At 41.8% G+C, this 64,435-nt stretch overlaps 1 protein-coding gene and 1 pseudogene across 1 annotated transcript; both read left to right on the forward strand.

Annotated features, from left to right (window-relative positions):
- The first annotated feature begins 6,192 nt into the window (after positions 1 to 6,192).
- Positions 6,193 to 6,272, forward strand: LOC112133637 (U6atac minor spliceosomal RNA; annotated as a pseudogene).
- Positions 6,273 to 10,428: 4,156 nt separating this feature from the next.
- Positions 10,429 to 25,888, forward strand: CRHBP (corticotropin releasing hormone binding protein). Its single transcript, XM_024247189.3, has 7 exons — positions 10,429 to 10,600; positions 10,986 to 11,079; positions 11,411 to 11,568; positions 13,056 to 13,266; positions 16,125 to 16,273; positions 19,745 to 19,862; positions 25,137 to 25,888. The coding sequence occupies exons 1-7, from the start codon at positions 10,520 to 10,522 to the stop codon at positions 25,292 to 25,294; spliced, it is 969 nt and encodes a 322-aa protein (XP_024102957.1). The 5' UTR covers positions 10,429 to 10,519; the 3' UTR covers positions 25,295 to 25,888.
- The last annotated feature ends 38,547 nt before the right edge of the window (positions 25,889 to 64,435 follow it).

A 64,435-nucleotide genomic window follows, 5' to 3' on the forward strand; every position in this document is an offset into this window, starting at 1 on the left:
TTCATACATAATTCCAACACCAGCTGGTGAGACACCAGGGCTGAGACACTGGGGTGTTTAGTGTCAGCTCTTCAGCCACTTCCTATGCCCCCACAAGTTGAGCTTGGCACCAGTCAGCTTGTTTTTACAGATGTTGATTCAGTTTAGAAATAGCCATCTGGGCCCAAGACTATGCCTCACAGATGGTGATTCAGCTCAAGGGTTTCACAGACAAAGGTTGTCATACAGCTGGAGCACTTGGGGACTCCCTAGTTCAGAGCCCTAGAGAACGTAGAAAATTAGAAATGGAAAGGGCCTGTATTAGTTATCTATTCCGGAATAATGCATCACTCCAAAACTTAGTGGCTTAAAACAACAGTCATTTATTATCTCTCGTGGTTCCTATGGGTTAGATATTGCGAAGTATTCAGTGGGGTGGTTCTTTTTTTTATTATTATACTTTAAGTTTTAGGGTACATGTGCACGACGTGCAGGTTTGTTACATATGTATACATGTGCCACAGTGGGGTGGTTGTGTCTTGGGTTCTCTCATGATGGTGCAGTCAGATGGTGGCTGGAACCGGGTCACCTCTAGGGCTTCTTTACTCACACATCTGGTACCCAGACTGTGATGATCAAACATTTGAGGACTGAAACAGCTAGGGCTCCAGGGCATCTCCCTGTATGTGGTCTCTCCATGTGACCTCTCCAGCAGTGGCTTCCTGGTAGCTGGACTTCTTTCATGGGGGCTCAGGGTACCAAAGGCACATATCGCACGAGAGAGAAAACTCCAGGCTGAAGGCATTTTGCTTTTTCTTTTTAACTTAGCCTAAGAGGTCACATGGAAAGAGAATTAGCCTCTACCTTTTTGTGAGTAGAGTGTCAAAGAATTTGCAGACAAGTTTTAAAACCATGGCAGGACCTTAGAGACCTGATAGCTCCAGGGCTGGATGTCTTCCTTTGCCCCTCCTGTTCCTGTCTGTGCCCTCCTACCCGTTCTGTGCCCAGGAGGCTGAGTGACAGCTCCTCTCTGCTCTTGGTCCTGGGACACTGCATGCTTCCTTGCATTTTTCCTGCCACTGCCCACACCTTTGCAAACAGTCCTTTTATTCAACTCCTCAAATTACCCAATTTGAGACAGCATCTGTCTCCTGCAGTGATTCTGATGGTTACTCCCACGTCCTTCACCTTAGAGATGAGGAGAATGACCCCATGCTCCCAGCCAGGGGTCCAGGACTTGGGACACCCAATCCAGGGTCCTTTTGTTTCCATTCTATTAGCCAACACATGCAGAAACCAGAATGGGGCCTGAGGCAAAAGGAAAAGTCACGGACACAGTGTATTTATTTAAAACTTTGACATTTTTTTCAGCACGGATTTTTGCACTAATTTTTGTTTTATAACAGATGGCATTATAATATTATTTATCATGACTGAGTTTTTTTTGGCACCCCCTTAACTTTTGTGTCCCTGGGAGTCCCCTACTTGTCTCACCCTATCCCGGCCCCATCCCTCCAGCTTGCTCCCCACCTTGCGCTGCTACCACACTGCAGAGCTGGCTTGGGCTTTTAGAAGCGACCCAGGAATCCTTTCAGCACCTCCTCCTTTTCCTGAGGTTTTACCATTGAACTCTCATTGCCTGGTGGGTGCCACATCTTCGGATGCTGTCAGCAGCATTTTAGTGGTGATGAATCCCTAATTTGTAACTAGGTGGAAATAAAAGCTCCTTTATTCAATATTCTGTTGGGCACCTCCCAGGAGTGCCAGGTGTATGTGTGCCTGGTGCTCTGGAGGAAGATGGGTGAGATGCATGGTGGAACTTGGAGGCATTTGCATTTAAGGTGGAAAACAGACATATTAAAAGTTAGAATAAAATCTGACAAAGGCTCTTCAAGCTATATAAAAAATACTGAGTACACAACTAAATCTGTTGTTCAGAGTTTGTTCAAAGAAGGAAGGAGGGTGGGTAGGAAGGGGTAGGCTGGCAGAGAGGAAGAGCAGGCTGGCTGCTGGCAGGTCCCACCTAGGTGAGGTTAGGAGGCACCACAGATAACTAAACACCGGCTAGCTTGCAGTTTTCTCTTCTGCTGTCCTTATTTAGATCCTCTTCTGTCACTGCACGTAGCTGGCAGACTTTTCTCTTTTAGATCTATTCTAAGGCACTAAGGAATGAGGCTCTTTACACTTCATTTCTCTGCTGTCAGGGAAGAGGCTGATGTTACGTGCCCATGCGTCACCACTACTTAACGACAGACACACCAACGGTTCTGGACCTGGCAGTACTTTTCCCTTTGATGCAGGCAGTGAGGGATGTTAAATGGCATTTCATTATGATCTACTGGCTAGATGTTAGTCATGGCATATTTTAGAGTAAGGCTGAAGGGAGTTGTAGGGAAAAGAAAGAGAGCTCAGACTGTTATTGTGTCTACGTAGAAAAGGAAGACATAAGAAACTCCATTTTGACCTGTACTCTGAACAATTGCTTTGCCCTGAGATGCTGTTAATCTGTAACTTTGCCCCAACCTTGAGCTCACAGAAACATGTGTTGTGTGGAATCAAGGTTTAAGGGATCTAGGGCTGTGCAGGATGTGCCTTGTTAACAAAATGTTTACAGGCAGTATGCTTGGTAAAAGTCATCGCCATTCTCCATTCTCCATAAACCAGGGGCACAATGCACTGCGGAAAGCCGCAGGGACCTCTGCCCTGGAAAGCCGGGTATTGTCCAAGGTTTCTTCCCATGTGATAGCCTGAGATATGGCCTCATGGGATGGGAAAGACCTGAACGTCCCCCAGCCTGACACCCGTGAAGGGTCTGTGCTGAGGAGGATTAGCAAAAGAGGAAGGCCTCTTGCAGTTGAGATAAGAGGAAGGCCTCTGTCTCCTGCCTGCCCCTGGGAACATACTGTCTCGGTATAAAACCTGATTGTACATTTGTTCTATTCTGAGATAGGAGAAAAACCGCCCTGTGGCGGGAGGCGAGACATGTTGGCAGCAATGCTGCTCTGCTACTCTTTACTCCACTGAGATGTTTGGGTGGAGAGAAGCATAAATCTGGCCTACATGCACATCCAGGCATAGTACCTTCCCTTGAACTTATTTGTGACACAGATTCCTTTGCTCACATGTTTTCTCGCTGACCTTCTCCCCACTGTCATCCTGCTTTCCTACTGCATTCCTCTTGCTGAGACAGTGAAAATAGTAATCAATAAATACTGAGGAAACCCAGAGACTGGTGCCGGTGCAGGTCCTCTGTATGCTAAGCACCGGTCTCCTAGGCCCGCTGTTCTTTCTCTATACTTTGTCTCTGTGTCTTATTTCTTTTCTCAGTCTCTCGTCCCACCCGACGAGAAATACCCACAGGTGTGGAGGGGCAGGCCACCCCTTCAGGAGTTGAGGTATTCCAAAGGCCATTGTGCAAACAAGAACAATCCCCAATCTCCTTCACAGTTATCCATCTGCAGGCATCTTGCTTTAGGCTGCACCATCTCATTTTTTTGCTGCTAGTCTAGTCATTTGGTTAGTTTCCAAGGCTATTGTCTGTGAAGGACTGACTACCCGGCTGGACACAGGGATCTCTTTAGTCTGGACTTTGTTTCTGACTCACTGCGATAATCTGGGTAGATAGATCACTTAATCTCTCACCCTTCCCTCCCATCATTACTCTTTAAAAGCCTTCTCGCCAAATCACCACTTTCTTATTCCCAGTGTTCCTAGGCCTTAATAGATGATGTCATTCAACAATCCTTGATATGGGATCAAAATATTACTTCTTTTGGGCAGTTCCTAATTATTTTATTTTCTGTTTCTGCTTTATAACTTCCAGTTCCCCCTTTCTTCAATCTTCTGAATTTCACTACAGTCTACATTTCAGCTCTTCTCTCTGATGCAGCAAAACTACTATATTATGGTGCATAATCTTTAATGGGACCCATTCCTAGCTAATCTTTTGAAACGCAGTTCTGTAATTATATTTTAACTTAGTTCTCTCTTTTTCTAACTGTGGCTTTTAAAGTCTATTAATGTTCTAATATGAAGTCATTCGTTCTAATTTAATAATATGAAAAACATATCCTAGGCATGCACTCATATAAAACTATTATTATTAGGAGTAAAACCCTAGGGATAAAGACATATAATATGGTTGGTATAATTCAATAACAGCTACCATTTAAATACATTCTCTATGTATTATATATATTATAGTATTTGATCCCTACAATAATCCTTAGTATATATCACCATTTCACATGTGAGAAAATGTACAATCAAAGACATTGAATCGAGGTGGGCCTTTGTTTTGTTTTGTTTAACTCTTTTGCGGAAACCTATTGTTTTGTGGATTTAGCATCCCTTCTTCTGAAAACTGCTTCTCCCTTCTCTATCCCTATGGATGCATTGAGAACAGTCCTGTTACGACAAGATCCTACCCCCTGGCCTCTGGGCCTCGTCCTACAATTTTGTGAAGCACATTAGTTTATGTTATTTTTATTTGTCTAACAGTAACATGTAAAACTTAGAATTGTTGGTGGCCTGTTTACCAGCACAGGGACTGCAGATGTCAGTAAAGTCAGCTAGCAGACAGAGAGACTGGGGAGTGGCATTCACGCTCCTGCCTTTAATCCCCCACGTCCTGGCCCCCCCATGTATTCTGGAAGAAGTCTTCGTGTCCTGATAAAAAATTTCCCTTTTGGCTTATGCTCAGGTTTGTTATCAGTCACTTGCAACCCTGAAAAGTCTGAACTTTTACCAACTGTTGATAATCATTTGGGTTGAAAATAGCTGGCACATTAGAATTTCATTCAAAAGCTGATTTATACTAGTTCCCCAAAGGCTATGTGCTTCGTTTCTTCCTTCCTGATCTCAAACACACATGAAAAATAAATCTTATCTATTAAAAACAGTTGCATTAAAGATAGCTAAATCCTTTTTTTACTGAAATAGAAAAACAATTATAAAATTCATATGAAACCTGAAAGACCTCATGTAGCCAAAACAATCTTGAGAAAGAAACAAAGCAGGAGGCACCACACTTCCTGATTTCAAAATATATCACAAATCTACAGTAGTTAAAACAATATGGTACAGGCATAAAGACAGACATATAGACCAATTGAGCAGAAGAGAGAGCCAGAAATAAATCCACACATACATGGTCAACTCATCTTCAGCAAGGGTGCCAAGAATATACAATGGGGAAAGGATAATCTGTTCAACAAATGGTGTTGGGAAAACTGGATATCCACGTGCAAAATAATAAAATTGAAACTTTACCTTAAATCTTACACAAAAATCAACTCAAAATGGATTAAAGACTTAAGCGTAAGACCTGAAACTATAAAACTCCTAGAAGAAAACAGGAAAAAGCATCATGACATTGGTCTTGGCAATGATTTAATGGATATGACACCATAAGCATAGGCAACAAAAGCAAAAATAGGCTAGTGGGGCTACATCAAACCAAAAAGCTTCTGCAGGCCGGGAGCCGTGGCTCACATCTGTAATCCCAGCACTTTGGGAGGCTGAGGCAGGTGGATCATTTGAGGTCAGAAGTTCAAAACCATCATGGCCAACAAGGTGACACCCCGTCTCTACTAAAAATACAAAAATTAGCTGGGTGTGGTGGTGCACACCTGTAATCCCAGCTACTGGGGAGGCTGAGGCAGGAGAATTGCTTGAATCTGGGAGGCGGAGGTTGCAGTGTCCTGAGATTATGCCACGGCACTCCAGCCTGGGAAACAGAGTGAGACTCTGTCTCTAAATAAATAAATAAATACATACATACGTAAATGGCTTCTGCACAGCAAAGGAAATGATCAACAGGGTGCAAAGGTAACCTACACAATGGGAGAAAAAACTTACAAACCATATATCTGATAAGTGGTTAATATCCAAAATATATAAGAAACTCCTACGACTCAGCAAAAAACCTACTAAGTCATTTTAAAAATGGGTTAAGGACTTGAATAGACATTTCTCCAAAGAAGACATACAAATGGCCAACCAGTATATGAAAAGATGCTCAATATCACCAAGATCAAGAAAATGCAAATCAAATCCACGATGAGATATCACCTCGAAACTGTTCAGATGGCTATCATCAAAAAGATACAAGATGATAAGTGCTGGCAGGGAGAAAAGGAAACCCTGGCCACCGTTAGACGGAATGGCAATTAGCACAGCCATTATGGACTTTCCTCAAAAAATTAAAATAGAGTATTGTATGAAAGGAGAGAAGGTTAACATTCCCCTTGACAAGAGGAACAGAAAATCAAATACCGCGTGTCCTCACTTATAAGTGGGAGCTAAATGATGAGAACAAACACATGGACACATAGAGGGAAATAACACATACTGGGGCCTATTGGAAGGTGGAGGGTGGGAGGAGGGAGAGGTTCGGGAAAAATAACTGATGGGTACTAGGCTTAATACCTGAGTGATGAAATAATCTGTACAACAAACCTCCATGACGCACGTTTACCTATGTGACAAACCTGCACATGTACTCCTGAAGTTAAAATAAAAGTTTTTAGGCCAGGCACAGTGGCTCACGCCTGTAATCTCAGCACTTTGGGAGGCCAAGGCGGGCGGATCATGAGGTCAGGAGATCGAGACCATCCTGACTAACACGGTGAAACCCCGTCTCTACTAAAAATACAAAAAAATTAGCCTGGCGTGGTGGCAGGTGCCTGTAGTCCCAGCTACTCGGGAGGCTGAGGCAGGAGAATGGCGTGGACCCAGGAGGCGGAGCTTGCAGTGAGCCAAGATCATGCCACGGCACTCCAGCCTGGGCAACAGAGCAAGACTCCATCTCAAAAAAAAAAAATGAAAAAATAAAAGGTTTTTATAAAAATAGAATGGTAATATGATTCAGCAAGCCCACTTCTGTGTATTTTTCCAAAAGAATTGAAATCAGTATGTTGAAGACATACCTGTACTCCCATGTTCGTTGCACCAGTATTCACAATAGCTAAGATGTGGCAACAACCTAAATGTTGATGAATGAATAAAGAAAATGTGGCATATACATATAATGGAATATTACTCAGTCTGAGAAAAGACGAAATCCTTGTCATATACTACAGCATGGATGAACCTTGAGGACATTATGCTAAGTGAAAGATGCCAGCCACAAAAGGGCAAATACTGTACGATTACACTTACATGAGGTATCTAAAATAGTGAGACTCGTAGAAGAGGACAGTAGAACGATGATTGCAGGGATTGGGAGGAGGGTAAAATGGGGAATCGCTAATAATGGGTATAAAGTTTCAGCTATGCAAGATGAATAAGTTCCAGAGATCTGTTGTACAACGTTGTGCCTATAGTTGATAATATTGTGTTGTGCACTTAAATATCTTTTAAGAGAGTAGATCTCGTGTTTTAACTCTTCTTACCACAATAAAATAAAAATAATAGCTACATTCATTCAAACAAATCATCTTGAAAGCAACGGAAAACTATTTGGTGGTTGTTGTTGCTGGCTACCTACAATGAGTTTTATTCAGTAGTCAGGGTTATTTCTTAAAGAACACAATGATATGTTCTATTTTCTAACATTTCAACTAATTCATTAGTCAGGAAAGGAAAAAGGAAGTTCATCTAAAGCATGGATTAGTGATGTTCTATGTTGACGTGATAAATAAAAGAAAAAATTTATTATCACAGGTCATATTACAACTTCTAACTTGCATGCAGAGGGATTTTGTGGTCACCCTGAAAACATGGCCTATAATGTGACTGTGACAGCCAAGTGCAGCCTGTGGAGGCTCTGCCATGAAGTGTCAGAAGCTCTCTGTGTGTGTCTCATCAGTCTAGGCACAATTTTAAATTCTGCACCTGCCCCCATGTCCATGGATTGAATATGGATCTGCTATTGTGTGGCCACCTTGGCCTTCAGGCTTAACATAGGTGACAATTTGCTCTGGGGCTTTGTGAAAGAAAAAATGTCTTATTCCTACCTAACAAAAAGACAGTATTAACCCTGCCTAACAATAGTCGAAGACCCAAAAAACACCTATCAGGGACTGTATAACATCAACACTGGAGAAGCTATCTGGAAAAATATGGAGAAAAACTGAAATATTTGAAAGTAATGGAGGTTAACATACAGGTAATTTCCCATCAGCATACTTGGGGACTCTGAGTTTACCCAGAACATATTTAAAAAAAAAATCCAGTTTGCTTGAACAAACAACTTTCAAATATTAAGCTAATTGTTTGAATGACCAAAGCAGTCCATGAAAATAATTTATCCTTAGTCTTCACACATAGGCCTACTTATTGCCCAGAAAATTTTTCTTCTGCCTAATCCAAATTACTATTCCATTTCTCTCACCTATTTTTAATACTTTCTCTCAGAGAGAATGGCTACCTGGCTTCTCCTTGTCTTCCAATTTAATCTTCTTAGTTTTCCTCCATAGGTTGTAGTTTCCATCTTTTAATTACCATTAGTTTTTTTTTTTTTTTTTTTTTAGAAAAGGTAGTTTCCACTGGCTTAGTAGATATTTACCAAACTGGTGAAAACTACACATTAATTTATCCACCTAGGATTTGGTGGGAATGAGGTCCATCTTGTACTATAATTTGTGGATTAAGTAAAATCAGATGCTATGCTATGATGTTTGTAAAATCAGTCACTATGTTAGTGCTCATTCATCCCAGCTCTTGCTGTGTGTGGTTCCTGAGGAGTGGGCATCATGACAGCAGGGTGGGAACATCACTGTTGTCCGTGCACGTGCATGCGTGCATGTGTGTGTGCACACGTGCATATGTGCATATGCTTGTAAAGGGGCTGGCTGGAGAAGAATGTCTCCTTGGTGATGCTAACAAAGCAACATTGAGCTGGAGTGACATCAGGTGCCAGACCCCCTAAGAGGTAAAGGCAGAGGTCTCCAAGGTGGGTGCTGGACTGAATTCTGGGAACAGGCCAAGGGCTGTGGCTACATCAATGGGAAAGAGAAGAGGGCCTGAGGCTCCCTTTAGGCACAAAAAGGATGGGAGATAGAGCTGAAGATAGCCTGGCATGTTTGAGGACAGCAAGTTGGGGTTAAGTTGTTTGTTTTTCTCCTCTTTTATTCCTCCCAGGTTTCTTTATAACCTTTTAAAAATTCAGGCATCTAAACAGCCCTTGGGATGAGAAGGACATGGTGGCCAGTGTCCATGAGCTTTAGGTACTCTTTTTCCTCTCACTGTCTATGGTCTGAGGACTGCTTACAAAGTTGGACTGTGGCAGGAAGGCCTCCTGATTAACCCAACAAAGAGGCCGCCTCTCCAGAGCTCAGAATTGTCCTGACATGAAAATAATCAAGTTCTGACACTGCCAGGATAATTACTGTTTAATTTCGAGTATTTTAAAACTGAAAATATAGCCATTCCTTCCTTTATTACTCTGTATTATCGTCTATTTGTAATAATTGTAATAACAATGCTTGGTGCAGAGACTGGAAAGGGGTAGGAAAGCCAATAGTGGAGCATCCTCATGTTTCCCACAATTTTGGACACAAAGAAGAAATTCTTTTCTCTCCTGATAAGCAGAGATAAGCTTATACTTATTTCTGGATCCCTAAGTCATCTTTTTAGCCCTGCAAATTTGCTGGTGAGCAGTTACAATAAAGCTTCCTGGCAGTTCTTTCTACCAGAGTGTTAAAGTAATCCAGTATTTGGCATGAAACGGAATGACTTAATCTCATCTCTCAGTGGTTCAGACGGATGCGAAGGTCATGGCTACAGCTACCTGGTCTAGGAGTGTATACATCATGTAAACCTTCAGGTCAAGTGATAGAGCTCAGCTAAAATCCAGAAGTCCACTGACACCAGAGTTAGTTTTCCATGAAAGAAATGCCTATAAGAAAATGGACCAGGATAAAGCAAAGAGTAAGGGGCAGGAAGAAAGCTTATAATTGCATTACTGCAATCTTCTGCAAAATCAGATTTCTGCTTCTGTTCCACCTCTCTTTAAAGCTGAAAATGCCTCAAGTTTCTTACTGAGAGGCATGAGTAATTGCATGAATACTAAATTCTTTGACAATTTCTAGCATGGTTTCATCCAAGGTTATGTGATGAGGCTGCATAATATAGGCTCTATGTGTTTGGCTATTTTATGCATGTATGTAACTTTGTCACTTTGGTTTGCAAAATGGAAAATTCCCTGAATGCCCACAGAAAAGTATAATGTAGCATTTGGCAGGTCAACAAAATGCCCTTCCTTATTCTTCGTCTCCGCCTCATTCTCCAACACTTTAGTGCACGAAGTTGTAGTGACTGAAATCATTCTTGGTGAATAATGCTGGGCCACGCTGAAAATTTGTGGCTGAGAGCTGGACCCTCGTCATCGCCACGTACTTTGTCAATGAGACAGGGTAACCCATGGTTACTGAGCTCCCATCAGTTAAGGGGCAGAGAGCCTCCGCTCCCCACTGCTCTATAAGAGACCCAGCAAAGGGACCCTACCAGCTTCTAGCTCTCAGTCTGCGCGAGGGTGTAGGAAGGAAAGCCCAGGACCTCCGGCGCAGAGCACAGCAGCTGCAGAGGCAAGGCCAGCATGTCGCCCAACTTCAAACTTCACTGTCACTTCATTCTCCTCTTCCTGACGGCTCTAAGAGGGGAAAGCCGGTACCTAGAGGTGAGCCACCCTTGGACTGACCCATCTCACCTTCCTTGCATGTTAGCCCTAGGCGGCAGGCACGCTGCCTCTGCTCGCAGCCTTTTGGGGTTCGCTGTTTCTTCCCTCTCTGCTGGATGCTTTCTTGCCCCTGGCTTCCCCTATCCTGTTCTCCCTCCTTGCCTCTGAGCATCCCAGACTGCCTGCCTGCCTTCCTCTGGCCGCTGGGGATACCCCGGCCTGATGGAGAGGGTCTAAGACCTTCCCGTCTTCTCCGGACACGGGAAAACATTACCCCTCTCTCTTTATTCGCTATGCTGAGTGGCAGGGAGGGTGCCCCGCTCCTGGTCCCCTTTTTTATCTCCAGCCCTTGAACTTTTCCGGACTGACTCATGTTCCTTGCCAGCTGCGGGAAGCGGCGGACTACGATCCTTTCCTGCTCTTCAGCGCCAACCTGAAGCGGGAGCTGGCTGGGGAGCAGCCGTACCGCCGCGCTCTGCGTGAGTCGAGGCTGCCCGGCTCGCGGGCGCCCGGGACGCGGGGAAGCTGGGACTCTGCGGAGGGCAGGGGGCTCGCGGACATCTCGGGGAAGGGGCTAGCCGGAACCGCCAGGGGCGCGGTCCCCCTAGCTAAGGATCGGTCGGCGGAGGCGCGCCAGGAGCGGAAGAGGGTGGCGCGCCCGGCGCGCAGGAACCCATCGCAGCCTAGGCTGGAGGTCGCAGCGCTGGGCGCTACAGAGCCCGGGAATGGGGCGCGCGGAGAGGGCCGCCAGAGGACGGCGCCGCGGCGGCTGCAGCCCGGGACTTATTGCCCCGTTCCCTCCTCCCCCAGGGTGCCTGGACATGCTGAGTCTCCAGGGCCAGTTCACCTTCACCGCCGACCGGCCGCAGCTGCACTGCGCCGCCTTCTTCATCAGCGAGCCCGAGGAGTTCATTACCATCCACTACGACCAGGTCTCCATCGACTGTCAGGGCGGCGACTTCCTGAAGGTGAGGCGCCCACGGCCAGCCAGCCCAGCCGGGAGGCGGGGCGGGGGGGGGGGGTCGGGGGGCGGCACGGGAGGGTTGGAAAGGGCTGGGGCGCTGCACCCAGCGTGGGGCTGCCGAGCGTGGGTAGCCAGTGGCACTTCTTAGACACTTCGCTGGTGCCCGAGTCGGAGAGGCGCATTCGAGGACCCCCACACAACGAGAATCTCGCCCTTACCCGAAGACCTCGACCCACACACATCCAGTAGGGCTGGGGCCGGTGCCTCTGGACGCTGCCATGGTTTAAATTCCCTTCTAGGCGCTTTCGAGGCCCTAGGAACTTCTAAAGACTTGAACTCGCAGCGCGGAACGCTGTGACGCAATCCGGGGCCGAGGAAAAATGATTAAAACCCAACAAGCTCTAGTGCTGGGGTCCACCAAGCGGGCCGTCTTGGTTAGAAGGCCCGCCCCACACGTCTCACATCTGAGCCCGCCTCGCTCCTGCTGGTCCACGCTCGGCAGAGCCGTTCCGAGCGCACAGAGGCTGTCTTCAGTGGGCGGGTGACCCGATTTTGGAGCAGTAGGGGACTGGCTGCCGAGGGGGCATCTAGATTGAGATAGGTGGGAGGGGAGGACAAGACCTCTAAGCTCACTGCCTCTCCAATTCCAGTCAGACTCCATAAGTATAACAGGGCAGCGTGGGATGGCTGATGGAGCTCTACTGTCCAATTAAAATAATCATGATTAACATCTCCAAAGTAGGATTATTTTGGAACCTGTCACATGCGTTAGAAATAATTTGTAGCTGGGTTGTTGGTAATTTTGCTAATGTGGACTAGATTGGACTCATTAAACTGGAGACGTATGGTGATTTTGAGGGTCAAGTCAATAGACTCTGATCCTTTGTTCAACTGCAAACTTTAACAAGTGAAGGAAAAATGTCCCAGGTAGCATACTAGCCATCATTGCCTGGCTGTTGAAGGAGTTCTTGACATTTTAAAGTAATATGTGATGATATTTTTTAAAAATGAGAAAAATGGGTGTATATAGCCATTAGCAGGTAAAGTTGCTGCTCCAGTTTTTTCTTTTGCTATCTATTTTCAAGATATTTTGTTCACATTTCAATGACTAGAGGAAAGAGAGAAGCTGCACGAAACCCAAATTATGCTTTTGTGGAATTCTTCTGAAGGTGAGAGGTAGAAAATATGACCAAGGTAAAAATGTACATTGTCCGTGGTTTTATTTACCAAAGTGGTTGAAATGATAAAGTATAAGGGTTTACTTACTTTGGAAGCTTTAAGGCTTATAAAAAATTAATACTATTACTTGCAAACAACCCTCACCGTCCAATATAAACAAATGAAAAGGCGAGCAGCCAGAGAGTGTGGACTGTCAATTCTTATTTATGACTGAAGGCCCATTGCTGGATGACTTCCCCCCGCTTTTCAACTCACTTCAGACCTCAGGAGTTGATGGAAATGATAGCATCAATGTCTGTATTTTTTTCAAAGGTATTTGATGGTTGGATTCTCAAGGGGGAGAAGTTCCCCAGTTCCCAGGATCATCCTCTCCCCACAGCTGAGCGGTACATAGATTTCTGTGAGAGTGGTCTTAGCAGGAGGAGCATCAGATCTTCCCAGAATGTGGCCATGATCTTCTTCCGAGTCCATGAACCAGGAAATGGATTCACATTAACCATAAAGACAGACCCCAACCTCTTTCGTAAGTGTTCTCAGTCAAAAGGCAGAACTTAGGATTCAGACCCGCTTTTTGAAAGTAGTATCATTGCACAGACTTACAGAAATTTGAACTGAGGAATGATTTGAATGGAAATTTTTTTGTAATTAGAAATGACCTAAAGGATAGTTTCTATTCTTTATTATGAAAATCAAATCACAGTTTTTAATTTATTTCCCAGGCTAGGTAGTATACTAATTTATGAAGAATACAATTCTATCTTTTCTCCAAAGTCTTGCTCTGAGCTCCTCAGGTTCTACAATGCATTTAGTGATAAGCTTTAATCTTCCAAGTCATTTCACTAATCCAGGATAAGCTTGAGTGATCGGATATAAAGTTGCAGTCTTAGAGATATTCAGGCACAGGCTTGAAAGTCTCCGTATCTTTCAGCCTGTGCCTGAATGTGGTAGACAGATATCATGCCCTGACCAGAGGGTTGGATTATAGCATTTCAATGTTACCTTCTGATTCTGAGCCCACCACTCTAATTTCGTTCATTTATGATGGACACACATGTAGCTTATGTTACACAACTGAACAGCCCAGGTCTAAAGCATATTATCTTACTAAAAATGTTTACTCCGCGGTGGTGTCATGCCTGTAATCCCAGCACTTTGGGAGGCCAAGGCAGGCGGATCACAGGGTCAGGAGATCCAGACCATCCTGGCTAACACAGTGAAATCCCATCTCTACTAAAAATACAAAAAATTAGCTGGGCGTGGTGGTGGGCGCCTGTAGTCCCAGCTACTCGGGAGAGAATGGCGTGAACCCGGGAGGTGGAGCTTGCAGTGAGCTGAGATAGCGCCACTGCATTCCAGCCAGGGTGACAAAGGGAGACTCTGTCTCAAAAAAAAAAAAAAAATGAGTTTACTTATCTGCTAATTGTTTTTTTCCCCATTAAGAGAAAAATCTGTTTAAAAAATTAGAAAAGGAACACATATCACTCATTTTTGCATACAGTAGAATTAATGGTAACACTTCATGTGGCTGAAAGATGGGGCCTAATCTGCCAAAGAATAATGTACTACTGATCTTTTGATTTCTAGTTCTGAAAAAACAAAAGAATTTTTGAAAAAGCCCCCCAAAAAGGCTGTTCCTGAGGACTGCAACAGAATAATTCTAGAAGACAAAATAAAGAGTTTCCCCTATATTTTGTTTAGTTAGAAATCAGAAACCTCCTGGGCCAGGCATGGTGGCTCATGCCTGTAATCCTAGCACTTTGGGAGGCCGAGGCAGGAGGATCACTTGAGCCCAGGAGTTCAAGATCAGGCTAGGCCACAAAGTGAGACCCTGTCTGTATTAAAACTTTTTAAAAAGTATATTAAAAAAAGAAACTTCCTAGAACCATCAAGGAATTTCAGTTCTTTTTGAAAGTAAGTATAATTAAAAATATGAAAAGGAGGCAAGAGGTGTTTCTGATCTGTTCTGATCAATGTTGATTCATCCAGTAATCAGAAAAAAAAGTACAAATTCTGATGCTTCTAGTTTCATATCTAGACTAATTACTGTATTGTAAATTTATTTATTTATTTATTTATTTATTTATTTATTTGAGACAGAGTGTTGCTCTGTCGCCCAGGCTGGAGTGCAGTGGTACGATCTCGGCTCACTGCAACCTCTGCCTCAGCCTCCCGAGTAGCTGGGATTACAGGCGCCAGTCATCATGCCTGGCTAATTTTTGTGTTTTTAGTAGAGACAAGGTTTTACCATATTGGCCAGGCTGGTCATGAACTCCTGACCTCGTGATCCACCCGCCTTGGCCTCCCAAAGTGCTGGGATTACAGGTGTGAGCCACCACTCCCGGGCAATGTATTGTAAATTTAGATTTGAGATATAAAACAAAAAATTGTAGAAGTTCTTGGGAGTAAATTAAACATTAAAAATGCACCTTTTAGTTATCACTTAACATGCAGCAAATATTTATCAGACTTAAGGCTGCTGTCTTTCATTTTTTTCTCAGCCTATTTTCTCACTATTAGAAAAATACTTAAAATAGGCCTGGCATGGGGGCTCACTCCTGTAATCCCACACTTTGGGAGGCTGAGGCAGGCGGATCACTTGAGGTCAGGAGGTCAAGACCAACCTGGCCAACGTGGTGAAACCCCGTCTCTACTAAAAATACAAAAATTAGCCGGATGTTGTGGCGCATGTCTGTAGTCCCAGCTACTCAGGAGGCTGAGGCAGGAGAATCACTTGAACCCGGGAGGCAGAGGTTGCAGTGAGCTGAGATCATGCCACTGCATTCTAGCCAGGGTGACAGAGCAAGATTCTGCCTCAGAAAAAAAAAAAAAGAAAAATACTTAAAATAAGCCTGGGGCCATGGTGAAGCTGCTGAGCTGCATCCTAGGCCCCCAGTTTTAAAATAAAAATTAAATTAAAAAAAAATAATAAGAATGAAAAAGAAAATACTTATTAATTATTTACTTTATTATTTAAAAATAGAGTTTGAGTTTTGGACTCACCATTAAGCCTCGATTTTTCCAGATTCCTAGCTTTAAGCTGGACTTTAGTTAACTCAAGTGTTCCTAGAACTACTACCAGCTAGTATTTGTTTGGGTGCTGAGTTATGTCTTGTGATTGTTATAAACAAGGTAACCCCCTAAGATTAACATTAGAAGCCCCCTCACAGCCCAGGGCCTCCTGACAATATCCATGTGTCACTGATGGTTTTTGTTCCCCAAATCCTTCCTGTCTCCAAATCGCTTTTGTGGTATATATGCTCTCTTCCTGGGCAGAAGGCCCTAGATGATGAACAGGAGCCCTAGAATAAGATACAATAAATGTCTATAAAAACCCAGCAAACCAAGTAATGGAAACATGAATTTTTTTTCTTTTCTACAAAGCCTGCAATGTCATTTCTCAGACTCCAAATGGAAAGTTTACTCTGGTAGTTCCACACCAGCATCGAAACTGCAGCTTCTCCATAATTTATCCTGCGGTGATCAAAATATCTGATCTCACCCTGGGACACGTAAATGGTCTTCAGTTAAAGGTGAGTTGCTTACTTGTTTCCTAACCATTTGATAAGGCCACAACTTTATCAGAGCAGAAGCAATCATATAGGGCAAACCTGGACACTAGCAAATTGGCGTAGTACGTTGCTCTGATGAACTCTTAAATCTCACACGTGTTTGCCCTAGCTGCTTTGACTAACCCCCTCTTCTATTTCAGTTATGCGGCAAGTTGCATACTCAGATGCCCCTTCTGACTACTTGAATACTTTCCTTGTGATGTAAGAAATGTTTTCAATTGGTAAAGTTGTGGTATATAATTACAATTGAACTCTCTTGTACTTGCCTCTTTTACAAAAATTCTCTCCTAGCAGAACGTAGTGTGAGTCATCTACACAGCTGTTTTTCTGATTATTGGAATTTTCTTTTGACATGAAGGAAGTATCTCATTGACAGAACTGTGTTGTGAAGGAGTGCTAACTGTAGCATAAAATACAAAATTGGATTTTTAGATTGCAAAATACAGTAAAGCTTTGAAAAGTATTTGGCATGACATTTAACTCAATACATTTTGCCTAAAAAATATTAGCCAAGAACCCCTATCAACTTGTTTTCGAATAAACTTCTGTATGGACTTTAAAATTCATGCTGAGTTTGACCGCATTTTCTTGCACTGGTAGCATTTTCCCTCTGAGTCATCCTCATTTCCTTCTACTTTCTCACATGACTAGGTTAAGATAACTCATGTATTTGCTGCTATCAAAGGCAGTCATAATTCCTAATCAGACAGATTTTAGTGAAAACCAAATAAATAGAACTAGGACTGAGAAAAGGAGTATATCCAATTTCCTTTAAGCCCTAAATTCATGGACTAGTGCCTGCTTTTTTTAAGTTGGAACTTAGTGGAAGAATAGTCCTTTGATAAGGACATTTTTGGGTATCTTTGGTACAGTCTTACTGGCTCGATATTATTCGTATGTCATTTTTGATGTAAAATATAGAAGATGAAAGGTGTGAGCACAGACTGGGAGATCTGCACTTTAGTTATTGGGGCTGTGGGGGTAATCTTGGTGTTTCCTCCCGAACAATTTAGAGCCTACAGTGTTCTAGGCATCTGTTCCTTCACAAAATATTTTTTGAATGCTTACCATGTACAAGGCACTATTGTAGATGCTGGGAATTATCAATAAACAAGACAGGTCCTGCTCACAGGGACCGTGCATTCAAGTGGAATGAGACAGGCAAAATTGCCATGTATTTCAAATGGTGATAAGTGCTATACAGAAGATGCAGCAGAGTTGTGTGGTAGACAGTGACTGGGAGCATGGGGGTGGATGGAGAGGCGGGGGCTCCTTGTGATAAAGTGGTCAGGAAAGAAACCTTTTGAGAAGTGAGACCTGGGTGATAGATCAGAAGGAGCCAGCAGCTGTGAGAACAGGGAGCAGAGGGAACAGTGCAGGGGCTCAGAGGCAGGAATGGGCTTGCTGGATTCCAGAAATGGAAGGAAGAGGAGGATTGGCATAAAACAGCTTCAGGGAGATGGGCAGGGCCAGAGTGTGGTGAGCCCTGCAGGCCACATTAGGGAGTTTAAGTGCAGTGGTAAACCACTGAAGGAGTTCAGGGAGGAAAGCAATATGATCTGATGTACGCTGTCTAAAACGTCACTGTGGCTTCCATGCAATGAATGGGCTGTAGGGCCATGCCACCCTTTTTATGGCCCTGGTGAGATGCTTCTTTAGTTATTATTAATGTATCTATCAAGATTATTTTCTTAAACCTCCCAGATTTCTATGTATTGGAAGATGAGTTCCACCAAAATAAACAAAACCAAAAAAGCTTCAATTTTGCACATTGAGTTGGTGTGAGGATCTTACATTTGGTACAAGGGATGTAAGTACTTTTTGTTTGTTTGTTTTTGTTTGTTTTTTTTTTTTTTGAGATGGAGTCTCGCTCTGTCACCCAGGCTGGAGTGCAGAGATGCAGTCTCGGCTCCCTGCAACCTCTGCCTCCCAGGTTCAAGCAATTCTCCTGTCTCAGCCTCCTGAGTAGTTGGGATTACAAGCATGAGCCACCACACCTGGCTAATTTTTTTTTGTATTTTTAGTAGAGACAGGGTTTCACCATATTGGCCAGGGTGGTCTCGAACTCCTGACCTCAAATGACCCACCTGTCTTGGCCTCCCAAAGTGCTGGAATTACAGGCGTGAGCCACCATGCCGGTCAGTACCCTTCTAAATGCCTGAATGTGTGTGCTTATGTGTGTGTGTGGGTGTGTTCTAAGTTCTCTATTTTAGATTTTGGTTCCTATGTGTTAAGGTCTATCTAGTTAAGTACTGAGCACCTTGTCACATTCCACTAGATCTCTTAATGAGCACACTTCAATGAAGAAGAGGATCACAGGCAAAATTGTGGGGACCAGTACAAATGAAAATGTGGGAGCCCTTATTACAATTTTATTAAAATGCAGCAGAGCATTAAACCAAGCATAGAGCCCTTCTAGGCACTGGCTTTCTGTGGCTGCACAGGTGGCGTACTTGTGAGACTGCCGTGATCATGGGAGATGGAGGCTCAAAGTACTTTTGGGACTGAGAGTGGTTGCTTTGTTTGTGTTGGAAAGTGAGGCACGGGGATTGCTGTGGACAAGACAGTGTGGAAGAAATGAAAAGGCTGGGTGAGGTGGCTCACACCTGTAATCCCAGCATTTTGGTAGTCCGAGGCAGGAGGATCCCTTAAGGTTAGGAGTTCAAGACCGGCCTGGGCAATATATCAAGGACCCATCTCTACAAAATTAAAAAAAAAAAAAAATGAAGGGAAGCAGGAAAAGGTGATCATGGTGGACCACACAAATCTTTAGAATGAATTCTTTTGAGTAGCTTGAAATAAATTTGTTTTAGTTGAAAGGAGAAAGATCATGGTAACTGTAGCTAACTTGGGCCCCAAATCAGGGTTTTATTATTTCTTTAGTATACTCATAATTAAACAAAATTCTTATTGGTAGAAATGAGGTGTTCCAATAGCACACAAAGTTCCTTTACAAAGAAGAAGAAAAGAGATGAAGTGAAGGAAAAACGGATGTGAAAGCCCTGTTTATAAAATGTAGGTATTTGACTTCACTTAACTGTGACTGCATGCATGAAGAAATTCGAGTGATTCAGTATGTATGTCCAAATGATTTGAAAAGTAAAGCATTTTTTGGTTGAATTTCCACACATCTTATATGGAGTTTACAGATTTCCACTTTATCATTCCAGTCCTTGAGCTTAAAAAAAAAGAAAAAAACATGTACACACATTTCTAAAAAAAATGATTACTCAACTGATTTAGAAAAGCAATTTTTATGATTTTTTCTCTTTTAAGTGTCTTTTAATTTCCGGAGTCCCAGATGTTAAATTAAATGGTATTGCCAGGATGTTGAGGGCTGATTGAGTGAATTCATGGACCCGCTGTTGGTCAAATGGTTTGACTTCTGTAATTGGTTTAAATGTGTCTTTCTCTGCTGCTTTATTCCCTTAGAAATCCTCAGCAGGTTGCGAGGGAATAGGAGACTTTGTGGAGCTGCTGGGAGGAACTGGATTGGACCCTTCCAAGATGATGACTTTAGCTGATCTCTGCTACCCGTTTCATGGCCCGGGTGAGGTATTTCTTTGATTATTATGTATGTGCCTATCAAGATTGAAAAAAAATAAGTACTCCCCCAATATTTTCTACATTGGAAGGCGAGTTTCACCAAAAAAACCTTCAATTTTTCACACTGAGCCAGTATGAGGATTTGAGGCTATGTATAACATCAGTATCTTTACCAAAATATCTGACATTGGGAGAGAAACCTTTGAAGCAATAAAGGTTGGCCTTAAGTAAAACTATGAAAAAGACAAAGCTTTTAAAATCTGCATTCTTTCCATTTTCTTGGGGGTCTCTGCTTTCATTTTCTAGAGACTAAAGAGTTTACTAACTGAAACACTTATGGTTCAAATAGTAGATGTATCATCAATTAGTAATAGGATAATAATGAAATAACTGTTTTTTATGTATGTGTATGTATGTGTGTGTGTTACTCATAGTAAATAAACAACGAAGTGATAAGCTTTATTAGAAATTCTTAGAACTGCTAAAAGTCTATAACTTCTTATCGGCTAAACTAGCCTCTCAAAGGCCAGTGTAACACAGAGGTAAATTCTGAAATCTAAAAGCGGTCACCAGTAATAGAAGACTGGTTTAGTTGGCACAGCATATGCCAAATAGAACCAGATCTATATCAGAGACAAGTGAGGATTTTCACTTTTTTATGCTCATGTCAGGTGAGGATGGATGGGACTTCATGACCTCGTGACCAGATAACTCAATGAAGTCTGGGGGAGGTGGGGGAGAGGAGTCATAAAACATTCCTGTAGAGGTCACTCCCATAGCTTTACTTCAGACACAGGAGTCCTAGATTAACATTAAAGAGACAAAACAGAAGAAGAACAGTAGTCTCTAATCTCAGTTAATTCTTACTGTAGCCTCCTTCCTCTCCTGTCACTGCAGATCATTAACCAGCTAGGCAATGAAGCTGCAAAGCAGACAGTCCTCTTGATCAGCTGTTACCTGTAATAATTAAAACCAGGCCAGACCACCAGTATTTTCTGTCTCTGAGTTGATGACGGACAAAACATCTCTAAAATAGAATTAACATATAGTCAGCCCTCCTTGACTGTGGATTCCCCATACATGGATTCAACCAATTGTAATAGAAAATATTCAGCGTAGGCCGGGCGCAGTGTCTCACGCCTGTAATCACAGCACTTTGGGAGGCCGAAGTGGGCAGATTACTGAGGTCAGGAGTTCGAGACCAGCGTGGCCAATACGATGAAACCCCGTCTCTACTAAAAATATAAAAAAATTAGCCAGGCATCATGATGCACACCTGTAGTCCCACCTACTTAGGAGGCTGAAGCAGGAGAATTGCTTGAACCCGGGCAGTGGTGGTTACAGTGAGCTGAGATTGTGCCACTGCACTCCAGCCTGGATGACAGAGCGAGACTCGACAGAGTGAGATTCTGTCTCAAAAAAAAAAGAAAATATTCAGTGTAATTCCTGAACTTTGGGAGGCTGAGGCAGGAGGATCGCTTGAGCCCAGCAGTTTGAGACCAGCCTGGGCAACATGGCAAGACCACACCTTCATAAAATAAAAAAAAAAGAAAATAATCAGGTAAAAAAAAAACACACAAAAAAATACAGTATAACAACTATTTACATAGCTTTTACATTGTATTAGGTACCATAGGTAATCTACAGATGATTTAAAGTATATGGGAGGATGTGTGTAGTTTACATGGAAATAGGTAAAGGTAAAAGGTAGCCATTTACATCAGGGGCTTGAACATCTGTGGATTTTGGTATCCGTGGGATGGGGAGCATCTTGGAACCAATCTCCTGAGGATACCAAAGGATGAATTATACAAAAGTCAGCACTAAAGCCTGATATGCACTCCACCCTCCCCCAGATACACCGGTATTCTAAAAGTTTCAGATGAGATTTAAGGTAGGAGTGGGCTCAAAGCAAGCTTTCTAATCAAGGTAAAGGCAAAAGATTTCCAAAATCCCACTTTGCTGAAAACTAGAGGATTCTCTGATGCTAATTGACACGAGCCCTGGTTTAAACTGTCAGTGCATGCGGCTTCTTTAGCCTTTTGGGTGCATGATCTGAGGCACTGAAGTACTTCCATGCTCATGATTGGAGAGCACCTTTGAGGAGATATACCTCAGCTGGGTTAAAAAGTAAGCCAAGGATTAAAGAACAATCAGGCTTTACAATTTAGATAATTGAAGCCAAAGTCATTTTTCTGCTTGAGTGATATAACTTGAATTAGAAAAAAAGTTGATTCTAAAGCCAGAAAACCACTTTTGCCTACATTACCTAGGTAACTGAAACCGCTTTTAAGACAATTTTAAGGCTTGAATTATATCACTCTTTGGTTCATTTTAGACTTTATTCCGTTACTGGAAGGAGGACCTTGAGTGTAAGTTGTCCAGGTTCTTGGCGTTTTGAACAAAGAATTGGACAAAACGCACAAAGTAACAAAGGAATGAAACACAGGAACGAAGTAGCCGAAGCAGGGATGTATTAAAGGGAGAAAGCACTCCGCAGGGTGGGAGTGGACCCTAGCGAGCGGTTCAAGGGCCCGGTTACAAAAGTTTTCTGGGTTTCAAGTACTCTTTTCTTTTGTTTTGAGACGGAGTTTCACTCTTGTTGCCCAGGCTGGAGTGCAATGGTGCGATCTTGGCTCACCGCGACCTCCGCCTCTTGGGTTCAAGCGATTCTCCTGCCTCAGCCTCCCGAGTAGCTGGGATTACAGGCATGTGCCACCATGCCTGGCTAATTTTGTATTTTTAGTAGAGATGGGGGTTTCTCCATGTTGGTCAGGCTGGTCTCGAACTCCTGACCTCAGGTGATCTACCCGCCTCAGCCTCCCAAAGTGCTGGGATTACAGGCGTAAGCCACTGCTCCTTTTGAGGTTCCTATCAATTACTCTTTATCTGGATGAAGGATTTGGTTTGTGGCTAAAGGCTGAGGTGAATTGGCACCCTATGCAGTTGAAGAGATAGCCCATGCTTGGCCCATGGCCAGTCCAAGGCACTCTCCCTTTCCTTGTGAGATGTGGAAGGAGAGGGTTGTAGGGAGACTAGCCTTTGATCCTTTGCTACTCGGGCTTGGGGGAGATGCGGTTTTTCCTTTTGGTTCAGCTTTAGGAAGTTTGCATTAATTGGCCTTAGGTTCCCTGCCCCCAGACCCAGGTGTTTTCCTTTTGATCCAGCTTTGGGAAGTCAGCACGAATTGGCCTCAGTTTCCCTGCCACCAGGCCTTGGTGTTTTTCCTTGATTCAGCATGAACTGACCTTAAGTTCCCTGCCTCCAGACCCTATTCTCCTGCCTTAATTCTTTTCTTTCTTTATCATGTTTCCATGAGCCCCTCCCAAGTTGTTCAGTGTTGAACCATTAGGGACCTTGCCCTTTACATTGGATTTTGTTAGGAACTAGTTCAAAATAATAAATAAATAATAACTAAAGAAAATAGGACATATTATAAAGATTAAAGTCCAGGGTAAGATCAGAAAAAGAATGACCTCCAAATTGTTTAATGAAAAATAAATTTGGCTGGGTGTGGTGGCTCAAGGCTGTAATCCCAACATTTTGGGAGGCTGAAGCAGGCACATCACTTGAGGTCAGGAGTTCGAGACCAGCCTGGCTAACACAGTGAAACCCCATCTCTATTCAAATTCAAAAATTAGCCAGGTGTGGTGGCACACAACTGTAATCCCAGCTACTGGAGAGGCTGAGGCAGGAGAATCGCTTGAACCTGGGAGGCAGAGGTTGCAGTGAGCCAAGATGGCACCACTGTACTCCAGCCTGGATGACAGAGCAAGATCCTGCCACAAAAAAAAAAGAAAGGAAAGGAAAAGAAAAATAAATTTGGACCTCGTGGTAGAAGCTTAACTAAACTCCCTGGTACTTATATTAAAATAATTATAGGGCTTTTATTTATTATGTCATCAAATTGACTTTTATCTCAATAACTCTGTTGAACTGTTTACTTCATTTAAACCCAGGTACGTGTTTGAGTGGTACCCATTACACAAGGACAATGATAGCATTTCTTAAAATTTAAAAACACCTTATAGAGATAAAGTGAGGAAAAGAAAGATTGAGAAAACTAAAACAGCAGAAACGATTATTATAGGGCAGATAAATCTTGCCTCAGGAGCCAGCTTGGATAAATAAATAGGATAAATAAAAGGAAAGTAATTCTTAATAAAAATAATATGAGTTTCAATATATAATCCATACAGAGGAGATATAAAAGTTGGCAGATCTTATATAAATAATGAATAAGATTGGATTTTTTTTTTTTTTTTTTGAGATGGAGTCTCACTTTGTTGCCCAGGCTGGGGTGCAGTGGTGTGATCTCAGCCCACCACAACCACCGCCTCCCAGGTTCAAGCAATTCTCCTGCCTCAGCCTCCCAAGTAGCTGGGACTACAGGCGCGCACCACCATGCCTGGCTAATTTTTGTATTTTTAGTAGAGACGGGGTTTCACTATGTTGGCCAGGCTGGTCTCAAACTCCTGACCTCGTGATCCGCCCACCTTGGCCTCCCAAAGTGCTGGGATTACAGGCATGAGCCACCGTGCCCAGCTGAATAAGATTGGATTTAAGAGAAGCAAGGATATCAGAAGCCATTTCATATAAATAGTACAGAAAAAATCAGAGAAAAGTTGTAAGTGGATAATAGAACAAAAACTAGTATGTTCAGTGTATGTCTATACGATGCAAATGATTTTTTTGTTTATGTATAAAACAGAGTTTTTGTTTAAATTCAGAAAATGATAAACAGGTGATTTTTTTTTTTTTTTTTTTGGTCTACATAAATGTCCCGCAGTACATTCTATCCTCTAGCCCCCACTAAATGCCCCTTGCAACCCTAGATCTGGTGACAACCAAAAACTGCCACTGCAAATTTCCAACCTGTCCTTAGAGGGCAGTACTGTTTCCACTGCAATCCCTGAACCCTAGCAACTGTGCACACTCCAGACTGATTGCCTTTGCCTGCCTTTACCACTTAGGCTTTGCAGGCAAAAAAGGCCGAGGAGACATCTTCTTGCCTCTTTCCAGCTAGTTTTATTTTTCTAATAGTGTTGTCGCACATGAGGAGAAAGACTGAATTCAATTACACTATTCTATAACTAATTATAAGTCATAATAAAAATGAAACAGAAACATTTCAAGTGATAGTAGATGCATGGTTTGAGTATGTGAGAGGAAGACAGGTCTCCTTGCTTTCATTACGTTTAAGTGATCCCGTCATTTAAATGATGACTGTGTGGTTTCTAACCTGCTGGGAAACTTTTATCTTTTCCATCCATTATAGCCCAGATGAAAGTTGGCTGTGACAACACTGTGGTGCGCATGGTGTCCAGTGGAAAACACGTAAATCGTGTGACTTTTGAGTATCGTCAGCTGGAACCGTACGAGCTGGAAAACCCAAATGGAAACAGTATCGGGGAATTCTGTTTGTCTGGTCTTTGAATAACCAACCCAATGATTTACATGCTGATAGCTAAGTGAGTTTTTAATGGCCATTGTGTATGATTTTGATGCACAACTAGTTAAAAGCCTTTCATACCAGTCAGTATTCCCAGCCTTGAGCGCGCACTCACACACACACACACACACACACACACACACACATGCATTAATTTTTGTACTTTGCTTCTTTTATGTTTGTAATCTGTAAATGAACACATGGCAGAAAATAAGCCCCTGATTGGTAGGATCATAGTTCTAAATGGAAATGTTTGTAATTCTTTGATGTGCTACGAACCTGAAACTGGTAAGACAAGCACAAAGCAATGTGCAATAAAAAAATTGTATCTCAAGGGAAAATACTCAAAGAAAGAAAAGTGGCAGCACTTATATTAGTTTTATAACAGGAACAAGTCTTGTGTGTAGCAAAGTAGTTGCATCTGTTTATTTTCTATTTATTATTGTTACAATAGATAATAGTTATAGCAATTATTTATTGATTTGTAACAACTTGTTTTTAACCAAACTTTGTAGCATGGAAAAAATTTTCCATCCACAAATACAAACATGAATAAATATATTCAGAATGTTGGCACCTTGATGTTGGGCTTTATTTGCTTTCCTGAGTAGTCCTCTTTCTTGTTACCATCAGAAAGTAATGTTATCATGTGGTGCAGAGCCAAATGCTGAGCTAAATCATTTTGGACTTCTTAGAGCTAGAAGAACTCTGGGCCATTGAAGCAGAGTTATTTAGAGGAGAGGTGGAATTGCAGTGTTTGCACAAGCAACACTAACTGGTCCTGGCAGGGAAGCGGGTGCAGAGATTCGTTTTCCACTATCCTCAGAATACATGTTTTTGTCACAATATGCATTTCTACAAAGACAGCAAGGACCTTACAACTCTCACAGACACAATTTGCAGAAATCTGAGTACTTCTTTGATACTGAAGGCAGTTTACTGTTGACTGAGCCTTGTTCCGTGTTTGGCTTAAAACAGAATGTAGTATATAAAAGACATCTTGGAGCAAAAAGCAAGGTTCTAAGCTACAAAGAAAATTTTTTTTTTTTTTTTTTTTTGAGACAGAGTCTTGCTCTGTCATCTAGGCTGGAGTACAGTAGTGTAATCTCACCTCACTGCAACCTCTGCCTCCCGGGTTCAAGCGATTCTTCTGCCTCAGCCTCCCAAGTAGCTGTGGTTACATGTATGCCACCATGCCTGGCTAATTTTTGTATTTTTGGTAGAGGCAGGGTTTCACCATGTTGGCCAAGCTGGTCTCAAACTCCTGGCCTCAAGTGATCTACCGGCCTTGGCCTCCCAAAGTGCTGGGATTACAGGCATGAGCCACTGTGCTGGGCTAGAAAATTCTTTTAAGGGAACTCTTTACTTTGGATTAGTAGATGAAAGCTTCAAACTATTCCATAATTAATGGCCTTATTATGGCTCCTGAAACATATTTAATATGAAATTCACTGGCATATACTGGGATCCTATACACTGGGCTTGTTGACAACATCTGAAAACCAACCCAGCTAATTGGAAGTGTTTCAGATACCTAGGATTTGGCACAAGTTTTGGCTCAGTAGGTATTTTGGAATGAGTGACTACTTTAGCAAATTAATGAATAAATGCCTGAATGGATGGATGGTTGGATGGATGGACGGATGACTATAATTCTTGATTAGTTATATAAAATATTGGATTTTTCATTTCACAGAAACTAAATTCTTTGAAGCAGGAGGTTGAACCCTTTTCTTAAAAAAGATAGTCACTCTAGCAACCCAAGAATTAAGGAAGTTACTTTTATCACCATCAGAAGTTTCTGGCTCTTAACCTTCATGACTCCCTCATGCTGAGTAAAATGCACTTTTCTATTGCATCTCACCATGAAAGTTAGGAAACTTGCTTTTATTTCTAAGGGATATTTTGCAAGCTGATTAGCCTCTCTGCAGTAAGACAGGTGCTCCTGTGGTCCTTAAGCCCTGACATTCTGTGGTCATTTGTGACATGCTTTACTTCAAAGCTTGTTAGTGAACAAAAGCTTACATTCTTTGAGAGGATGTCCACCCTGGTGAACTGTCCATGTTTTATTCTTGGACTGTCTGCTACTTAGCCTATGTTCCAAAAGGATGGGGCAGCTTTCTGGAAACAAAATGGTAAATGAAATCTCTGGGGGAGATTTATAGGTTGTGTCTTCACTGGCATATCCATCAAGCGAGTAAAAGTTTATATGAAACAGTATGACTTTCTAAGCAAGGAAGTGTAGTGTAGTGGTTAAGGTCATTGACTCTGCAGCCAACCCTCTTGGAATCCCAGCTGTACCACTTACTTGAGCAAGTCACTTATAAGTCTCCATTCCTTACTTTTTAATCTGTAAAATTTGGGTAATTTACAGTACTTTTACAGAAGGATAAAGGTGCCTTCTTCAAAAGGTTTTCGGTCACATTAAATGGTTAGATATATTTAAAGCTCAAGACCTGTATCTCACATGTGTTGGCTGTTATTTTTATTTTTGTCTCTTCTAAGCAAATATGCCATTCTGGGTCCTCTGTACTCTTATTGGGACATTTGCTTTGTACGATGAAGGATTTGCACTAATTCAATTATACTGTTTCATCCCAGGACATATGTGAGGAAGCTAGGGTTAGTTAGGGTTGTTGTCTGTCACTGAGAAGCATAGTAACCCCAGCCCTAATCCTCACTCTAATCCTAACGTTTGAGGGTAGATCATGTCAGGATTTATCTAATTCACACACATCTCTTCTCACAGCTCACCCCTGTCTGCAGGCACTGCACTGCTCCAGGACCAATCCCGACCTTGGGCAAGAGGAATTTGAATAGCTCTTGTCTGACGTTCTGGTCATGAACAAATTGTCTCATAAATTGTCTGGACTATCTGCCCTTCTGCCCCATTCTCCATCTCTGTAATCTTTCAGATCTTGGTTATTTCATTGTAGTAGTTCTTGTCTGGCCCTGTTTTTATCTCTCACTCCTACCTATAGATCTTTCTGAATACCAATTAGGTGACTAGGGATCTGCTTTCTACAACCAATAACTGATTTCCCAAATTCTTCCTGCCTCCATGTCTAAAATTCTGAGCATTTTTGCTCATAGGTTTTATGTCACTGTCACCATATAATTTTCTAGATGCTTCTCTTTTTTCTTCTTTTGAGACAGGGTCTTGCTCTATTATGCAGGCTGGAGTGCAGTGACAGCTAACTACAGCCTCGACTTCCTGGGGTCAAGTGATCTCTCACCTCAGCCTCCCAAGTATCTGGGGGGTCACAGGTGCATGCCACCTGTGGCTAATTTAAAAAAAAATTTATAGGCTGGGCACAGTGGCTCACACCTGTAATCCCAGCACTTTGGGAGGCCGAGGTGGGCTGATTGCCTGAGGTTCGGAGTTTGAGACCAGCCTGATCAGCATGGTGAAACCCTGTCTCTACTAAAAATACAAAAATTAGCCGGGCGTGGAGGCAGACGCCTGTAATCCCAGCTACTTGGGAAGCTGAGGCAGGAGAATCGCCTGAACCCGGGAGGCGGAGATTGCAGTGAGCCGAGATCATGCCATTGCACTCCAGCCTGGGCAACAGAGAGAGAGACTCCATCTCAAAAAAAAAAAAAAATTTATAGAGACAGGGTCTCACTATGTTGCCCAAGCTGGTCTCAAACTTCTGGGCTCAAGCGATCCACCCACCTCAGCTTCCCAAAATGTTAGGATTATAGGCATGAGCCACTGCACCCAGCCTTGTGGATCCTTTTCTACCTCCTCTAATCCTGCCTCTTCTGCCACTGTCTTTGAGCCTGCCATCTATGGAATATCTTGATCTGCCTATGATACTGGACTTTCTCCTAGTATATAAAGCAGCATGTCTTCTTTACCTCCAGCTACTCTCTGGTACTGTTGCTTCATTTAAGTGGGTAGGGCAGAAATGCTATATGTTCATCAGAACTCACTTTACAACCTCTCTTACAGTTAGGCTTGGTCACGTGACTGAATTATCACAGAAAGAATGTGGGTAGACATGATGTCCACCCCTTCATATGATCCTCCACACCTCTCTCCTCCCATATCTACTATCTGTTAGACACAGAGGCTTGAACAGAGGACTCCAAGGCCATACAGGAAAATGGAGCATAGGATGCAAGAAGCCTGGATCTCTGAATGACCACATAGACGGCTGCCTATTGACTATGCATATCCACATTGGACTTTGTATGAATGAGAAATAAATTTTTATTTTGTTAAGCCACTGAGATAAATATATATAGCACTGAGTATTATCATACTTCATACAATGGGCCTGTCTAAATCCAATTCTTAGCTATTCTGTCTGTTTTTGTTGCAACTATCCAGACAGGCCTGACTTGACTCTTCCAAAGAAAAATACCTCAAATGCACATCTTTGATCTTATGAAAACTAAGTTTTAACCGATATAACCATATGCAACCTTTCCACATTCTTTAAATAATCTTAGAACAGTGATCCTTAGACCTCTTTGAAAATCTGACAGGAGCTAGAAATTGTTTTCCAGTAAAAAATCCCTATACATACAAAAATACCATGCAAATACCTGAGAGTTCACAAACCCCTAAAGAGCATCTAAGGATTTCAGGATAACTCCTGCTATTGGATTCAGCAATGGATGAAAGTCAGTTTTATATCAGTCTTCTCACACTGAATTGCCCTCTCCAATATTAGTTAAAAACATTCATTACTGAATCTGGCTGCAAAATAAGTCCATATAACAACTTAGTCTTTCTGCTTCTATATTTAATTTTGCCTTTTACCAGATGAGTTTTTCTTCATCTGCTATGTAGTTTTTCTTTAGAGAGAAAACATGTTTGACTCAGGACAAATTTTTGTGACACAGATTTTTCCAGATTTCTCCCAATTTCAAACTTTTCTTGCTTGCTATTTTATTTTATTTTATTTGAGACAGAGTCTTGCTCTGTCACCCAGCCTGGAGTGTAGGGTGCGATCTCAGCTCACTGTAATCTCCGCCTCCCAGGTTCAAGCGATTCTCCCGCCTCAGCCTCCCGAGTAGCTGGGATTACAGGTACGTGCCACCACACCTGGCTAATTTTCTAAATAATAATAATTATTATTATTTTTAGACAGGGTCTCACTCTGTCACCCAGACTGGAGTGCAGTGGCATGATCTTGGCTCACTGCAACCTCTGCCTCCCAGGCTCAAGCGATTCTACTGCCTCAGCCTCCCTAGTAGCTGGGATTACAACCTCCCAAGTAGATGGGATTACAGGCATGTGTCACCATGCCTGGCTAATTTTTGTATTTTTAGTAGAGACGGGGTTTCACCAGGTTGGTCAGGCTGGTCTTGAACTTCTGACCTCAAATGATCCACCCACCTCAGCCTCCCAAAGTGCTGCGATTACAGGCGTGAGCCACTGTGCCCGGCCAAATTTTGTATTTTTAGTAGAGAGGGGGTTTCACCCTGTTGGCCAGGCTGGTCTCAAACTCCTGATCTTAGGTGATCCACTGGCCTCAGCCTCCCAAAGTGCTGGGATTACAGGCATGGGCCACCGCGCCAGGCTGCTTGCTATTTTAATTGGGAGGCAACATTGCCAGTTTGTCTGCAAAGTAGAATCTTCATGAATGGAAAAAGGTTTGATGGACAGGATTTACTTGTAGGCAGTTTGTTTATGTGCTCAAAAGCACCCAAAAGGGAGTTGTGGAAAGAAATGCCTATTGTAGGGTAATCATATGAAATTATATCTGAATACACTTTTATCTGTGCAGTGAAGTATTTCAGAAAACAGAAACACCTTTGTATCTTCAAATAAGTAGGTTGAATGGCATCAGTTCTAATGGGTCATTTGTAATGATTATCATCCATTTTTCTCTTTGCATTTTAAAGTTTTTTTCTTCATTTGTTAAGACAAACTACACAAAGAGAAAAGAAACAGAGATACGAGAGAGGAAATATGGGTGAGAGAAAGAGGCTTGATTAGAGGATTTGAAAACATAATGAAATAGAGGTCTCTAAATTGGATTCTGGGCTTTGCTCTTGATAACAACCATGTACTCAATCCCTCTGCAGCTGAAAAACTGAAAACAGGAAGTGTTTTTGCTTTAGGGGAAAGATTTCATGTCAACATTAAGACATAAAGTTGGATGAGCTAGAAATAACCATGCTCTTTGTAACTAGAAGAATTACCAGATATTGGGGGTTCCTAGTATGAAAATGCAATCCCCCTATTGACTCTCCTTTCCAGGTTTTTAAAGTTTAAGAAAACATGTCTTGTGTTATTAACGGTTCAGATGTAATCAAGCCAGCCAAAGACACCAGCACAGCAGGTAGCTACTGTGATTTCAGGGACAGCACTTAACTGATAATATTGCATTTTACTGAAATGCCCACCCTTACAACCCTTTTTCTTCTGTTATCAAAATGTATATTTAATTAAGCAAGTAATTAATTAGTAACATATTACTTTAAAGATTCAAACCATATAGTGGTAACTAGTTAATGAACTAACTTATAAATTAGTCATTAATTTGACCATATATTATTGCTAATCATTATGACATGACAAGAATTGGCAGGAAAGTCTCAAATACAGGGGAGGGTAGTGAGTGCAATTAAGAGTATTAGGTCCTGGCCAGGCATGGTGGCTCATACCTGTAATCCCAACACTTTGGGAGGCTGAGATGGGTGGATTACATAAGGCCAGGAGTTCGAGACCAGCCTGTCCAACATGGTGAAACCCCATCTCTACTAAAAATACAAAAAATTAGCTGGGTGTGGTGGTGCATGCCTGTAAACCCAGCTACTCTGGAGGCTGAGGCAGGAGAATTGCTTGAACCCGGGAGGTGGAGGTTGCAGTCAGCCGAGATCACACCACTGCACTCCAGCTTGGGCAACAGAGCGAGACTCTGTCTCAAAAAAAAAAAAAAAATATATATATATATATACACACACATATATACACGCATATATATATACACACACATATATGCATGTATATATGTGTGTGTGTGTATATATATATGTCTGTGTGTGTATATATATATGTTGGTGGTCCATTGGCAAAGCTAAGAAAATGGTAGATCAACTCTGCCTTCTGCTCAGCAAAAGCCAATCCCTTCACCCATCACATCCAGGCTTATTAGCAGAGGCCTCTATGATCTTATATATAGTAAGATGCTGACCCCTACCCACCCATCCTCACCCGCTCTTTTTACATCAAAGAGATCTCTCTAATAAATTGGGTAATAAGCAGGAAAGGAAAGAGTATGAGATGCTGAAAAGCAAACAGACCCAGGTAAATGCTCCATTAAAGCTACCTGGACAACTAACAAGGTATTGATGAAGCCACTAGCTGGCTGAAAGTTTGTAGAGGTAAGCAAAGTTTGCTATAGACTTGGGAGTGTTATCAAAGACAAACTGTATTTCCTTAGTTTTGTTTAGGACCAGCCCAGAGTGCAATCTTGCCTGTGTGGAATGGATGGGATGAGAGATGGATGGGCCCAGCCTTAGAAGCAAGATCTAGACCTATAAGTATAGTCATCAGAATGGAGAGGGAAGAACCCAGACTTTGGGGACCCAATGTAGAGGTGAGTTCTGATTCAACCACTAATCAGCTGTATGTCCTTGAGCAAGTTCCTGCACTGCTCTGAGCAGCTTTGTTACGTGTCAGGTATAACAGGAGCACCTACCTTTTAATGCGATGGCTTGCATGAAGTACCACACGCCAGTTGAGGCACATGGTAGACACTATAACTATGAGTGTCCCTTTCTCAGAAAACTTATCAGTCAAGTCTTTGGTAATATAATTTTATCTTAAATGCTACTGAAATGTTTTCTATTTCAAGGAAATAGAGCTGGCTCCCTTAATTGATGAGAATTTATTTGGCAAAGAGAAAATAGCTTGTTTTTATAACATTCAATTGCTTTTTTTTTCTCGAAATGGCCTTACCTCTACAGTATCTACTCATCAATTCATTAAAATAGGGTGGTCCATTGGCAAAGCTAGGAAAATGGTAGATCAACTCTGCCATCTGCTCAGCAAAAGCCAATCCTTTCACCCATCACATCCGGGCTTATTAGCAGAGGCCTCTATGATCTTTCCCTATCCTAGCCTTTCCAGTGAAAAACAACCAGTGCTGTCATTGAGTGCCCCTTACGGGACACTGACACGCCAACTGCCAGGTAAAGGTAGGAAGGGGTGAGGCTGGTGTAACATTCTGTAAGGCTGCAGGTTTAAAAACAAAACAAAACAAATTCAAAAACCTCTCTCTAAGATTGACAAACAATAAGAAAATGTTTGGCTTTATTCTTGAATCATAGTAAAAGCTAATATTTATTGAATACGAAGTACAGGCATATCTTGTTTTATTGCACTTCACTTTATTGGACTGTGCGGATATTACGTTTTCTACAAGTAGAAGGTTTGTGGCAACTTTGGGTCGAGCAAATCTATTGGTGCAATTTTTCCAACATGTGTTCACTTCATGTGTCTGTGTCACATTTTGGTAATTCTCATAATATTTCAAGCTTTTTCATTATTATCACAGCTGTTATGGTGATCTGTGGTCAGATGTTACTATTGTAATTGTTGTTACTATTGTAATTGTTTTAGGGTGCCACAAACTGTGCCCATAGAAGACAGCGAACTTATGGATAAATGTGTGTTTTGACTTCTCCGCCTACTGGCTGTTTGTTCCCCTATCTCTCTTTCTCTTGCCTTGGGGCTCCTTATTCTCTAAGACACAAAAATATTAAAATTAGGCCAATTTATAATTCTACAATGACCTCTAAGTGTTCAGTGAAAGGAAGAGTCCCAGGTTTTCTCACTTTAAGTCAAATGCTAGAAATGATTAAGCTTAGTGAAGAAGGCATGTTGAAAGCCAAGAGAGGCTAAAAGCTAAGCTTCTTATTCCAAACAGTTAGCCAAGTTATGAACGCCAAGGAAAAGTTACTGAAGGAAATTAAAAGTGCTACTCCAGTGAATACACAAATGATAAGAAAACAAAACAGCCTTATTGCTGATGTGGAGAAAGTTTGAGTGTTCTGGATACATCAAACAACCACAGCGTTCCCTTAAGCCAAAACCTAATCCAGAGCAAGGCCCTAATATTCTCTCATTCTATGAAGGCTGAGAGAGCTGAGGGAACCTGCTGAAGAAAAGTTGGAAGCTAGCAGAGGTTGCTTCATGAGGTTTAAGGAAAGAAGCCATCTCCATTAAAAAAAAGGTGCAAGGTGAAGCAGCAAGTGCTGATGTAGAAGCTGCAGCAAGATCATTGATGAAGGTGGCTACTCCAAACAACTGATTTTCAATGTAGACAAAAAAGCCTTCTATTGGAAGGAGATGCCATCTAGGACTTTTATCGCTAAAGAGAAGTCAATACCTGGTTTCAAAGCTTCTAAGGACAGAATGACTCGTTAGGGGCTAATGCAGCTGGTAACTTTAAGAAGCCAAGCTCATGTACCATTCTGAAAATCCTAGGTCCCTTAAGAAGTATGCTGAGTCTACTCTGTCTGGGCTCTAAGGGAACAACAAAGCCTGGATGATAGCACATCTGTTTACAGCATGGTTTACTGGATATTTGAAGCTGACTGTTGAGACTTACTGCTGAGAAAAATAATTTCTTTCAAAATATTACTGCTCATTGACAATGCACCTGGTCATCCAAGAGCTCTGAGGGAAATGTACAAAAAGATTAATGTTGTTTTCATGCCTGCTAACATAACATCCATTCTGTAGCCCATGGACAATCTCACAATAAAACTTTAAGGGATGAGGAATTACTTCTTTTGAATGAGCAAAGAAAGTGGTTTCTTGAGATGGAATCTACTCCTAGTGAAGATGCTATGAATATTGTTGAAATAACAACAAATTTAGGATGGTACATAAACTTAGTTGATAAAGCAGCAGCAGAGTTTGAGACGATTAACTAATTTTGAAGGAAGTTGTACTATAGGTAAAATGCTATCAAACAGCATTGCATGCTACAGAGAAATGCTTCGTAAAAAGAAGACTCAATTAATGTGGCAAACTTCATTGATGTCTTATTTTAGGAAATTGCCACAGCTGTTCCAGCTTTCAGTAACCACTGCCCTTATCAGTCAACAGCCCATCAACATCAAAGCAAGGCCCATCAACATCAAAGCAAGACCCATCACCAGCAAAAAGATTATGACTCGCTGAAGGATTGGATGATCTTTAGCATTTTTTAGCAATAAAGTATTTTTCTTGTCTTTCTTTTTCTTTTTCTTTTCTCTTCGTTTCTTTTCTTTTTTTTTTTTGAGATGGGGTCTTGCTCTGTTGCCCAGGCTGGAGTGCAGTGTGCAATCACAGCTCACTGCAACCTTGACCTCCCCAGGCTCAGGTGGTCCTGCCACCTCAAGCAATCTACCTGTCTCAGCCTCCCAAAGTGCTACGTTTATAGGTATGAGCCACTGTGCCCGGCCAACAATAAAGTTTTGTGTTTTTTTTGACTGAGTTTCAGTTTGTCTCCAGGCTGGAGCACAGTGGTGTGATCTCGGCTCACTGCAACCTCCGCCTCCTGGGTTCAAGCGATTCTCCTGCCTCAGCCTCCTGAGTAGCTGGGATTACAGGCACGTGCCACTGCACCCAGCTAATTTTTGTATTTTTAGTAGAGACGGTGTTTTACCATGTTGGCCAGGATGGTCTTGATCTCCTGACCTCATGATCCGCCTGTCTTAGCCTCCCAAAGTGCTGGGATTACAGGCGTGAGTCACTGCACCCAACCAATAAAGTATTTTTAATTAAGGTATGTACATTGTTTTAGACATAATGCTATTGCACACTTAGTATACTACATTATACTGTAAACATAACTTCTATATGTACTAGGAAACAAAAAAATTGATATGACTCACCTTATTGCAATATCCACCTTTTTATGATGGTCTGGAACCAAAACTGTAATATCTTCAAGGTATGCCTGTATATTCTTTGCACTGTTCTACAAACTTCCTATGCGTTAAAGCATTGAAACCTATCTTCACTTTGCAGATAGGAAAACTGAAGCATGGAGAAGTAAATCACACAGTTAGAAAGCAGTGGGGCCAGGATTCAGACTTCAGTGATCTGACATCAAAGCTTGCCGGCTTTATTGCTGCACTACTCTGCTAGAGACTGTGGCTGGAATAGAGTATGAAGCACCGCTCTCAGGGAGGGTTTCCACCAGCATGGCAGTGACACTGAAAGCATTCTGGTCCTTATTTCTTTGTCGAAACGCACCATTCAAAGTTATTTTAGAGTATTTGTCTGAAGATTTTGTAACAAATCAATTCCATTTCCAACTCTCAGAATGGCCTAATGGGATAGCTCATTGAATATTTGGTCAACTTGGCGATGCCATAGAACCAAGACATTTAGTCAAACTCATCTGGATGTTGCTGTGAAGACAATTTTCAGATGAGATTAACATTTAAATCAGTAGACTTTGAATAAATCAAATTACTTCCATAAGGGGGGTGGGCCTCAACCAGTCAGTTGAAGGCCTTATATGGAAAAAGACGGAGTTTCCCCAAGGGAAAGAGAACATCTGATTGGTTCTGTTTCTCTGGAGAACCTTCCTAATGTGCCAAATACTATTAATTTTTGCGGGAAGGGATCCGAAAAATTTTCCCTTGTACTCAGCTATAATGTGTTGTAAGCAAAGCTGTTGCAAAATCTTTGTTTACCAATGAATGGTCTGAGGTAATCATGTCCTTTTTTTCTTTCTCTGCACAGTCCTGCATGACCCCTTGTTCACTATCAAACTGACTTCCACATACAGGAGCCCCAAAAGGCACAGGAATGGATGCCAACAGACTCATTAGCACCTCCTCAATATCACCTCAGTCCACTTAACTGATAAACAGCTGTTGAAGATGGCAAGAGCCAAAATAAAACCGAGTTCTCAACCAAATAAAATATCTCTGAAAAGAGGAAAAAATGGTTGTGAGATGTCATTGTCCCATTTTTAGGAGAAACTATAAAAGGAACAGCCAACAGTTACACAGAAATTTAAGATTGTGCCTACGTTAATTCCAAGCAATAGTCTTTCTATTTATAACCCATGCTAATTAAATGTTATCACTTAACATTCATTATTAACAGAGGTTTTCTGGCTGTTGTCAAATCTCAGGTGAAAGCCTTTTAGCTTCTTTCATTCCTTCTCAATGAAACCAATTTGGCAGTCTCTTTCAAAGCAATGTCTTCAATTGGAAAGTACTCCCTCATACATGAATGAACAATGTGTCTCCCCATGTCATTGATAAGATGAGCTTAGAATGAGCTTGAAATGCTATGGTGGTGGTGCTCTATTCTGGACTGCAGAAAAATCTGGAATGCTACTATGTAACAAGAGCAGAACATTATGGGGGAAGAAAACCCAGAAGACTAATTTTTAAAAAAACTAAATAAATTTAAGAAATGAACAAAAGAGTCTTAAAATATAAAGCTCAATAAATCTCAAGAGTAGATTGGACATAGCTAATGAGAAAATGAGTTCTGGAAGAAAAGTTGGAAGATACGGAGGATAGAATGAGATGCACCAGCATACATCTGAGTGGGCCAGTGGTTTAGGATATTAGGCATTTTGTTTCTCCTCACTATAAAGATAGGCATTCTCGGATATTTTGCAGGTTTTAAAAATAGTTCTCTTGAAAATTACTACCTTAAAAGTGACATTCATAAAGATACTCTGAAGAACTGATCACTTTTATTAATTGGATGAATGCAGATGAACAAAATTATTAATTCAAGGTAACCCCTTAAAGGCATAACCTATCTGCTAATTTCTCTTGCAATCATTTTGTTTTGTTTCTCATTCTTAAATAATCTCATAAAGCACCTCAATTCTTCATTTCACTTCTTCATGTATTGAATGCCTTTCTATATAATAAATAATATGATCTAGCTGGGTACAGTGGCTCACACCTGTAATCCCAGTGCTTTGGGAGGCCAAAGCAGGAGGATCAATTGAACCTAGGAGTTTGAGACCAGCCTGGACTGGGAGATGGGAGACCCCATCTCTACAAGAATTTAAAATTTAGCTAGCATGGTGGTGTGCACCTGTGGTCCCAGTTACTCTGGAGGCTGAGGTAGGAGGATTGCTTGAGCCCAGGAGGTTGAGGTTGTAGTGGGCTGTGATTGTGCCACTGCACTCCAGCCTGGGTGACAGAATGAGACCCTGTCTCAAAAAAATTATATGAGCTAACATGTATTCAGTGTTTATTATTATACTAAGTACTATAAAACAGTTTACATTTATTATCTCATTTAATCTTACAACAATCAAAAGTGGAAGGTAGTGTTATTTTCTTCATTTTACAATGAAGGAATGGAGAACGAAATAGGTTAAGATACTTGCCCAAGGTCATACAGCTACTCATTCATAAAGGAAAACAATTCACATTTGTTTGTCCAGGTTAATTCATTGCAGGAGTGACTCATCTCATTCCTAATTATAAGCCACTCTTTTATATGACCTGTTTTATACTCCTTCCTCTCCTCTTCCATTACAACATCCTATTCCACCCTCCCTTCTCCAAATAAGAAATGTTCATAGTTTGGGAAAAATATTTAGAAAATTCAATGGCTTTGCTTTTATTATTTTCTTTTCTTTTTTTTTTAGACAGAGTCTCGCTCTGTCGCCCAGGCTGGAGTGCAGTGGCGTGATCTTGGCTCACTGCAAGCTCCGCCTCCCGGATTCACGCCATGCTCCTGCCTCAGCCTCCTGAGTAGCTGGGACTACAGGTGCCCGCCACCATGCCCAGCTAATTTTTTGCATTTTTTTTAAGTAGAGATGGGGTTTCACCGTGTTAGCCAGGATGGTCTTGATCTCCTGACCTCATGATCCGCCTGCCTCAGCCTCATAAAGTATTATTTTCTTTTTAATAGTAGTATCTGGATAATTTCCCTCATTTTTCATTTCATTATGATTATAGAGATCTGGCTAATAGTATTTCACATGTCTACTAGGACTTAAGGAAAATCCTTCAGACTTGGTGTTCTAGGATATAAAGACACTTTCTTTTTTTTTTTTTTTTTTTTGATGGAGTTTCACTCTTTTGCCCAGGCTGGAGTGCAGTGGTGCAGTCTTGGCTCACTGCAACCTCTGCCTCCCGGGTTCAAGTGATTCTCATGCCTCGGCCCCCCAGGTAGCTAGGATTACAGGGGTGTGCCACCATGCCCAACTAATTTTGTATTTTTAGTAGAGATGGGGTTTCACCATGTTTGCCAGGCTGGCCTTGAACTCCTGACCTCAGGTGATCCATCCCCCTCGGCCTCCCAAAGTACTGGAATTACAGGCATGAGCCACCTCGCCTGGCCTCAAGACACTTTCATAATGATCCTTAGGTCAAGGTTTAGATGAGAAATTCATTGCTGTGATGTATAGAGGCAACAGCATCCTCCTACATCCTGGCTAGAGCAGAAAAGCTTGCTACTGTTTGGCAAAGTTTCTAGGTGGTATTTTTAGAACAATATCCTCCTCTGTTTGGTGCTGCTGGAATATGGCTCTTGATTCACAGATGGGTGTCTCTGGGGTGACTGACGAGCTAAATTTTCAAGGCTTCCCCTTACTGGATAAACAGTGACTCTTTTCCAATTTTTGTTAAAATCTTAACAGGCCACTAAGGCTGATGAAAAAAGCTTCAGAAGAGAAACTTCTGGTAGGCACCTATAGGTGGTGTGTCATTTAGCAGGAAGTATATATTTGGCAATGCTTTTCTTTTTTTTTTTGGAAACAGAGTCTTGCTCTGTCACCCAGGCTGGGGTGCAGTGGTGTAATCTCAGCTCACTGCAAACTCTGCCTCCTGGGCTCAAGTGATTCTCCCACCTCAGCTTCCCAAGTAGCTGGGACTACAGGCATGTGCCACCACACCCAGCTAATGTTTGTACTTTTAGTAGAGACAGGGTTTCGCTATGTTGCCCAGGCTGGTCTCGAACTCCTGGACCCAAGTGATCCACCCGCCTCAGCTTCCCAAAGTGCTGGGATTACAAGTGTGAGCCACCATGCCCGGCCATATTTGGCAATATTTCTAAAACCTCAGTGTGGCTATAATCACCTGGGGATCCTGTGAAAGGTCAGATTCTGATTCTGGGTAGGGTCTAAGATTCAGTATTTATTTTATTTTATTTTTATTTTCCTGTGCCAATTCACCTGCAAAGCATTAGATATGTATTAATTACACTATTGTTGAAATTCTGAAACTGTCAATCCATGTTAGTGTGCTAGAGTCTTTTTCACATTTCTAAAATTTTTGTGGGTACATAGTAGGTGTCTATATTTGTGGGGAGAATCTGCATTTCTGACAAGCTCCTGGGTGATGCTGACACTACTGGTCTCTCAATCACAAGGATATACAGACCTGTATGGAGGAAGAATATTGCCTTTCAGTGGAGCTAGCCATGGTTGGTTTATTTGTTTTTGCTTTTCTTGAAGGCTTGTGCTAAATAATAAAATCTACCTTTCTTTCCACCTTGTCACTTGTGTTTGGAGCAACACAATGGAAGGAGCAAGCTGTAACTTGTGAACAGGAGACACATTAATGAAAGAAAGCTCCAGAGAGAGAACTCAAGTTGGCCTGTTGCCATGACGCTGGGCTAAAGACACTGAGCTGGAAGAGTGATTCCCCTGGAGTCCTTATCAAGTGACACCATCTTAATTACCCAATGAAAAGACAGCCCGTTTCCAGCAAACAATTACTTCCTGATCGATACCCCTGTCTTGTTAATTATGCTTCCTGACCATTTATAGCCAAACATTTGATGTGCTTTTCCTAAGAAGAAAAATCACCTTCTCAGCTATCTCTACTCAGCAGAAGCCCCCACCCACATCACACACGAAAACGTCTACATTTAGCTATTCTGAATGATTTGAAACTCCTCACTATTTATTATCCTTCGGTGACTTTTACCTTTAGATGAGGAACTGAGAAGAGCACACAAGTTCCTCTCAGCAACATGTTTTATGCTTGAGGCTAAGGCCTCAACTTGGGGAAGGGAAGAAGGTTGTTTCAAGCCTGTGGCTTCCTGTCACTCCCCACTCCTGGAAGGCCCTTCATTTTTGGGTGTGGCCTAGAGGTCTCACGGACAGCAGTCCCTTCTGACACCCAGTGAGATATCATCTGGGAGGGCTGTGCAGCCCTCAGTTCCCCTCACGGCTCTCTCTTTCACCCTCCATGACACCACCTCATCGAGTTGAAGATGTTATTGATGAGTGCAGTAGGTGTATAGTGTCCTCCCAAAATTCATGTCCACCCAGAACCTTGAAATGCGACCTTATCTGGAAATAGAATCTTTGCAAATGTGATTAGTTAAGATGAAATCATACTGAGTTAGGATGAACCTGAAATCCAGTCACTGGTGTCCTTGTAAGAGGAAAGGTCACAAAGAGACAGAGGAGATACACAGAGGAGCCCATGTAATGATGGGTACAGAGACTGGTGTGGTACAACTATAAGCCAAGGAATGCCAGGGATGGCCAGCTAGCAGAAGCTAGGGAAAAACACAGAGGGACTCTCCCCTGGAGCCTTTGGAGGGAGTGTGCCCTGCCAACACCTTGGTTCTGGACTTCTGGCCCCCAGAACTGTGAGAAAATAAATTTCTGTTGCTTGAAGCCACCCAGTTTGTGGTACTTTGTTGTGGCAGCCCTGGAAAACTAACAATGCGTAAGGGAAAGGAAAGGAATTAAAAGGTGTGCAAGAAAGAATTTAAAACTATGTGAAAATCATGACTTTCCCGCTGCTGTCTAAGGAAAAAGAAATCCCTAAGAATGAATAGGGCCTCCTCATTTGCTCACCTTACTCAAGGCTCAAGTCACAGCTTTCTGTGGGAGCATCTTTTTCAAACCTCCACAGTTCAAATCTCCATTCAGTAGGGGATTTTATTCATTTAGGACTCTTGGGAAATCTCCGTCACTACCATTAGGGATTGGTTTTACCCTAGGGCTGCTTTCCCTTCCCCCACAATTTGTGATAATAGTCCCCAGCTGTGTTTTTCTCTAATTCTGAATTATCCAGCCCAGAATCACAGTACAGGGGAAGAACCTCCAGCAGGATGTTCAGAACAAGCAATGGCAACTTAGGTTTATTCAGGGTCTCCTACCCTGTAGTTGTAGATCCACCCTGTCATTTTTTTGAAGGTCCAGTGGGTAACTCTGGGACTATAAACATGTGAATGTGTGCGCACACACACACACACACACACACAGCCCTACATCTCTCTAGGACAAACATCCACTCTCAAATACAGTCCAGTGGAGGAATAATTAGCAAAGCGACCCTATGGACTTAATGGACTTGTAATGGACTTAGGACATCATATAACATAACTCTTACATTACTACTACTATGCAGATGTCGATAATACAGGATTTTCACCTTCAAACAAGAGGACAAAAATCTCATCCTTTTTGGATATTTTGTGGCATTGAAAAAAGGGACAAAAAATCCTTTTGGCCATTCTCTGTTTCTTCAAATCATGTTTTCATTTTCTAGCAATTAAAAACAAGAGTTCTGGCCAGGCGCGGTGGCTGATGCCTGTAATCCCAGCATTTTGGGAGGCCGAGACGGGCAGATCACAAGGTCAGGAGATCAAGACCATCCTGGCTAACACGGTGAAACCCCGTCTCTACTAAAAAAATACAAAAAATTAGCTGGCCTGGTTGTGGGCGCCTGTAATCCCAGCTACTCGGAAGACTGAGGCAGGAGAATAGCGTGAACCCGGGAGGCAGAGCTTGCAGTGAGCCAAGATCGCGCCACTGCACTCCAGCCTGGGCGACAGAGCAAGACTCCGTCCCCCCCCAAAAAAATAAATAAAAAATAAAATAAAAACAAGAGTTCTGGCATGAAGAATAAAGCCAGCACCAATTTTGGCAAATCATAAAGCAAGAAAGGAAAAAAAAAGAGATTTGAATGGAACAAAAAGAAGTGGAAAGAAAAAGTGGACATCTTAGAACTGGGCCACAGAGATTGCATCTAAACAGTAAAGACGGTCTAGTTGCTCACTTTTTCTTTGGAATTCTAACACCTTAGATAAGTGTCCTTGCTTTACAAAAAATGATACGACTTCTGCCACAAGACGGGCTTGGGGAGAAATCCGGCCATTGGTGTTAAGGTGAATTGCCTCTCCTAGTTTGTAATCAGGAGTGTTTTGTGTTGGTTGAGCTCAAAATTCATTCAAATACACTTTCAAAGTTTTCAGTTGATTAAAGTGGCTCAGAAAAAAAAATTCCTGTTTGTATCTTTTTGCTGTGCTACTCTTAAACACTTAAAAGTCTTTTTTTTTTATTAGCATAAATACTGCGGGTTGACTACAGATAGCTCTGTTGGTCAAGGTCGTCCAGAAAAACAGACCCAATGGGACATAGGAGATATAATACATATTTATAAATTTATATCTCTATATCAGAAGAAGATGAGATGTCCTAGCTCAAGCAGTGAAGCAGGAAAAAGGGCGATTTCCTCCTTCTTCCACCTTTTTTTTTGCTTTTTTTTGAGACAGTCTTTCTCTGTTGCCCAGGCTGGAGTGCAGTGGCACTATCTCGGCTCACTGCAACCTCTGCCTCCCATTTTCAAGCAATTCTCCTGCCTCAGCCTCTTGAGTAGCTGGGACTACAGGCATGCACCACCATGCCTGGCTAATTCCACCTTTTTTTGTTGTTGTTCTATTCAGGCCCTCGATAGATTGGATCATACCTCAACACTGGGGTCCAGGACCATCTGTTTTATTGAGTCCACTGATTCAAATACTAATCTCATTTGGAAACACCCTCACAGATGCACCCAGAAATATCTGGACACCTCATGGCCTAATCAAGTTAACACATAAAATTAACCATCATAATAGGTAAGCAAAATAAAGAAAATAAAAGCTTATAGCAGCATCAATGCAAAAATAACTCATATTTTTACTAATATTACTAACATTCTTCCAGAATTTTTCTTTTCTTTTCTTTTTTGAGATGGAGTCTCACTCTGTCACCCAGGCTGAAGTGCAATGGTGCAATCTCAGCTCACTGCAACCTCTGCCTCCCAGGTTCAAGAGATTCTCCTACCTCAGCCTCCTGAGTAGCTGGGATTACAGGGGCCTGCCGCCACGCCCGGCTAAGTTTTGTATATTTAGTAGAGATGGGGTTTTACTATGCTGGTTAGGCTGGTCTTGAACTCCTGACCTCATGATTCGCCTGCCTCGGCCTCCCACAGTGCTGGGATTACAGGTGTGAGCCATCGCACCCGGTCGGATTTTTCTGTATTTATAAATATCATTAATATGTTATTTTTAAGATGGAATTATGTTTTTTGTTTTATAATCTGCTTCTCTCCCTAAACTATATTGTGTGAATATCTTTCCCTTGTTGACAAATGTGCCTCTATATTTATTTAGTCAGTCCTGTGGTGCATTTTTACGGTGTCAACTTGGCTGGAACTGTATTCCCTGGAATTTCCTTCCCTTGGCGGCTCTTGGTTACAGTTGGAGAAATGTATGAGTGGAAATTGATGGAAGGTAGAAATGCAGCTGCAACCATTTTGTTGATAGTAGAGTGTGATGCAGGGCTAGTGGCTGTTGCAGCTCATGCACATTGTCGCTAATCTGCTAGTTCCCTCTGTAGATATGTACGGCTCTGCAGGGAAGGGCATGAGCTTATCCTGCAGGTTATTGACATCATTAAGGTTGGCAGTCTGTTCTAGAACCCGTAGAACTAATTACATCCTGAGTTCCACATTCTCCTCCCAGGTTTCAGTTTGTCCTTGCTTCGTATTCACCATTCATTGCCAAGTGCTGGGTCTGCTGATTTCAAGCCCAACACCAGAAGCAGAAGCTGCCTTCTTACATAGATGGCTTAACCACCTCCCACATCTGCATATCTATCCCTGTGTGTCACTCACTCATGGCAGTTCTGCTTCTCCTTTTGAATAGTGTAACCAATCTAGGATTTGGTGCCATAAGTGGGGTATTCTGCTTATCTATTACTATGTAGCAAAACATCTCAACATATACTGGCTTAAAACAGCAGTCATCATTTTATTAACTCTCATGGTTACTATGAGTTGGGTATTTGAGAAGTACTCAGTGGGGTGATTCCGCTAACGGTTCCCTCAGGTCCCTTCTAGTTTCCTCCACCACCTAGTCCTAAAGCCAATACCATTTGCTTTAGGCTTCTTTTATGGCAGCACCTCACTTAAGGCACCAAATTCTCTTCTGATAATCAATTACTGGCCTAAAAACCACCCTAAAGCAACAATAATTATTTTATTATCTCTTACAGTTTCTGTGTATGATTTGGAAAGGATTCAACTGGCAGGTTTTGGCTCAGTGTCTTCTCGTGGTTATAGTCTGATGGTGGCTGGGGCTGGGATGGCAGGAGTATGGAGCAGCTGAGGCTGACCAGGCATCTCTTTCTCTCTCTCTTTTTTTTTGGAGACAGAGTCTTACTCTGTTGCCCAGGCTGGAGTGCAGTGGTGCAATCTTGGCTCACTGCAACATTTGCCTCTCAGGTTCAAGCCATTCTCATGCCTCAGCCTCCCGAGTAGCTGGGACTACAGGCGCCTGCCACCACAACCGGCTAATTTTGTATTTTTAGTAGAGATAGGGTTTCACCATGTTGGCCAGGCTGGTCTCGAACTCCTGGCCTCAAGTGATCCACCAGCCTTGGCCTCCCAAAGTGCTCGGATTACAGGCATGAGCCACCGCACCTGGCCCAGGCATCCTTCTCTTTACATATAGTCCCAAGGCCTCTCCATGTGGTTTTTCTGCATGGGCTACCTCAGAGCCTGGCGGCCTCAGTGCAGTGAGGCCCTTTATATGGTGGCTGAAGGCTTTCACTGTGTGAATCCCAGTGAATAAGACAGCACATTTAATGACTTAGAGTTTTTTTGTTTCAAGAATATGATATTCTCTTCCTTCTCTAAGGATATTGATGCCTTTTTTTCCCCTTTCTTGTTTTCTTTTTTTCTTTTTTTATTTTTTATTTTATTTTATTATTATTATACTTTAAGTTTTAGGGTACATGTGCACAATGTGCGGGTTAGTTACATATGTATACATGTGCCATGCTGGTGTGCTGCACCCATTAACTCATCATTTAGCATTAGGTATATCTCCTAAAGCTATTCCTCCCCCCTCCCCCCACCCCACAACAGTCCCCAGAGTGTGATGTTCCCCTTCCTGTGTCCATGTGTTCTCATTGTTCAATTCCCACCTATGAGTGAGAATATGCGGTGTTTGGTTTTTTGTTCTGGCGATAGTTTATTGAGAATGATGACTTCCAATTTCATCCATGTCCCTACAAAGGACATGAACTCATCATTTTTTATGGCTGCATAGTATTCCATGGTGTATATGTGCCACATTTTCTTAATCCAGTCTATCATTGTTGGACATTTGGGCTGGTTCCAAGTCTTTGCTATTATGAATAGTGCCGCAATAAACATACGTGTGCATGTGTCTTTATAGCAGCATGATTTATAATCCTTTGGGTATATACCCAGTAATGGGATGGCTGGGTCAAATGGTATTTCTAGTTCTAGATCCCTGAGGAATCGCCACACTGACTTCCACAATGGTTGAACTAGTTTACAGTCCCACCGACAGTGTAAAAGTGTTCCTATTTCTCCACATCCTCTCCAGCACCTGTTGTTTCCTAACTTTTTAATGATCACCATTCTAACTGGTGTGAGATGGTATCTCATTGTGGTTTGGATTTGCATTTCTCTGATGGCCAGTGATGGTGAGCATTTTTTCATGTGTTTTTTGGCTGCATAAATGTCTTCTTTTGAGAAGTGTCTGTTCATGTCCTTCGCCCACTTTTTGATGGGGTTGTTTGTTTTTTTCTTGTAAATTTGTTTGAGTTCTTTGTAGATTCCGGATATTAGCCCTTTGTCAGATGAGTAGGTTGCGAAAATTTTCTCCCATTTTGTAGGTTGCCTGTTCACTCCGATGGTAGTTTCTTTTGCTGTGCAGAAGCTCTTTAGTTTAATTAGATCCCATTTGTCAATTTTGGCTTTTGTTGCCATTGCTTTTGGTGTTTTAGACATGAAGTCCTTGCCTATGCCTATGTCCTGAATGATAATGCCTAGGTTTTCTTCTAGGGTTTTTATGGTTTTAGGTCTAATGTTTAAGTCTTTAATCCATCTTGAATTAATTTTTGTATAAGGTGTAAGGAAGGGATCCAGTTTTAGCTTTCTACATATGGCTAGCCAGTTTTCCCAGCACCATTTATTAAATAGGGAATCCTTTCCCCATTGCTTGTTTTTGTCAGGTTTGTCAAAGATCAGATAGTTGTAGATACGCGGCGTTATTTCTGAGGACTCTGTTCTGTTCCATTGATCTGTATCTCTGTTTTGGTACCAGTACCATGCTGTTTTGGTTACTGTAGCCTTGTAGTATAGTTTGAAGTCAGGTAGCATGATGCCTCCAGCTTTGTTCTTTAGGCTTAGAATTGACTTGGCGATGCGGGCTCTTTTTTGGTTCCATATGAACTTTAAAGTAGTTTTTTCCAATTCTGTGAAGAAAGTCATTGGTAGCTTGATGGGGATGGCATTGAATCTATAAATTACCTTGGGCAGTATGGCCATTTTCACGATATTGATTCTTCCTACCCATGAGCATGGAATGTTCTTCCATTTGTTTGTATCCTCTTTTATTTCATTGAGCAGTGGTTTGTAGTTCTCCTTGAAGAGGTCCTTCACATCCCTTGTAAGTTGGATTCCTAGGTATTTTATTCTCTTTGAAGCAATTGTGAATGGGAGTTCACTCATGATTTGGCTCTCTGTTTGTCTGTTATTGGTGTATAAGAATGCTTGTGATTTTTGTACATTGATTTTGTATCCTGAGACTTTGCTGAAGTTGCTTATCAGCTTAAGGAGATTTTGGGCTGAGACAATGGGGTTTTCTAGATATACAATCATGTCGTCTGCAAACAGGGACAATTTGACTTCCTGTTTTCCTAATTGAATACCCTTTATTTCCTTCTCCTGCCTAATTGCCCTGGCCAGAACTTCCAACACTATACTGAATAGGAGTGGTGAGAGAGGGCATCCCTGTCTTGTGCCAGTTTTCAAAGGGAATGCTTCCAGTTTTTGCCCATTCAGTATGATATTGGCTGTGGGTTTGTCATAGATAGCTCTTATTATTTTGAGATACATCCCATCAATACCTAATTTATTGAGAGATTTTAGCATGAAGGTTGTTGAATTTTGTCAAAGGCCTTTTCTGCATGTATTGAAATAATCATGTGGTTTTTGTCTTTGGTTCTGTTTATATGCTGGATTACATTTATTGATTTGCATATATTGAACCAGCCTTGCATCCCAGGGATGAAGCCCACTTGATCATGGTGGATAAACTTTTTGATGTGCTGCTGGATTCGGTTTGCCAGTATTTTATGGAGGATTTCTGCATCAATGTTCATCAAGGATATTGGTCTAAAATTCTCTTTTTTGGTTGTGTCTCTGCCCGGCTTTAGTATCAGGATGATGCTGGCCTCATAAAATGAGTTAGGGAGGATTCCCTCTTTTTCTATTGATTGGAATAGTTTCAGATGGAATGGTACCAGTTCTTCCTTGTACCTCTGGTAGAATTCGGCTGTGAATCCATCTGGTCTTGGACTCTTTTTGGTTGGTAAGCTATTGATTATTGCCACAATTTCAGAGCCTGTTATTGGTCTATTCAGAGAGTCAACTTCTTCCTGGTTTAGTCTTAGGAGGGTGTATGTGTCAAGGAATTTATCCATTTCTTCTAGATTTTCTAGTTTATTTGCGTAGAGGTATTTGTAGTATTCTCTGATGGTAGTTTGTATTTTTGTGGGATCAGTGGCGATATCCCCTTTATCATTTTTTATTGCATCTATTTGATTCTTCTCTCTTTTCTTCTTTATTAGTCTTGCTAGTGGTCTATCAATATTGTTGATCCTTTCAAAAAACCAGCTCCTGGATTCATTAATTTTTTGAAGGGTTTTTTCTGTCTCTATTTCCTTCAGTTCTGCTCTGATTTTAGTTATTTCTTGCCTTCTGCTAGCTTTTGAATGTGTTTGCTCTTGCTTTTCTAGTTCTTTTAATTGTGATGTTAGGGTGTCAATTTTGGATCTTTCTTGCTTTCTCTTGTGGGCATTTAGTGCTATAAATTTCCCTCTACACACTGCTTTGAATGTCTCCCAGAGATTCTGGTATGTTGTGTCTTTGTTCTTGTTGGTTTCAAAGAACATCTTTATTTCTGCCTTCATTTCGTTATGTAACCAGTAGTCATTCAGGAGCAGGTTGTTCAGTTTCCATGTAGTTGAGCGGTTTTGAGTGAGTTTCTTAATCCTGAGTTCTAGTTTGATTGCACTGTGGTCTGAGAGACAGTTTGTTATAATTTCTGATCTTTTACATTTGCTGAGGAGAGCTTTACTTCCAACAATGTGGTCAATTTTGGAATAGGTGTGGTGTGGTGCTGAAAAAAATGTATATTCTGTTGATTTGGGGTGGAGAGTTCTGTAGATGTCTATTAGGTCCACTTGGTGCAGAGCTGAGTTCAATTCCTGGGTATCCTTGTTAACTTTCTGTCTGGTTGATCTGTCTAATGTTGACAGTGAGGTGTTAAAGTCTCCCATCATTATTGTGTGGGAGTCTAAGTCTCTTTGTAGGTCACTCAGGACTTGCTTTATGAATCTGGGTGCTCCTGTATTGGGTGCATGTATATTTAGGGTAGTTAGCTCTTCTTATTGAATTGATCCCTTTACCGTTATGTAATGGCCTTCTTTGTCCCTTTTGATCTTTGTTGGTTTAAAGTCTGTTTTATCAGAGACTAGGATTGCAACCCCTGCCTTTTTTTGTTTTCCATTTGCTTGGTAGATCTTCCTCCATCCCTTTATTTTGAGCCTATGTGTGTCTCTGCATGTGAGATGGGTTTCCTTAATACAGCACACTGATGGGTCTTGACTCTTTATGCAATTTGCCAGTCTGTGTCTTTTAATTGGAGCATTTAGTCCATTTACATTTAAAGTTAATATTGTTATGTGTGAATTTGATCCTGTCGTTATGATGTTAGCTGGTTATTTTGCTCGTTAGTTGATGCAGTTTCTTCCTAGCCTTGATGGTCTTTACAATTTGGCATGATTTTGCAGTGGCTGGTACTGGTTGTTCCTTTCCATGTTTAGTGCTTCCTTCAGGAGCTCTTTTAGGGCAGGCCTGGTGGTGACAAAATCTCTCAGCATTTGCTTATCTGTAAAGTACTTTATTTCTCTTTCACTTATGAAGCTTAGTTTGGCTGGATATGAAATTCTGGGTTGAAAATTCTTTTCTTTAAGAATGTTGAATATTGGCCCCCACTCTCTTCTGGCTTGTAGAGTTTCTGCCAAGAGATCTGCTGTTAGTCTGATGGGCTTCCCTTTGTGGGTAACCCGACCTTTCTCTCTGGCTGCCCTTAACATTTTTTCCTTCATTTCAACTTTGGTGAATCTGACAATTATGTGTCTTGGAGTTGCTCTTCTGGAGGAGTATCTTTGTGGCATTCTCTGTGTTTCCTGAATCTGAATGTTGGCCTGCCTTGCTAGATTGGGGAAATTCTCCTGGATAATATCCCGCAGAGTGTTTTCCAACTTGGTTCCATTCTCCCCGTCACTTTCAGGTACACCAATCAGACGTAGATTTGGTCTTTTCACATAGTCCCATATTTCTTGGAGGCTTTGTTCGTTTCTTTTTATTCTTTTTTCTCTAAACTTCCCTTCTCACTTCATTTCATTCATTTCATCTTCCATCACTGATACTCTTTCTTCCAGTTGATCGCCTCGGCTCCTGAGGCTTCTGCATTCTTCACGTAGTTCTCGAGTCTTGGCTTTCAGCTCCATCAGGTCCTTTAAGCACTTCTCTGTATTGGTTATTCTAGTTATACATTCATCTAAATTTTTTTCAAAGTTTCCAACTTCTTTGCCTTTGGTTTGAATTTCCTCCTGTAGCTTGGAGTAGTTTGATCTTGTGAAGCCTTCTTCTCTCAACTCGTCAAAGTCATTCTCCGTCCAGCTTTGTTCTGTTGCTTGTGAGGAGCTGCATTCCTTTGGAGGAGGAGAGGCGCTCTGCTTTTTAGAGTTTCCAGTTTTTCTGCTCTGTTTTTTCCCCATCTTTGTTGTTTTATCTACTTTTGGTCTTTGATGATGGTGATGTACAGATGGCTTTTTGGTGTGGATGTCCTTTCAGTTTGTTAGTTTTCCTTCTAACAGACAGGACCCTCAGTTGCAGGTCTGTTGGAGTTTGCTAGAGGTCCACTCCAGACCCTGTTTGCCTGGGTACCAGGAGCGGTGGCTGCAGAACAGTGGATTTTCATGAACCGCGAATGCTGCTGTCTCATCGTTCCTCTGGAAGTTTTGTCTCAGAGGAGTACCCGGCCATGTGAGGTGTCAGTCTGCCCCTACTGGGGGGTGCCTCCCAGTTAGGCTGCTCGGGGGTCAGGGGTCAGGGACCCACTTGAGGAGGCAGTCTGCCCGTTCTCAGATCTTCAGCTGCGTGCTGGGAGAACTACTGCTCTCTTCAAAGCTGTCAGACAGGGACATTTAAGTCTGCAGAGGTTACTGCTGTCTTTTTGTTTGTCTGTGCCCTGCCCCCAGAAGTGGAGCCTACAGAGGCAGGCAGGCCTCCTTGAGCTGTGGTGGGCTCCACCCAGTTTGAGCTTCCTGGCTGCTTTGTTTACCTACGCAAGCCTGGGCAATGGCAGGCGCCCCTCCCCCAGCCTCGCTGCCGACTTGCAGTTTGATCTCAGACTGCTGTGCTAGCAATCAGCCAGACTCAGTGGGCGTAGAACCCTCCAAGCCAGGTGCAGGTTATAATCTTCTGGTGCGCCCATTTTTTAAGCCCGTCGGAAAAGCGCAGTGTTGGGGTGGGAGTGACCCGATTTTCCAGGTGCCGTCTGTCACCCCTTTCTTTGACTAGAAAACGGAACTCCCTGACCCGTTGCGCTTCCCGAGTGAGGCAATGCCTCGCCCTGCTTCGGCTGGCACAAGGTGCGCTGCACCCACTGTCCTGAGCCCACTGTCTGGCACTCCCTAGTGAGATGAACCCGGTACCTCAGATGGAAATGCAGAAATCACCTGTCTTCTGCGTCGCTCACGCTGGGAGCTGTAGACAGGAGCTGTTCCTGTTTGGTCATCTTGGCTCAATGATCCCCCTTTCTTGTTTTCATCACCTTCCATAGTTTCTTTCTTCCAATTTTTTGGTTTACGCTCTATCTTTTATGAGTCTCATGCTTTTAGTTTGCATCTATTTCATTAATAATAAAGTTAAACCTTTAAAAGCTGATTATTAGTCACACGCATTTTTTTTTCCTTTTTGAACTACCAGTTCATTTCTTTTGCCCATTTTTCTACTGTGTTTGTCTATTCCTTGAAAGTTTCAAAGAACTCTTTATATGTTAGTGATAGTAAATGTTTGCCATATATATTACAGATATTATTTTCCCATATAGTTTTCATATTTTCCAAACTAAAAATTATGATGATAAATGCTATGTAAAAGATGTTTATCTGGTTTACCTATGTATGTAGATCAGGAGTGTCCAATCTTTTGGTTTCCCTGGGCCACAATGGAAGAAGAAAAATTGTCTTGGACCATACGTAAAATGCACTAAACTAACAATAGCTGATGAGCTAAAAAAAAAAAAAAAAAAAAATCGCAAAAAAACTAATAATGTTTTAAGAAAATTTATGAATTTGTGCTGGATCTCATTCAAGCCAGTCCTGGGCCACACTGCCCGTGGGCCGCTGGTTGGACAAGCTTGATGTAGATAAAAAGATTTATAAAAACTCATAAAAACAAATGTACTTAGTTATAATCTAACAATTTACCTTTAAATAAAGTGATAAAAAAATCCTGAAATAAGAACAATTCTTGAACATCCATACTTAGGAGATAGTGTTTCTCAGTCCTAGCTGCACGTTACAATCACTTAGAGAACTTTCAAAGTACTGACGCCTGGCACCTGCCCTCACCAAAGCTTGGTGTGGGATTCTAATGTACAGCCAGGGATGCAAACCTCTGCTGTATGCAATTGATCCTATTGATCAAAGTGGGCTTCCTGGCTTGGCGTAGTGGCTCATGCTTATAATCTCAGCACTTTGGGAGGCCAAGGTGGGCAGATCACTTGAGCTTAGGAGTTTGAGACCAGCCTAGGTAATATAGTGAGACCTGGTCTCTACAAAAAAATACAAAAATTAGCCAGATGTGGTGGCACGTGCCTGTAGTCTCAGCTACTCAGGAGGCTGAGGTGGGAGGATCACTTGAGCTTGGGAAGTGGAGGTTGCAGTGAGCCGAGATAGCGCCACTGCATTCCAGCCCGAGTGACAGAGTGAAACCCTGTCTCAAAACAAAAACGAAAACAAAAACAAAAAAAACCAGCCTTCCTATGGGCAACGATTTCCTCCTGGAGAACTTGGAGCAGAGCACTGCCTGTGAGTCTTGTACTTCCTGGGCTCTGAGCCAGCCTTTTTTTTTTTTTTTTTTTTTGAGCTGGAGTCTTCCTCTGTCGCCAGGCTGAAGTGCAGTGGCATGATCTCGGCTCATGGCAACCTCTGCCTCCTGGGTTTAAGTGATTCTCCTGCCTCAGCCTCCCAAATAGCTGGGACTACAGGCGTGTGCCACCACGCCCAGCCAATTTTTGTATTTTTAGTAGAGATGGGGTTTTGCCATATTGGCCAGGATGATCTCGATCTCTTGACCTCATGATCCACCCGTCTCGGACTCCCAAAGCGCTGGGATTACAGGCATGAGCCACCACACCTGGCCTGAGCCAGCCTTTTTATTAAGAGGTCACAGAAAGTCCATTTGCTCATGTGTCTCCACTTCCTCTTCCACTGCCACCTATTGACATTTCCAATATTATTGTCCGTCCTTAAGGGCTCTTTTCTTCTGAAGAAGGATATTTTCATTTAGTTAAGACATCATGTTACCTGGAAGGTTAACACAATGTTTACCTCATTTTTTACTCCTCAAAATGGAGTTCTGGAGCAGCAGACCCTCAGGCCCAACCCTAGACTGAGTCAGAATCCACATTTAAGTCAAATTTTCAGATGATTCATATGCACACTAAAGCTAAAGAAAGACAAGTCTATAGGAAGTTGTCCTCCAGGAGGTAAGCTATAGGAGGCAGGGACCTTGTCTATCTTATTCACGGTTGTGCTGTCATAGGAAAGATTTATAGTAATATAGGTTGAATGAATGGATGTGATTAGTAAAGAAAATTAAGCATTTTATTTAATATGAGTCATATAATATGGGTCAACAGGCTTTCTTTGGATGTCACTATGATAGGCAGAGTCAGATCCTGTATATAATGTGCTCAACATAGCATAATATTTGTATCCACTGTATTAGTATGATTCAGGTTGCTTGGCACACATGCTGTGCTCTAATAGGTGTAGTGAGTAATTACTTCTATTTGCATTAACACTATATAAAGGACGCTCACGCATCTTACTTTACATTCTCTCTACAGTGTGCATAGACTTAACTCTGTGAATCAGGTGAATATGGGTATCTTCACCTAATTACACAGGAAAACACAGGATTAAGAGATTTGTGGAAGGCTGGGCGTGGTGGCTCACACCTGTAATCCCAGCACTTTGGGAGGCCGAGGTGGGCGGATCACGAGGTCAGGAGTTCGAGACCAGCCTGGCCAATATGGTGAAACTCCTTCTCTACTAAAAATACAAAAATTAGCTGGGTGTGGTGGCACATGCCTGTAATCCCAGCTACTTGGGAGGCTGAGGCAGGACAATCGCTTGAACCCAGGAGGCAGAGGTTACAGTGAGCCGAGATCATGCCACTGCATTCCAACCTGGTGACAGAGCGAGACTCTGTCTCAAAAAAAAAAAAAAAAAAAGATTCGTGGAAAGATTAATAGTGAGTTAATGCCACACTAGAATTTGCACTCAAAATGCCCGAGTTGCTGTACTACTCTCTAGCTACCTACCACTGAAGACTTGCGTTTAGAACTCCGCATTGTATATTGTATATATAAACTAGTTCAACAGCATTGTATATATAAACAGTTGTTCAAACTACTATAGAATGCACATGAAAAAGTCATAAAAATAGGTAATAAAATGTTTTCATTTAAAGATACATTTTTCTAGTTTTATATATAGTTTTTTCCATAGTTCTGCGTAACTAAATTTATTTATTTACTTATTAATAGAGATGGGGGGGTCTTGCTATGTTGCCCAGTATGGCTTTGAACTCATGGCCTCAAGCTATCCTGCCTCATCAGCCTCCACAATAGCTGAGGTTTCAAGCATGAGATACTGTGCCTGGTCTGAGTAACCAATTAATGCCTACAATAAAACTCTCAAATGAATATTGGAACTACAGGTATGTAAAGACTTTTTAAAAGTCAATTTTAAAATGAAGTCTTATTGGATATTCCTCAGACAGCTAACATGAAAATGCTCTTCCTTTTAGAACTTTATATCCTTGTGAGCTGGAGAAGAGAACACATTTTATTTTATGGAACTGTCACTTTATTTTTTGAATCAGAAAATAAACCTTCATTTCTTTTAGATGACACTCAGAATAATCTCTGCATCATGTAATTTTCTTCTCAATTCACCAGAGGATATTTGTGGCAGTGAACCTCAAAGATGGATGTTTAGGATAATGTTATGACGTTAGAAGCAAAGTAGATAAGAGACATTTGGAAGGAATTCATGCCAATCCAATACCCTTTTATAAATTATTCTTTCCTCACCTATTTTGATGTAGGAATGTCATTAGACGGATTCAGCTATCTGTTCAGTAGATTTTCTTGTTTAAACCCAAGAGTGAGGACTGTTTCTTAGTCATCTTCATATCCCTCAGAACTTTGTATGTGACACTGTCTTGCATTCAATATCAGTTCAAATATTTGTTTAGTTAAATGACTCAACTGCATTGTGAGACTCTAAATTTACATTCCCTAGATGAATCCCCCCAAAACCCTAAAGTAATAACAATAAACACTAAACTGAATTCTAAAACTATCCTAAAATAGATTAAAATGAATGTTTTCAAAATGTAAATTTAACTTCTACAAAGCCGCCCCTTAGCTTGAGCACCACACATGGCATCCCAGGAGGTTTTCTACCCAGCGCCTTCTCCATCCCTCCACTCTGGGTCAAAGTAGAAGGACAATAAAATTGGATAAGACTAGCAGGTCATGCACCAAAGATCGGAATATGTTTTATTCTAGAAATGAGTGACAAATGTAAGCAAAGTTTTACCTGAAGAGACCTGAAGAGACTAAAACAATAGCTTCCATATATTGAGAACTTGTGAGATGCTTCCGTATATTGAGAACTTGTGGCTGAGCGTGGTGGCTCACGCCTGTAATCCCAGCACTTTGGGAGGCTGAGGCAGGCAGATCATGAGGTCAGGAGTTCAAGACCAGCCTGGCCAACATGGCAAAACCCCGTCTCTACTAAAAATACAAAAATTAGCTGGGCGTAGTGGCGGGTGCCTGTAATCCCAGCTACTCAGGAGGCTGAGGCAGGAGAATCGCTTGAACCTGGGAGGCAGAGGTTGCAGTGAGCTGAGATCACACCATTGCACTCCAGCCTGGGCGACAAGAGAAGACTCCGTCTCAAAAAAAAAAAAGAAAAAAAAAAGAAAAGAGAACTTGTTAGACTTTGATCAATAGGATCGATTATATACAGCAGGGGTTTGCATCTTCGGTTGCACATTAGAATCCTCAGACCCACAGGTATTGTACTGAGTTCTTTGCAAATAACAAGCCCCACTGTTATTGTTTCCCATTTACGGGTAAGGACAGATGAGGAAACCAAGACATACAGCAATTGAGTAACACAGCTAGTGAGTGGCAGAGCTGGGCTTTCAACTCAGGCTCTGGCTCCCACGTCATTGCTGTCTATGTTATGCTGCCCCTCCAAAGGGATTGTTAAACTTTTCTTTTTCTTGTAAGTGAATTAAAACCTTTTCTATCTCTTTCTATTCTCACTTAGAACTAATTTGTTCTGCATTCTATTCATAAACCTCACTGGATAAACTTATTTATAATCCAAATTCATATTAAAAATCCCGCTCTAAACTTATTCATAAACCCATCATCAAAAATCCCACTCTAAAATGAGCATGGGAAGCAAAGATTTTAAGAGATTCCAGTGCCAATCAACTTTCCTGAATAACACATTTTGTTTAGCTGGAAAGCCAAAGGAGTGATGCCAATGTAACTATGATATTAGTATGATATTAGTGGGCCAAGATGCGTATGAATAAGTGAGACAGTCTGTGGATGCCCAGGCAGATGGTTTCTTTCTGGAACTCAGTATCTTTGTCTTTATGCCAAGGATTTTGAACTGCATGATGGCTAAGGTTCCTTCCATGCCTGTATTACTGATCTCAGCTTCACTATTTCCCAGGGATGTGGGTGGGCACCTGACACCCAGGGTTGCATGATATTCTGGGAGACACTTGAAGCAAATGTGAAGGACAAAAGTACCAATAAAGTGAAACAAGTATATGTAGTGACAAAGCAATATTCAGTTTATGAAAAATAATGCAAAGGAATTTCATGAAACCCAAACAAATGTAGGCATTTGTTGATTCTCCTCAGTATAGCAAATGAAACAAGTGTCAACATGGAGGACAGAATCCATTGTCATTTGTCAATTACCTCTTCTTCTACTCTCAACCAGGGTGTCATCTTTTTTACACAGTAAATGCCTACAGAGCACCTGCTATGTGGCAGGCACTGGGGATTATGTAATAAAACTGACATCCTTGTCCTCATGGAGTTTATATTCATTTTGGATGGAGCCACACTTTGTCTTTTTTTTTTCAGATGCCTCTTTATATTTTTAGTCCTCTTAGTGGGTAAAATGTATCAAGTTGTGTAAAATTAGACAGGAATAAAGGTATTACACCAAAAACATCTTAAATTCCCTGACTATTGAATGGCACTGGAGAAATCCAGGAAGGGATGAGAGTTTGAAGTGCAGCTCTGAGGTATCCACCATGTGAACTTGTGCAACGGTACAGCTCCATGTTTAACTTGATAGTTTTTTTCTCCTAGAACAAATTGGCCTGGAAAAGTGGCTTTTGAAAAATGGTCTAACCCACCAATACCATTACTAGGTATATAGCCAAAAGAAAATCAATCATTCTACCAAAAAGGCACATGTATGTGTATGTTCATCACGGCACTATTCACAATAGTAAAGACATGGAATCAACCTAGGTGCCCATCAAGGGTGGATTAGATAAGGAAAATGTGGTACATATACACCATGGAATACTATGCAGCCATAAAAAAGAATAAAATCCTGCTCTTTGCAGCAAACATGGATGTAGTTAGAGGCCATTATCCTAAGTCAATTAACACAGGAACAGAAAATCAAATACCGCATGTTCTCACCTGTAAGTGGGAGCTAAACAATGGGTACTCATGGACATAAAGATAGCAATGATAGATACTGGGGACTACAAGAGGAGGCAGGGAAGGAGAGGGGAAGGGTTGGAAATCTAACTATTGTGTACCGTGCTCAATACCTGGGTGATGGAATCACTCGTACCGCAGACCTCAGCATTATACAATATACCCAAGTAACAAACCTGCACATGTACCCCCTGAAACTAAAATAAAAGTTGAAACTATAAAAAAAAAGGTCTAAGATATTTATAAGCCCAGAATGAAAAGCAAAACACCAACTCACTCAGCAAGTGGAGGCAGAGGTTCCTCTTGGTGTTTCTCCTTCAAAAGCAACTGTATAACAGTTGTCTCCTCCATCTCCCCACCCCCAGGAATTCTGCAGAATCATTGCATTCCTGCCCTGTCCTGTCTTCCCATTATGATGTTTTTTCTTCTATTGAAGAGAGCTGACTGCACCAGACTATGCAGAGAATAAATAGGCCCCCAGACTTCCCTGGGGTGGTCCACGGGGCAATGCTATTCAGAAACACTGGCTGATTCTAACAATTGTGGCCTCTTCTCCTACAACAGTGATGCTCTTAGCTGCTCATGTTTCTCAAGACAACAATGTTGACTTTGGAACCTGTGATCTCTCTGGTCACATACTACACTAAAGACCACCACCTGAACTTGGAAGCACAGCTGAACTGCAAGAAAACTGCTGGAGACTTTGCTTATTTCATATATACATAATGAACAGGAGATATAAAGATATTCTTTAAGTTAAATTAGTTTTCTCCTCTATTTTCCTGAATATACTATCTTCTGAGCTTCTGGACTGGGCTGCCTTTCAGTCTCCATTAGCTTGTGGCTGCTTTCCTAGAAAAGCTGGGAGCCCTTTGGGCTTTGCCAGGGCAGGAGCTTCTCAGAGTGCTGTCAGAATGTGGTGCTTACCCAGTGCTAAGATCTAGAATGTATTCACCCAGCACACTTCTACTTTCCTGTCCCCACAGCCTGAGGCAGGGGACGAGGGAGTTTGGAATGGAAGGTTGGGCCTCGCGACGTTCTCTTCTTCTTAGCAAGTAAGGAGTGATGCAACCACTCAATCGTCTACAGGGTATGACTCAATGGAGGAAATTGTAACTCTTCCCTCCAGATGCTTCTCACCCCAGGCACTTAGAGCTGCCTGCTATTACTCAGGGTGATAAGCAGCACCATGTTCCCAAATTCCACCAGGTTTCAAACATTCAATGATCTACAGTTTCTTATTATGAATACTTTTGAATTAAGATCTCTGAGATATAGAACACCACGTAACACGGTTGCGGGTTAGAGGTGCTGAACATGTCCTGAAGAGGCTGCTGTTTATTTACTTGTTTTCTTTGTTTTATTTTTTTTGAGAGGGAGTCTCACTCTGTCACTGCAGTGCAGTGGCATGATCTTGGCTCACTGTGACCTCCGCCTCCCGGGTTGAAGCCATTCTCCTGCCTTAGCCTCCCAAGTGGCTGGGATTACAGGTGCCCACCACCATGCCCAGCTAATTTTTGTATTTTTAGTAGAGATGGGGTTTCACCATGTTGGCCAGGCTGGTCTCGAACTCCTGACCTCAGGTGATCCACCTACCTCTGCCTCCCAAGAGTTGGGATTACAGGCGTGAGCCACCGTGCCCGGCCAAGGCTGCTGTTTAATAGGTAATTTGGAAGAATCTTGTTTGAGCTGTAAGGCAAGCCTGGATGTTGGTTTACAAGAAAAATAAACGTTGGTGTGTTTGGAGCGTAAGGCAGGTGTGTTTTTCTAACATTGTGCTTCTGGTAATAGGAATTGCTTAAGCCAGTTTTCCAAACATCCCTAGTTATGGATTCACCTGGGTTAGTTGTTATTGATCTGGATTCCCAGGCTGCTCCTTAGATTCTGATTGAGTAGGTCTGAGGTGGGACCTGGGAGTACGCATTTTTCACAGGCTTCCTGCCTCCCTACCCCCCATCTAAGTGATTGTCATCATCAGGGAAGTGGACAAAAATGTTAAACTAGTGGTTCTCTAGGCTGGGCATGGTGGCTCACGCCTGTAATCTCAGCACTTTGGGAGGTGGATCACTTGTGGTCAGGAGTTCGAGACCACCCTGGCCAACATGGCGAAACCCAATCTCTACTAAAAGTACAAAAATTAGCCAGGTATGGTGGTGGGCATCTGTAATCCCAGCTACTGGAGAGGCCAATGCAGGAGAATCACTTGAACCTGGGAGGCGGAGGTTGCAGTGAACCGAGATCGTGCCACTGCATTCAAGCCTGGGCGACAGAGTGAGACTCCATCTTAGAAAAAAATGAATGAATAATGAATAAATAAATAAATAAACAAACTAGTGGTTCCCAAACTATATCCTGCATCAGAATCACTTGGAGAGCTTGTTTTAAAAACACACCCCCAGAGTTTCTGTTTCAGTAGACCTCGGTGAGACCTGAAAATTTGCATTTCTAACAAGTTCCCAGGTGATGTTGATGCTGCCGGACCAGGGACCCCATTTTAAGAAGCACTGGTTTAAACAGCCTGATTTCCCTGGTGGATCCTTTGCATTGGAAGCACTTCTACTGCTCCCTTTGGCCTGAGGGACTGTTTGTGGTAGGGAGGTTCAGGAATGGTACTATATTCTAAAGATGCACTTAGCAGCAATTTCTGGACTTCACAGCCCTCTTCCCACAGCTTCTTCCCCTGAAGACTGTGAACCAAGTAAAATGTGGTGGGTAGCTTCCTGGAGTTGGGCAGAAGCAGGTGCCTAGCCATAGTGGTCTGAGGATTTGCTGCTCGTGTATTTCCTCCTTCCCACTGACCTCCATGGGGGGTTCTGTCTGTCTGCCTGTTACAAATATCACATTAGCGTCACTTCTCATTGTTGGTGTTCTCAAGCATCTTATTTGCAATTCAAGAAAAGATGTTTTAATAAAAGAGTTAGCTTTTAATAAGATAATCCTGACTTACTAAAACCACTGTGGCATAATCTCCTTTGCAATCACAACAATGAATACATTTAAAAATTTTAAATACTTAAAAACTCCCATTATATTCAGGGACACTTGCCAATTTGACAAGTAATGGTGCTATATCATTGTTGTTTAATGTGGAACCCTGACTATGAAGGAGGTCGAGGGGCTTTTCAGGTAGTAACTGACTGTAATTGTGTAACTGATTATATTCTTTGTCCATTTTTCTATTAGGTTGTTGATGTTTTTCTCATCGACAAGAGCTCTTTGGTAAGAAAATTAGCCCTTTTATGTCATGTATGTGACAAATATTTTTCTCAAGTTGTAGTTTGTCTTTTAACTTTATTTAGGTATTTATGCCATGTCAACATTTTATAGTTTTAAGTAGCAAAATTTATTAAGTATTTTTCTTTTGTGATTTAGATTTTATATTAATCTGAGAAAGTTCTTCCCCAATCCAATATTTCATTTTAAAAAGTTTTACTCATGTTTTCTTCTAGTACTTTTATGGCTTCATTTTTATATTTAAATTTTTCATTCATCCAGAATTGATTTTCCTATAAGGAGTAAGATATGACTTGTTTTTTTCTTTTTTTTTCTTTTTTTGAGACAGAGTCTTACTTTGTCTTCCAGGCTGAAGTGCAGTGGCATGAACACAGCTCACTTCAGCCTTGAAATCTGGGGCTGAAGCAGTCCTCTCACCTCAGCCTCCCAAGAAGTTGGAACTATAGGCGTGTACCACTGCACCCCACTAATTTTTGTATTTTTTGTAGAGACAGGTTTCATCATGTTGCTCAGGTGGGTCCTGAACTTCTGAGCTTGAGTGATCCGCCCACTTCAGCCTCCCAAAGTGCTGGAATTATAGGCGTCAGCCACCACACCCAGCCCAGCTTCATTTTTTCTAAATGACCAGCCAATTAACCCAACACCATCTATTATATAAACAATATTTTACTCCTATGAACTTAAAATAACATCTTTAACATGAATTTATTTCTGGGCTATTTCTGCTTAAATACCAAACTTTTTAAATTCCTCTATCTTTATAACACATTTTTAATAATAAGAAATGCAATGGTATTTTAACAAGATTTGGACCAGCCTGGCCAACATGGTGAAACCCCGTCTCTACTAAAAATACAAAAATTAGCCGGGTGTGGTGGTGGGTGTGTGTATTCCCAGCTACTCGGGAGGCTAAGGCAGTAGAATCGCTTGAACCCTGGAGGCAGAGGTTGTAGGGAGGCAGAGGTTACAGTGAGCTGAGATCACACCATTGCACTCCAGCCTGGGCGACAGAGCAAGCTTCCGTCACAAAAACAAAACAAAAGATTTAGTTGATCACAAAGTGGAGGGGATTGGGGAAGACACTGGAGGCAAGGTAATAAGTGAGAAGGCAGTTGAGTCACCCAGGCATGGCAGGATAAATGCTTAGGGGAAAAAAAGGACCTACCTTCAGCAGAATTCAGTGATCTGTTGGAGACTAGGGTCAAGAAGAACAAAGGCTGGGCCAGATACAAAGATTATCAGAGAAAAGGAACTGAGCCTTTATTTCTATTGCATTAAACTGAACTGAATCGGTCCAAAGATACAGGTTTGGGTACTGGGAGGAAGATGCTATCATCAAACAGTCATAGCTTTGTATATCTTCACTTAGGAATTTTGCCAAATTTCAGATCAAGTCATATTTATTGGATTTGGCTAGTACGACTTCTTGGAAATTACACACACTTTAAGCATTTATATTCCTGGTGAACAATTAGTTTTAATATATTTATTGGGCTGAGTTAATATGAAGTACTTACAGTTAATTCAAAGATCAGCTTTGTGGGGTGAGATACATGTGATTATTCAGCCATACTGCCTGAGGAGCATACTCTGATACTTGTGGAGGGCATATCCTGATAAGGCAGCGATTTGAAGTATTGCGGGTTGCCTACTATTTATAGAACACTAGATATGAGGAGGCAGATATGAAGCCTTGACTCTTGTGGTCAGCCTGACTGGACAATAACACAGACAGCATCACTCTGTTGGTCTTGACTGCTTAATTACGCATATCTAGAAAAGTTTATTTTGAACAATTGCAAATAATTTTTACAATACAACTCTTTTTCTCTTTTTTTAAACTAAAAAATCATTTAGAAAAATAACACACATATAAACATACTCTCTCTGTATATAAGTTCAATGGTATAAACCATTATAAAGAAAAAGTGTAGGGTCCATACTTTCCCTGCCTGAGTCAGTTCTCTCTCTCCAGAGATCAATGCACACACGTTCACTTGTATAGCTTTTTTATTTTACAAAAACACAATCATACTCTACATATTCTACAACTTGCTTTTTTCACTCTCTCTCTCTATACATAGATATTTTGTAATTTTTATAGAGACAGGGTCTCAGTACATTGCCCAGACCAGTCTGGAACTCCTGGGCTCAAGCCATCCTCCCTCCTCGGCCTCCCAAAGTGCTGGGATTACAGGCATGAGCCACCGCACCTGGCCTCAATCTATATTGTTGATGACTTAAATGTCTATGAAAGTCTTCTGAGGCATTAATATTACCTGCCAGAAATAAACTGATAATAAGTGATGTTCCCTATATTGTTCCACAGCAAATTGGTAAAGCCTGTGATTAGTAGTTATTGAATGGATAACTACTTCAAAAATTCATATAATGTAAAAAACATCCCCAAATTTTTTGAATCTATGCTAATGTAGTCATAGGCTTTTAAGAAAAGCAGCAATTTAAAGTATTGTATTGTTAATTTAATCAAGCATCATTCAGTGTTTTATAATAGAAACATGGTGCAAAGATA

Source organism: Pongo abelii, chromosome 4 (genome assembly GCF_028885655.2).
Source record: "Pongo abelii isolate AG06213 chromosome 4, NHGRI_mPonAbe1-v2.0_pri, whole genome shotgun sequence".
Classification (NCBI taxonomy): Eukaryota; Metazoa; Chordata; class Mammalia; order Primates; family Hominidae; genus Pongo; species Pongo abelii.

Bases quoted from the DNA above. Each gene is read 5' to 3' on its own strand.
- CRHBP (XM_024247189.3), top strand. From the start codon at position 10,520: ATGTCGCCCAACTTCAAACTTCACTGTCACTTCATTCTCCTCTTCCTG. The intron at 11,080-11,410 runs GTGAGTCGAGGC...CTCCTCCCCCAG, and splicing joins GCCGTACCGCCGCGCTCTGC to GGTGCCTGGACATGCTGAGT. The intron at 13,267-16,124 runs GTAAGTGTTCTC...TTTTCTACAAAG, and splicing joins GACAGACCCCAACCTCTTTC to CCTGCAATGTCATTTCTCAG.